This window comes from Triticum urartu, chromosome 1A (assembly GCF_056163025.1).
Source record: "Triticum urartu cultivar PI428250 chromosome 1A, HENAU_Tu73, whole genome shotgun sequence".
Taxonomy (NCBI): domain Eukaryota; kingdom Viridiplantae; phylum Streptophyta; class Magnoliopsida; order Poales; family Poaceae; genus Triticum; species Triticum urartu.
In genome coordinates this window covers 322,667,500-322,739,588 of record NC_141873.1, presented here as the reverse complement: position 1 = coordinate 322,739,588, position 72,089 = coordinate 322,667,500, and positions in this window count along the sequence as shown.

The following is a 72,089-nucleotide window of genomic DNA, read 5'->3' as shown; positions in this document are numbered from 1 at the left end:
AAGTATGTTGGCGGAGTCACCCTCAAGAACTCTCTAGTTCCTCTTCTCGGGATCCACACCATCTTGATGGGAATCCTCAGAGTTGTAGTTGTACTTGATGAAGTGGAACTTGATGTAGTCTTGGGAACCCACTTGACCAAGGCCTTAGGAGCTTCTTCAAATGCATCAATTTCCTCTTTAAGCTTGTCCTTGCCTTTTTGCTTGTGGTCTTGTGGTGGAAGATCATCTTGAGCTTGTGTCCCTTTGGAAGAAGTAGGATCATACTTCTCTTGTTGAGGAACAAACTTCGTCTTGGGGTATTGATCTTCTTCCCACTCAACTCCATTGGCATTGAACTTTCGTTCAAAACCAATACCTTGATTCTTCATGTGCCTTCCTTGCTTGCGTACAATTTCCTCGAATTGCTTGCTCCCGGCAAGGCTCTTGTAAACACCTTTCTCTATGATTCCCTTCAATAAGCTATTTTCTTGCTCAAGTGTAACTTGGCTAAGAGAATCATTAGTGGAATTAGGAGAACTACTAGAAGCAACAACATTGGATTTAGCATGATTATTGTTATGACTAGAGGAAGAATCCTTCTTGTTCTTGTTACTAGACTTGACTTGAGGCATGTAAGTGGATAAGAGTAAATGCTTGGCAATGTAATAAGAACTTTTCTTGCGAAGATCATCATTGATCGCCTTTAAGAACTCATGCTCTTGCTCAAGATTGAGCTTCTCAAAACATAATTTCTCATGAGTCCTTAAAAGTTCTTGATGATTTCATAAGATAGTTTCATGAGCTAACTTAAGAGTGTTTAGTTCTTTAGTTAGAGACTCAATCTTCTCCTTATAATTGTCATTCGTTTCATCTTGATTAGCATGATTAATTGATGTTTCATCATAGTATTCATGACTATAGTTGTCAACAAATAAATCATCATCACCTAACAAGTCATCTTCATCACTGTTGAAATCAACATACTCGGGGTGTGATACCTTTGGACCTTTGGCCATGAAGCATCTTCCAATTCCTTCATTTGGTGAATCAAATATGTCGTAGGAGTTGGTTGACAAAAGTGCTAAACCGGCAGCACCTTCATCCTGAATATATTCGGAGTCAGAGTGATAGCTTCTCTCAGAGTGACTGTCGGAGTCGAAGCCGGATACCCATTCACCAACATGAGCTTGATGTCTTCGTTTTGTGTAGCTCCTTGATGACTTGTCCTTCCTTTCCGAATCCTTGCTTCTCCGAGAGGGTCTTCGTTCATAACGATCATCCCTACTCCTTCTCTCCCTCGATGGTGATTCTTCTTTTCTACTTCTTCTTTTGGGGGAATCTTCTCTTCTCTTGTGGGGAGTCATACACTCATTGGAGTAGTGTCCGGGTCTTCCACAATTGTAGCAGTTTCGCTCTCGACTAGAAGATATTTTGTCATTGAAGGACCTTGATTTGGAACTTCTCTCTTTGCTTCTGTTCTTGTAGAACTTGTTGAAGTTCTTCACCATTAGGCTCAATTCTTCATTGAAGGTTTGTTTCTCACTTGATGATGTGGGAGCTTCACATGAGGCTTTGTAAGCACCACTTGACTTGTTATGGAGCTCCTCCTTATCCTTGAGTGACATCTCATGAGCAACAATTCTTCCAATGACTTCCGTTGGCTTGAGATCTTTGTAATTTGGCATCATTTGGATCAATGTGCGTGCATATGGTATCGTATTTTCCATCCAAGGCTCTTAGGATCTTCTTGATGATGAATTTGTCGGTCATCTCTTCACTTCCTAAGCCGGAAATCTCATTTGTGATAAGAGCAAGCCTAGAGTACATTTCAGCGACACCTTCACCATCCTTCATTTTGAACTTGTCAAGTTGACTTTGAAGCACATCCAACTTGGATTCCTTGACGGAGTCGGTACCTTCGTGCATATCAATCAAAGTATCCCAAATTTCCTTTGCATTCTCAAGGCGGCTGATTTTGTTGAATTCTTTGGGGCACGATCCGTTGAAGAGGATATCACAAGCTTGAGCATTGTATTGCAATATCTTCAACTCTTCCCTGGTAGCTTCACGATTTGGTTCTCTCCCATCAAAGAATTCACCTTGCAAGCCAACACACACAATAGCCCAAACGGCGGGGTTATGTCCAAGAATATGCATTTTCATCTTATGCTTCCAACTAGAAAAATTAGTACCATCAAAGTAAGGACCTCTACGGTGGTAATTTCCCTTGCTAGACGCCATACTCTCCTAGGTTGTGAAACCAAGGCTATGACTTCCAAAAGCTATGAAAATCAAGGCAATTGGAGACCAAAGCTCTGATACCACTTGTAGGATCGAAAGTATGTCTAGAGGGGGGGGTGATTAGACTACTTGACCAAATAAAAATCTTGCATTTTCCCAATTTTAGTTCTTGGCAGATTTTAGCAACTTTGAACAAGTCAAGCAATCTTAACACAATTCAAGCAAGCATGCAAACAGTATATGAGCAGTGGAAAGTAAAGCATGCAACTTGCAAGAATGTTTTTGTCGTGGTTTGGAGGATTCAAACGCAAGTGGAGACACGGATGTTTTTGTCGTGGTTCCAATAGGTGGTGCTATCGTACATCCACGTTTATGGAGACTTCAACCCACGAAGGGTAACGGTTGCGCGAGTCCACAGAGGGCTCCACCCACGAAGGGTCCACGAAGAAGCAACCTTCTCTATCCCACCATGGCCATCGCCCACGAAGGACTTGCCTCACTAGCGGTAGATCTCCACGAAGTAGGTGATCTCCTTGCCCTTACAAACTCCTTGGTTCAACTCCACAATCTTGTCAGAGGCGCTCAAGTGACACCTAGCCAATCTAGGAGACACCACTCTCCAAGAAGTAACAAATTGTGTGTTGATGATGAACTCCTTGCTCTTGTGCTTCAAATGATAGTCTCCCCAACACTCAACTCTCTCACATGATATGGATTTGGTGGAAAGAAGATTTGAGTGGAAAGCAACTTGGGGTAGGCTAGAGATCAAGATTCATATGGTAGGAATGGAATATCTTGGTCTCAACACAAGTGTAGGTGGTTCTCTCTCAGAAAATATAGGTTGGAAGTGTAGGTTTGTTCTGATGGCTCTCTCCAAGAATGAAGAGGAGGTGGAGGGGTATATATAGCCTCCACACAAAATCTAACCATTACACATAACTTTCCAAACTCGGTGGGACCGAAGGATTAAACTCGGTCGGACCGATTCAGCAAAGCTAGTGACCGTTATTATTAGGGTTAGGGCATAACGTAATCTTGGTGAGACCGAATACACAAACTCGGTGAGGCCGATTTTGGTAATAAGCTAATCAGAGAGTTGGTCAGGTAAATCGGTGGGACCGATCGCTCATTTCGGTGAGACCAAAACGTTATGAAGGGAAAACAGAGAGTTTACATTACAATCTTAGTGGGACCGATCGCTCATCTCGGTGACACCGAAATGTTACAAAGAGAAACAAAGAGATTACAACCCCATCTCGGTGAGACCAATTTGCCTAGGGTTTGTGGCAGTGGCTATGACATTTGAAACTTGGTGGCGCCAGATAGAAAGAATTGGTGGGGCCGAGTTTGACTTTTGTTTTAGGTCATATGTGGATGTGAGAAAGTAGTTGATGGTTTTGGAGCATATCACTAAGCATTTTGAGCAAGAACCTCATTAAGCAACACCTCATCCCTCCTTGATAGTATTGGCTTTTCCTATAGAATCATTGTGATCTTGGATCACTAAAATAGAAAATGTAGAGTCTTTAGCTTTGAGCTTGAGCCAATCCTTTGTCCATAACATTTTGAGGGGTCCACTTTTCTCATCCATGCCATGCCAATCATTGAGCTTTCCTGAGATATTAATCTTGAAATAGCATTAGCTCGATGAGCTATATGTTGTTAGGAATTACCAAAACCACCTAGGGATAGTTGCACTTTCAGAAACATATGGATCCAAATGAGCCCCTTACGAAGCAACGCATAAACTACGGTTTAAGCTTCTGTCACTCTAGCAACCCATCATCTACTTATTACTTCCCAATGCCCTCCTCTAGGCCCAAATAATGGTGAAGTGTCATGTAATCGACGTTCACATAACACCACTAGAGGAGAGACAACATACATCTCATCAAAATATTGAACGAATACCAAATTCACATGACTACTAATAGCAAGAATTCTCCCATGTCCTCAGGAACAAACGTAACTACTCACAAAGCATATTCATGTTCATAATAAGAGGGGTATTAATATGCATATAGGACCTGAACATATGATATTCCACCAAATAAACCAACTAGCATCAACTACAAGGAGTAATTAACACTACTAGCAACCCACAAGTACCAATCCCAGACTTGGAGACAAGAATTGGATACAAGAGATGAACTAGGGTTTGAGAGGAGATGGTGCTGGTGGAGATGTTGATGGAGATTGACCCCCTCCCGATGAGAGGATCATTGGTGATAACGATGGGGATGATTTCCCCCTCCCGAAGGGAAGTTTCCCCGGCAGAACAGCTCCGCCGGAGCCCTAGATTGGTTCCACCAAGGTTTCGCCTCGTGGCGGCGGAGTCTCGTCCCGAAAGCTTGCTTATGATTTTTTCCTCAGCGAAAGACTCCATATAGCAGAAGATGGGAATCGGAGGGCCACCAAGGGGCCCACGAGGCAGGGGGCGCGCCCAGGGGGGTAGGGCGCGCCCCCCACCCTCATGGCCAGGGTGTGGCCCCCCTCTGGAACTTCTTGCGCTCAATTTTTTTTATATATTCTGAAAATGACTTCCGTGAAATTTCCGGACTTTTGGAGCTGTGCAGAATAGGTCTCTAATATTTGATCCTTTTCCAGCCCAGAATCCCAGCTGCCGGCATTCTCCCTCTTTATGTAAACCTTGTAAAATAAGAGAGGATAGGCATAAGTATTGTGACATAATGTGTAACAACAGCCCATAATGCAATAAATATCTATATAAAAGTATGATGCAAAATGGACGTATCAACTCCTCCAAGCTTAGACCTCGCTTGTCCTCAAGAGAAAGCCGAAATCGAAAAATATGTCCACATGTTTAGAGATAGAGGTGTCGATGAAAATAAAATACGGACATGAGGGCATCATGATCATTCTTAGAACAACAACTTATACAATTCTTGTCATATGATCTCTTATGCTAGAGTAACAATTCAATCACAATTTCAAGTATGAATCATAAACTTCGTTGAAAACTAACAAACTATAATCTCAGTCATTGGAGCAATTGTAATTTGTCATAACATAGGAAAGAGTCAATATAAGAGCTTTTCAGCAAGTCCACATACTCAACTATCATATAGTCTTTCACAATTGCTAACACTCACGCAATACTTATGGGTATGGAGTTTTAATCGGACACAGAGAAAGATAGGGGCTTCTAGTTTTGCCTCCCAATGTTTTACCTCAAGGGTAATGTCAACAATAATAGTTCATGAAAAATCACATCCAATTAGCCATATATACTAGGATCTTTCCAACATGTTGTGCTTGCCAAAAGATAAAATGTAAAAAGGAAGGGTGAAGATCACCATGACTCTTATGCAAGGTAGGAGATAAAAGTGAAAGATAGGCCCTTCGCAGAGGGAACCAGAGGTTGTCATGCGCTTTTATGGTTGGATGCACAAAATCTTAATGCGAAAGAACGTCACTTTATATTGCCACTTGTGATATGGACCTTTATTATGCAGTCTGTCGCTTTTATTTCTTCCGTATCACACGATCGTATAAAGCTTATTTTCTCCCATAATAAGTCATACATATTTAGAGGGAAATTTTTATTTCTTGCACCGATGACAACTTACTTGAGGGATCTTACTCAATCCATAGGTAGGTATGGTGGACTCTCATGGCAAAACTGGTTTAAGGGTGTTTGGAAGCACAAGTAGTATCTCTACTTGGTGCAAGGAATTTGGCTAGCATGAGGGGGAAAGGCAAGCTCAATCATGTTGGATGATCCATGAAAATATAATTTATCTCAGATGTAAGAAAACATGACCCATTACGTTGTCTTCCTTGTCCAACGTCAACTCTTTAGCATGTCATATTTTAATGAGTGCTCACAATCATAAAAGATGTCCAAGATAGTGTATTTATATGTGAAGACCTCTCTTTCTTTATTACTTCCTATTAATTGCAACGATGACCAAAACTATGTTTGTCAACTCTCAACAACTTTTATTCATCATACTCTTTCTATGTGAACTCATTAATCTCCATAAGATCCATATGATCTCTTTGTTTCTTTTTATTTCTTTCTCTTTTCTTTTATTCACTCAAGATTATGGCAAAATAATCTAGCCCTTGACTCAACACTAATCCTTATTATATATAGCTCACGGACTCGATTACATAGAAGGATCATAAAGCAAAACTCACAACTAGATCATAGTAAAACTTTTATGCTACTAGATCAAGATATTACCAAAAGGATCGAACTAAGAAAAACGGTAAAGATAAAAGTGATGGTGATACGATACCGGGGCACTCCCCCAAGCTTGGCAGCTGCCAAGGGGAGTGCCCACACCCATGTGATTATATCTCTTTTGCCGGTGAAGGAGTTGGAGTTGTTGATGATGTAGTCTTGCCGTCCCTCTTCCAAGGCATAGGCTCACCATCATAGAAGGATGATCGAGTCTCCTGAGTCCTCAAATCTGCAGCCAAACTCATCCTTTTGAATCTATATTCATACTCACAGTTTTGATTTTGTAGGTCATAGATCTGGGCTTGGAGGTGCTCGATTTTCTCATGAAGCTTGAAGATGGCCTCCCCAATGTCCTTGACGTCTAGCTTGTGGTTGTTGGTGAACTCTGTGATCATAATGTGATTGTATTCGAGTCCACGCTCCACCATGTCCTGACACTTGAAAAATTGTTGCTCCAATGCTTCGAGCCTTGCCTCCGTGCTTCCTTGGTCCCTGAACATCGCGGATGTGCAACAACCCCTCACGCATCTCAATGGTTTGAGGGTGTTGCAGCACCTCCGTGAGGTAGGGGTTGATGACCTTCTCGAAGAACTTGTCCTTGGGGGCACTTGAAGACGTCATGACGACCTAGATCTGTCAGAAAAACAGCTCGAAACAAAGACGAGGGATATTTGCATGATACAAGAGTCAAAACCTACGGCAGATTATATAATGAGTTTTTGCCGACCAAAATACGTAACATGCAAGAAAACGGAATCCGGAGAGCGCATCAGGTTCCCACAAGGTAGGGGGCGCGCCCAGGGGGTAGGGCGCACCCTCCACCCTCGTGGAGCCCTCGTGTCCTTCTCGGACTGCTTCTTATTTTTCTATTTTCCTAAATATTCCAAAACGGGGGAAAATTGCCATAAGAACAATTTTGGAGTCGGTTTACTTACCGTACCACATAACTCTTCCTTTTCGGAGTCTGAAACATTCCGGAAAGTGTCCCTTATGTATTCCTCTGGGGTTATGGTTTCAATAACATTGGTTCAACATTTATAGGATTACTTGAGATATAATGTTTGATTCTTTGACCATTCACCACCTTCGGATTTGTGACTTCGAAGTTGTTGATTTTTATGGCACTGGAACGATAGACCTCCTCGATAATGTAAGGACCTTCCAATTTAGATAGAAGTTTTCCTGCAAAAAATCTTAAATGAGAGTTTTATAACAATACATAGTCACCTATACTAAACTCACGCTTTTGTATCCTTTTGTAATGCCATCTTTTAACTTTTTCTTTAAACAATTTGGCATTCTCATAGGCTTGGGTTCTCCATTCATCAAGTGAGCTAATGTCAAATAACCACTTCTCACCGGCAAGTTTGAAATCATAATTGAGCTCTTTAATAGCCCAATAAGCCTTATGTTCTAGGTCGAGAGGTAAGTAACATGCTTTTCCGTAAACCATTTTATACGGAGACATACCCATAGGATTTTTATATGCAGTTCTATAGGCCCATAATGCATCATCATGTTTCTTGGACCAATTCTTTCTAGATCTATTAATAGTCTTTTGCAAAATTAATTTAAGCTCTTTATTGCTCAATTCTACTTGACCACTAGACTGTGGGTGACAAGGAGATGCAATTCTATGATTAACATCATACTTAGCAAGCATTTTACGGAAAGCACCATGAATAAAATGTGAACCACCATCAGTCATTAAATATCTAGGTACTCCAAACCTCGGAAAAATAACTTCTTTATGCATCTTAATAGAGGTGTTATGATCAGCACTACTAGTTGGAATAGCTTCTACCCACTTAGTAACGTAATCAACAGCAACTAAGATATGTGTATACCCATTAGAGGAAGGAAAAGGTCCCCTATAATAAAAGCCCCAAACATCAAATGGTTCAATAACAAGTGAATAATTCATAGGCATTTCTTGACGTCTACTAATATTACCAATTCTTTGACATTCATCACAAGACAAGATAAACTTACGGGCATCCTTGAAGAGAGTAGGCCAATAAAAACCGGATTGCAATACCTTATGTGCAGTTCTGTCTCCAGCATGGTGTCCTCCATAAGCCTCGGAGTGACACTTGCGTAGGATCTGTTCCTGTTCATGCTTAGGTACACAACGTCTAATAATACCATCTACTCCTTCTTTATAAAGATGTGGGTCATCCCAAAAGTAATGTCTCAAATCATAGAAGAACTTTTTCTTTTGCTGGTATGTGAAACTAGGTGGTATAAATTTAGCAACAATATAATTAGCATAATCAGCATACCATGGAGTAGTTCGAGAAGCATTTATGACATTTAATTATTCATCAGGAAAGCTATCATCAATAGGTAGTGGGTCATCAAGAACATTCTCTAACCTAGACAAGTTGTCTGCAATAGGGTTCTTAGCTCCCTTTCTATCAATAATATGCAAATCAAATTCTTGTAGCAAGAGAACCCATCTAATAAGTCTAGGTTTAGCATCTTTCTTTTCCATAAGATATTTAATAGCAGCATGATCCGTGTGAATAGTTACTTTAGAATCAACAATATAATGTCTGAACTTATCACAAGCAAATAAAACTGCTAAAAATTCTTTTTCAGTAGAGGCATAATTTCTCTGAGCATTGTCTAGAGTTTTACTAGCATATTGAATAAGATTTAATTTCTTATCAACTCTTTGGCCTAGAATAGCAGCTACAGCATAATCACTAGCATCACACATAATTTCAAAAGGTAAATTCCAATCAGGTGGTTGAACAATAGGTGCAGAGATTAATGCTTTCTTAAGTATTTCAAAGGCTTCTACATAATCATCATCAAAGACAAATGGTATATCTTTTTGTAATAAATTAGTCAGAGGCCAAGAAATTTTTGAGAAGTCCTTAATGAACCTCCTATAAAAACTAGCATGACCAAGGAAACTTCTTATACCTTTGATGTCCTTGGGACACGACATCTTTTCAATAGCATCAACTTTAGCTTTATCACCTTCAAGGCCTCTTTCAGAAATTTTGTGCCCCAAGACAATACCTTCATTAACCATAAAGTGGAATTTCTCCGAATTCAAGACAAGGTTAGTTTCTTCACATCTCTGCAAAACTCGATCATGGTTGCTTAAGCAATCATCAAAAGAGGATCCATAAACGGAGAAATCATCCATGAATACCTCACATATCTTTTCACAGAAATCAGAAAATATAGCCATCATGCATCTTTGAAAGGTAACAGGTGCATTACATAAACCAAAAGGCATACGTCTATAAGCAAAATTACCAAAAGGGCAAGTAAAAGTTGTCTTAGATTGATCATCAGCTGATAAAAGTATTTGAGAGAAACCAGAACCATCTAGAAAGCAAAAATGTGTATGTTTGGATAATCTTTCTAGCATTTGATCAACGAAAGGTAAGGGGTCATGATCTTTTTAGTAGCCTTATTTAATTTTCGGAAATCAATTACCATCCTATAACCTGTAATAATTCTTTGCGGAATCAATTCATCTTTATCATTAGGAACGATAGTAATACCTTCCTTCTTAGGAACACAATGGACAGGACTTACCCACTGACTATCAGCAACGGAATAAATTATACCTGCCTCAAGGAGCTTTAGTATTTCTTTTCTTACCACTTCTTTCATCTTAGGATTCAGTCGTCGTTGGTGATCAATTACTCGTTTGGCATCTTTTTCCAAATTTATTTTGTGTTGACATAGAGTGGGACTAATGCCCTTAAGATCATCAGGAGTATATCCAATAGCAGCACAGTGCTTCTTCGGAGTTTTCAATAATTTTTCTTCCTCCTTCTCTGAAAGGTTAGCACTAATAATAATAGGATATATCTTCTTTTCATCAAGATAAGCATATTTAAGAGTATCAGGAAAAGGTTTAAGATCAAACACAGGATCACCCTTGGGTGGAGGAGGATCCCCTAAGATTTCAATAGGCAAGTTGTGTTTCAGAATAGGTCCCTGTTTAAAGAACACTTCATCTATTTCCCTTCTTTCATTCATAAACATATCATTTCATGGTCTAGCAAATATTGTTCTAAAGGATCACTAGGAGGTACAACAATAGAAGCAAGACCAATAATTTCATCTTTACTAGGCAATTCTTCTTCACGGTGTTGTCTACGAAATTTAGAAAAGTTGAACTCATGAGACATATCACCTAAACCAATAGTAATAACATCCTTTTTGCAGTCTATCCTAGCATTAACAGTGTTTAAGAAGGGTCTACGACATATAATGGGACAAAAGCTATCTTGTGGGGAACCAAGAACAAGAAAATCAGCAGGATATTTAGTTTTCCCACAGAAGTCTTCAACATCTCTAACAATCCCAATTTGTGAAATAGTATCTCTATTGGCAAGTTTAATTGTGACATCAATATCTTCTAACTCAGCAGGTGCAATGTCATGCATAATCTCGTTGTACAAGTCAATAGGTATTGCACTAGCACTAGCACCCATATCACACAAGCCATGATAACAATGATCTCCTATTTTAACAGAAATAACAGGCATGCCTACCACCTGTCTATGTTTATCTTTAGCACAAGGTTTAGCAATTCTAGCAGTTTCATCACAGAAATAAATAACATGCCCATCAATATTATCAGCCAAGAGATCCTTCACAATAGCAATATTAGGTTCAACTTTAACTTGCTCAGGAGGTGTATAGGTTCTAATATAGCTTTTACGAACCATAGTTGAAGCTTTAGCATGATCTTTTATCCTAACAGGAAAATGTGGTTTCTCAGCATAAGAAGTAGGAACAATAGGATCATTATAAGTGATAGTCTTTTCTTCAACTTTAATAGGTGCATCTACTTTTACTTCTATGGGAGGATGTTATTTAAACCACTTCTCTATAGGGAGATCAATATGAGTAGCAAAAGATTCACAGAAAGAAGCTACTATTTCATAGTCAAGTCCATATTTAGTGCTTAATTTACGGAAAACATCGGTATCCATAAAAGATTTAACACAATCAAACTTAGGTGTCATACCTGACTCCTTACCTTCATCGAGATCCCAATCATCAGAGTTGAGTTTAATTATTTCCAATAAATCCCATTTGAATTCAGTAGTCTTCATCATAAAAGAGCCAGCACAAGAAGTATCGAGCATGGTGCGGTTGTTATCAGAAAGCCGAGCATAAAATTTTTGAATAATCATTTCTCTTGAGAGCTCATGATTGGGGGCATGAATATAACATTGATTTAAGCCTCCCCCAAGCTTGAGCAATGCCTTCTCCTTCGTGAGGCCAAAAATTATATATATAATTACGATCACGATGAACAAGATGCATAGGATAAAACTTCTGATGAAATTCCAATTTCAATCATTTGTAGTTCCATGATCCCATATCATCACATAGCCTATACCATGTCAATGAGTCTCCCTCCAAAGATAAAGGGAAGACCTTCTTCTTGATAACATCATCGGGCATACCTGCAAGCTTAAATAATCCACAAACTTCATCCACATATATTAGGTGCTCATCAGGATGTAATGTTCCATCTCCTGAAAAAGGATTAGCTAGCAGTTTTTCTATCATACCCGAAGGAATTTCAAAGCAGACATTTTCATTCTCAGTAGGTTCAGTAGGTTGAGGAGCAACTCTTTACTCTACTGGTCGAGGTGAAGATACCCTGAACAAGCCCCTCAGAGGATTACTTTCCATAGTAACAAGTGACAGTAAATTTCAACACACTATATAAAATTTTCCTTACCAAATTCCACCTACAAAAGGCGCTTCACTCCCCGGAAATGGCGCCAGAAAAGAGTCTTGATGACCCACAATTATAGGGGATCTATCGTAGTCCTTTCGATAAGTAAGTGTGTCGAACCCAACGAGGAGCAGAAGGAAATGATAAGCGGTTTTCAGCAAGGTATTCTCTGCAAGCACTGAAATTATAGGTAACAGATAGTTTTGTGATAAGATAATTTGTAATGAGCAACAAGTAAAAAAAGTAAATAAAGTGCAGCAAGGTGGCCCAATCCTTTTTGTAGCAAATGACAAGCCTAGACAAATTCTTATATAGAGAAAAGCGCTCCCGAGGACACATGGGAATTATCGTCAAGCTAGGTTTCATCACGATCATATGATTCGCGTTCGGTACTTTGATAATCTGATATGTGGGTGGACCGGTGCTCGGGTGCTGTCCTTACTTGGACAAGCATCCCACTTATGATTAACCTCTATTGCAAGCATCCGCAACTACAACAAAACTATTAAGGTAGACCTAACCATAGCATGAATCATATGGATCCAAATCAGCCCCTTACGAAGCAACGCATAAACTAGGGTTTAAGCTTCTGTCGATCTAGCAACCCATCATCTACTTATTACTTCCCAATGCCCTCCTCTAGGCCCAAATAATGATGAAGTGTCATGTAGTCGACGTTCACATAATACCACTAGCAGAGAGACAACATACATCTCATCAAAATATCGAACGAATACCAAATTCACATGACTACTAATAGCAAGACTTCTCCCATGTCCTCAGGAACAAACTTAACTACTCACAAAGCATATTCATGTTCATAATCAGAGGGGTATTAATATGCATATAGGATCTGAACATATGATCTTCCACCAAATAAAACAACTAGCATCAACTACAAGGAGTAATTAACACTACTAGCAACCCACTGGTACCAATCCCAGACTTGGAGACAAGAATTGGATACAAGAGATGAACTAGGGTTTGAGAGAAGACGGTGCTGGTGAAGATGTTGATGGAGATTGACTCCCTCCTGATGAGAGGATCATTGGTGATGACGATGGCGATGACTTCCCCTTCCTGGAGGGATGTTTCCCCGGGAGAACATCTCCGCTGGAGCCCTAGATTGGTTCCGCCAAGGTTCCGCCTCGTGGCGGCAGAGTCTCGTCCCAAAAGCTAGCTTATGATCTTTTCCTCAACGAAAGACTCCATATAGCAGAATATGGTCATCGGAGGGCCACCAGGGGGCCCACGAGGCAGGGGGCGCGCCCAGGGGGTAGGGCGCGCCCCCACCCTCGTGGCCAGGGTGTGGCCCCCCTGTGGAACTTCTTGCGCTCAGTATTTTTTATATTTTCTGAAAATGACTTCTGTGAAGTTTTAGGACTTTTGGAGCTGTGTAGAATAGGTCTCTAATATTTGCTCCTTTTCTACCCCAGAATCCTAGCTGCCGGCATTCTCCCTCTTTGTGTAAAGCTTGTAAAATAAGAGAGAATAGGCATAAGTATTGTGACATAATGTGTAATAACAGCCCATAATGCAATAAATATCGATATAAAAGCATGATGCAAAATGGACGTATCACCTAGTATCCACTATGTTATTGATCCTATCTTGCAAATCTATAGTCACCTACTATGTGTTATGATCCGTTAACCCCGAAGTGACAATAATCGGGATACTTACCGGTGATGACCGTAGTTTGAGGAGTCCATGTATTCACTAAGTGTTAATGCTTTGGTCCATTACTCTATTAAAAGGAGGCCTTAATATACCTTAGTTTCCAATAGGACACCGCTGCCATGGGAGGGTAGGACAAAAGATGCCATGCAAGTTCTTATCCATAAGCACATATGACTATATTCGGAATACATGCCTACATTACATTGATGAACTGGAGCTAGTTCTGTGTCACCCTAGGTTATAACTGTTGCATGAGGAATCGCATCCGACATAATTATCCATCTGATCCAACGCCTACAAGCTTTTCACATATTGATCTTTGCTTAGTTACTTTTTCGTTGCCACTGTTACAATTACTACAAAACTGCTACTGTTACCTTTGCCACCGTTACCATTACTTCCATACTACTTTGCTACAAAACTGCTACTGTTACCTTTGCCACCGTTACCACTACTGACAATTTTTTTTACTTTTTTTTTCAAAAGTAGTAATGGTGCACCAGGGTAGAGTGCGCCATTACTAGTTCAAACTAGTAATGGCGCACGACAATCAAGTTGCGCCACTACTAACAATTATATTTTTTGTTTGTTTTGCAAAACTAGTAATGATATTTCTTCTTTTCTAGTCCTCATGAATATTTATTTATGTGTTTATTATGCTATTGAATTTCTAACTCACAAAAAGTATTGAATTTGTTAATATTTTTTGAACTCATGAATATTTTTAAATTTCATGGGCACCTTTTGAATTCATGAATATTTTTTCAAATCGTAGTCTTCATTTCTTGATTGTATTTAAATCGTAGTTTTCATATTCATAAATGTTTTCATATTCATATTTTTTCATAAATGTTTTGAAATCTGATGATATTTTTCCACATTCATAAATGTTTTCAAATTTGATCGTCATTTTCTAAATAATTATTAGATGCAACTAAAAATTACTAATGGCGCACCGCTAGGTGGTGCGCCATTGTGTCGGTGTACTAGAGTAGGGGTACCCTAGTATCCCGAACTTGTGCACGGGCAGTCGCAGCATCCCGCGGCAAGGCTTGCCGGGTGACCGCCAAGATCCTCCGTAGTTCCTTTGGGGCCATTCAAGGACAAAGTATCCAAGCCAAGGAGACAAGACCCCGGCAAGAGGAGCTTGCCGGGAAGGCCAACCAAGGCAAGGCGCTTAAGGAGACAAGACCCCGGCAAGAGGAGCTTGCCAGGAAGGCCAACCAAGGCATCTCAAGGAACTTGCTGCGACGCGCCACGCGTGCCGGCAAGACCCGGTGAGCGACAAGCTCCCGGACGCGACAAGACAACGACCGCGGCAAGGCGCTTGCCACGGCAAGCCACCACTCCGTGCCCGCGCTCCAGCACTTCCACCAACGTGTCGCTCTGGGACCCTTCCAGGCATACGTGGCGGGAGGCTGTGCAGCCAGCGACGCGCGGTGGCAAGCGGCGCCGACAAGATTGACATCATGGTGAGTGGTGGCATCCCTGACGGTCCCTTTTGCACTATTTAGGCGACGCAGATGGGCATTTAATGCCCTTGTCCCCTGCCGTCAGGATTAGGTATGATACAATATAGCAGGTAGCTGTACCAACCACAGCACCTTTCCATTTTTACCCTCGTCGATGTTGCCACCTGTCGGTGACCCCTTGAGCATATAAAAGGAGGCCCATGCGCAACGTAGAGAGAAGAAGGAGAACTCTCAGGCTCGGTCTCGTTAGCTGCTGGTGTGTACTGTAGCACTCCGCGCTCCTGAGCAAGAACTCAATACAAACCACAAAGAAGGAGTAGGGTTTTACGCATCCGTGCGGCCCGAACCTGGGTAAACCGCTCGTGTGCTTCGCCTGGATCCGCTCTTCGTGCGACCCTCGCCCCCGCCGAACCGAAAGGGACTCGGTCCGCCGGTCCCATAGGTGTTCGTGGATTAGTCCCCCGACATCCTTGGCGCGCCAGGTAGGGGCGTCGAGGTTGTGTGAACCAGATCCGGCGTTCACATGAGCTAGATCTTCATCATCTTCATCGACATGCCGCCGAAGAAGAAGGCTTCGGAGGCGGCTGCTCCGTCCGCGCCGAACCCACCACCGCCGAAGCAAGCGGCTGATGGGGCAGACGCCGGCGGAAGAACGGGCGTCGACGAGGGAGCTCACGGTGCTGCCAGGTCCAAGGACAAAGCTACGCTGCCCATCGGCGGCGTAGCCGGCTCCCGCAACGACCGGGCGCACTCCAAGACCTCGGAGTCCGTACATGCACCGCGCCCATCTCAGGAGGCGCGGGACCGGCAGCGTCATGGTACTCACGGTACCATGCGTTTGCTAGACCAAGATCAAGCTAGCGAATCTCGGAGTGCTCAAGACCAGCATGCACGCCAACATGCTGGCACGAGCGAGGCACGGTCGCCTGGACGGGATACTGCTCCTTCTAACATAGTTAGAAGTCCGAGCATATCCCGCTCCTCGCACCGTTCGCCACCGCCACCCGCCACTCCAGCAGAAGCTTTGGCGCGAGCTCAACTGCTCCTGGACTACCCTCCAACGGCAGACAAGATCGACGACTGGAGGGCCACCATTCAGAGTCTCATCGGCTTCGCCAACGGTGACACTCAACGGCAGCCGAGCACGTCGCAGCCGTGGCAAGTCAGCCAGGCATGAGCCGGTGGCGACAAGACCGGTGGGGGTGCAACCACTGTGCACTCTCTGCCCCGAAGGCCAAGATCGCCGACTCGCCGGATCCACCTCGACAGCGACTCCAGCGCATCATCAGATCCACGAGCTCGTCGCGATCAGCGCCAAGTTCTTCACGAACAACAGCAAGAAGACGCTCGTACTCGCATCGAGCGCCGAAGAGAAGCGCGATGTCAATCGGACCAGCGCGCTGGGCCCTCTGTCGACATGCATGCGCCAGGGGAACCAGGCGACTTGCCGTACGCGGTAGGTTGCCCTGCGTTTACTCGTGAGCTGCAGCAAGTCCAGTGGCCCAACACGAAGAATTTCAAGCCAGACGTACCAGAGAAGTACGACAGCAAGTCGCATCCGTCGGAGTTCCTCAGCATCTACACCATCGCGGTGCAGGCTGCCGGGGGGCGGGACGACAAGATCCTTGCCAACTACTTCCCGCTGGTGCTCAAGCCCAACGTCAGGTCCTGGCTCATGCACTTGCCGGACGACTCCATATCCTCCTGGGCAGACCTATGCCATCAGTTTGTCGGCGCCTTTACAGGCGGCCACAAACCCCATGGCCAAGAGAGTGACCTTCATCTGCTCGCCCAGAAGGAAGGAGAGCCCCTGCGCAAGTACATTCAGAGATTCAGCCGTGTACAGCACAACATCCCAGATGTCCACCCTGCCGCGATCATCAGCGCGTTCCATCAGAACGTGCCTAACCGCAGGATGCGGGAGGAGATGGCGATGTGCAAGATCAGAGACGTCAGTGAGCTGTATGCCCTGGCCGACAAGTGTGCACGTGCTGAGGAAGGGAGGAAACTCCCCGGAGAGAATACAGGAGCAGGAGGATCTGACAGCGAGGATGCTGCCCCGGCAAAGAAAAACCGGCGGCGGAATAACAGGAAGAAGAAAGGCAAAGATGTGCTAGTCATTGAGCAGTCCGGCAACGAAGGTGGTGCCAAGAAAGCCAAAGTTGGTAGCTCCGGCAAGGAGATTGCCGCATGCACCAACTGCCAGACTATGGCGGTCGCCGACAAGCAGGACGGCACCGACAAGCATTACTGCACGATCCACCGCACCAAGGGCCATGACCTCCAGAGCTGCAAGAAGGTCGAGCAGCTTGTCCAGCAGCAAAAGGCCGAATACGAGCGACGCGACAAGGAGAGGGCCCAAGGAGGCGCTGGAGAATCCGGTAAGAAGCGCGCCAGCCGGGGAGGACGCCACGGCAAGGCCAAGCAGCGGCAAGGAGACAGACCTCCCCGCAGCCGCGACAAGGATGAAGACGACGACGACGATGAAGACACGGATGATGTCGAGACCAGTGAGCAGGAGTTCCAGAAAGCCACAGAGGTCTTGTGCGTTGACGGCGGTGCTTCTCTGCATACTTCGCACCGCCAACTCAAGCAGTGGGTGCGGGAAGTCAATGCGGCAGAACCACCTGTCGAGTCACGCAAGCTTCTGAAATGGTCCAGCACGCCTATCATCTTTGATATTGAGGACCACCCTGATCGCACAACTGCGGTCGGGTGCTTGCCAATGTTGGTTTCACCAACTATCCGCAACCTCAAGGTCACTAAGATGCTAGTTGACGGCGGGGCCGGCTTGAACCTGATCTCCTCCACTGTACTCCAGAAACTCCAGATCCTGACAGCGAGCTTGAAGAGACCCGCACATTCCAAGGAATCAACCCGGGAAGGAGCAAGCCGAAGGGGAACGTCACATTGCCAGTAACATTTGGCAGCGAGGTGAACTTCAGGACTGAGAGGGTCACTTTTGACGTTGCCGATTTTCCATTGCCTTACAATGGGATACTCGGCCGTCCAGCACTCGCCATGTTCATGGCAGCCTCTCACTAGGCATACAACATGCTGAAGATGCCAGGCCCGATGAGCGTCATCTCTGTCCCTGGCGACAAGAAGGATGCTCTTATCTGCGCCGACAAGATCTATCGGGAAGCGGCAGCCGCAACAGATCGCAAGTAACCTGCCGTTGAAGCTGCCGGGAGGAAGAAGAAGACCAAGTCCGGCAAGAGTTCTGATGCCCACTCCGGCAAGCGCACCTCTTCAGAGTGCTGCGCTGCCGTCGAGGACGCACCATCGAGCTCCACCGGCAAGTGTAAGAAGACGATGGCAGCTCCGCCAGAGACCAAGAAGGTGTCCGCCAAGGAGGACGGCACTGGTGGTACCTTCACCATCGGTGCCACTCTCGACCCTAAATAGGAAAGCGCGCTCATTGCTTTCCTGCGGGCGAACGTCGACGTGTTTGCGTGGCAACCGTCTGACATCCCCGGTGTTCCCAGGGAAGTAATTTAGCACCATCTTGCCGTTTGTCCTCATGCGCGGCCCGTCAAGCAGAAGGTCAGGAAGCAAGCAGTGGAGCGCCAAGAATTCATCGCAGAAGAGATCAAGAAGTTGGAAGCAGCAGGCCTTGTCAGAGGAGTGCTCCATCCTACGTGGTTGTCCAATCCTGTAGTCGTGCGCAAGGAAAATGGGAAATGGAGACTTTGTATCGACTTTACCGATGTTAACAAAGCTTGTTCCAAAGACCCATTTCCTTTTCCGCGCATTGACCAGATTGTTGACTCCACGGCCGGATGTGACTTGCTTTCATTTCTTGACGCATACTCAGGATACCATCAGATCTTCATGGCAGAAGAGGATGAGGAGAAGACCGCATTCATCACTCCATGTGGCACGTACTGTTTCATACGGATGCCTTTCGGTTTAAAAAATGCTGGTTCAACATTTGCAAGGGTAGTCCATGTCGCTCTTGAGCCACAAATACACAGAAATGTGGAAGCCTACATGGATGACATAGTGGTCAAGATCAAGGACAAGGCAACTTTGATTCAAGATTTAGACGAGACCTTTGCAAATCTGCGCAAGATCAGCCTCAAGCTCAACCCCGAGAAGTGTGTGTTTGGAGTCCCCTCCGGCAAGCTTCTCGGGTTCTTCGTGTCTCAGCGGGGAATCGAAGCCAATCACGACAAGATCAAGGCCATTGAGCAGATTGAAGCACCAAAGCGCGTCAAGGATGTACAAAGACTTGCCGGTTGCGTGGCTGCTCTCAGCAGGTTTATCTCTAGGTCTGCTGAGCGCGCCCTACCGTTTTTCAAGGTATTGAAAAAGGCAGGTCCAATGAAATGGACTCCGGAAGCGGAGGCTGCACTGCAAGACTTGAAGAGATACCTGTCCTCCGCTCCAACACTTGTCGCACCTAAGCCACAAGAGAAGTTGCTGCTGTATATAGCGGCAACCAATCAAGTGGTTAGTGCTGCGTTAGTGGCAGAGAGGGAGGCAGATGACGAGCCAGCAACCACGGCAGGCGCATCCAGCGACAAGCAGGGGGCTTCCCCGACAAGCTCTGGTCCCGACAAGGATGGATCTGCACAGACGCGCGAGGAGATACAGAAGAGAATGGTACAGCGCCTAGTCTACTTTGTCAGTTCCCTTCTGCAGGGGGCTAGGTCAAGGTACTCTGGCGTGTAGAAATTGCTTTTCGGCCTTCTCATGGCCTCGAGAAAGCTGCACCATTACTTCCAAGCACATGAGATCACATTTGTCACTCGTTTTCCGCTGAAGAGGATACTACAGAATCCAGAAGCGATAGGCAGGATTGTTGAGTGGGCACTGGAACTGTCAAGCTTTGGCCTCAAGTTTGAGAGTACTTCAACTATCCAAAGCAGAGCATTGGTAGAATTCATAGCAGAATGGACGCCAACACCAGATGAAGAAATTCTAGAAACGAGCATCCCCGTCGAGGAAGCAAGCAAACAGTGGCTGATGTACTTTGATGGTGCCTTTTCGCTGCAAGGCGCCGGCGCTGGCGTGCTGCTTGTCGCACCCACCAGAGAGCACCTCAAGTACGTAGTCCAGATGCACTTTCCCAAGGAGCAAGCAACAAACAATACTGCAGAGTATGAAGGCTTGCTTGCCGGTCTCAGGATCGCGGCAGACCTTGGGATCAAGAAGCTCATTGTCAGGGGTGACTCGCAGCTTGTCGTCCGCCAAGTGAACAAGAGCTATCAGAGTCCGTTGATGGAAGCCTACGTCGACGAAGTGAGAAAGCTAGAAGAGCACTTTGACGGCCTACAGATGGAGCATGTTCCAAGAGCTCAGAACGCCATTGCCGATGGCCTATCAAAGTGCGCCGCACTAAAGTTGCCTGTGGAACCAGGGATCTTTGTGCTCAAACTGACTCAACCGTCTATAACGCCATCAACTGGACAGAGCAAGAAGAGGAAGTTGATTTCTGGTGACTATTTTCCGGCAGAGCTTCCCGAAGCCGCCGCCAAGAAGGTCCCCAAGATCAACGCCAAGACCGCTGAGGAGCAGTCTGCTCCGGCAAGCCCTAGGGTTTGTTCCGTTGAAGCAGAAGCTCCCGACAGCGGCAAGCTTGCCGGGGAACGTCAAGCTCCGGCAGAACCGCAGGTTCTCGCCGTAGAAGCGGATGTTCCCGCAGCAGCAGATTTGCCTTTAGTCCTTGTTGTCGAGCCACAAGCTCCACCATGGGCACAGCAGATTGTCCGTTTCCTTCAGACAGGAGAACTTCCCGAAGAGCAAGAAGAAGCGGAAAGAGTAGCCCGGCAGTCAAGTATGTACCAGTTTGTCGACAAGGCACTGTACAGAAGAAGACTCAACGGTGTGAAATTGAAGTGTATTCACCGGGAAGACGGACAAAAGCTGTTGGCAGAGATACATGGAGGCATATGTGGTCACCACATTGGCGCAAGAGCACTTGCCGACAAAGCATTCCGGCAAGGTTTCTTTTGGCCGACAGCCCTCCAGGATGCAACTGCACAAGTAACCAAGTGTGAAGCGTGCCAGTTCCATTCCAAGCAGATACACCAACCAGCTCAAGCTCTCTAGACGATCCCTTTATCCTGGCCATTTTCGGTCTGGGGGCTCGACATCCTCGGCCCCTTTCCCCAAGCAGTCGAGGGCTTTGAGTACTTGTACGTTGCAATCGACAAGTTCACAAAGTGGCCCGAAGTGGAAGCAGTGAGGAAGGTGATAGCATAGTCAGCAGTCAAGTTCTTCAGGTCGGTTGTCTGCCGCTTCGGGATCCCTAACAGGATAATCACCGACAACGGTACGCAATTCACGAGCCGCACCTTCATGCAGTACGTCCAAGATCTTGGCACCAAGGTCTGCTTCACTTCTGTTGCTCACCTGAGAAGCAACGGTCAAGCGGAGAGGGCAAATGCTGAAGTGCTGCGTGGGTTCAAGACCAGGACTTTCGACAGGCTGCACAAGTGCGGAAGAAACTGGATCGAGGAGCTGCCGGTGGTTCTTTGGTCGATCAGGACGACGCCAAATCAAGCCACTGGCCAGACACCTTTCGCTCTAATCTACGGAGCAGAGGCAGTTCTCCCCACAGAACTCGTATATGGGTCACCTCGAGTGCTCGCTTATGATGAGCTTGAGCAAGAGCAGCTGCGACAAGATGACGCGCTACTCCTTGAGGAGGACCGTCTTCAGGCTGCTGTACGAGCTGCTCGCTACCAGCAAGCTTTGCGCCGCTACCGTAGCCACAAAGTTAACGCCAGAAATCTCGAGGAAGGCGAGCTTGTTCTTCGGCGTGTTCAGTCCGCCAAGAATTCCAACAAGTTGACGCCGAAGTGGGAAGGCCCTTACCGGGTGAAACGAGTCACTAGGCCTGGCGCTGTCCGCCTTGAGACCGAAGATAGCACTTCGGTGAGCAACTCCTGGAACATTGAGCATCTTCGTAAGTTTTACCCATAAGGCGCGGTTGCCGGAACCTGTTCCGGCAACCACCTTTTGTACAAGTCTTGCCGCTGTTGCATGTAATCCTTTGTACAAAGCCGGGCGCAGACCCCGTGCATAAGTAAGGCACATATGCTCCGCACATCTTGTCAATTTCATGCTTTCTATTTTTTGCATATGTGAACTGACACTTTGTGCAGCACCTACTCCCCGGTAAGCAATAACGAGCCGTAAGGCTCCATATCTTTATTTTCTCTTCTTTCTTTTTTCTCAAGGAAAGGAAGGTTCCCTCGCCCACAAGTTTGCCGGGGGGAAAGGAGAAGATAATAGTATGGACCAGGCGTCATTCAAGAAAGTTTCGCCTTACCGGGAAGCAAACAACAGAAAAGCTAAGTTGCCAAAGTTTGAGCAATCAGATTTTTTAAATTTTTAAGTTATCTCCCTTGAACGACCGCACTTTGTATGGAAAACCTGTGCGCAGAGGAACCCACTCGTAGCTAGTTGCGCCCTTACTTTGTTTCGAGTCCGCTCAACAACTTAAGTGAGCTGCGACTAGTTGCGACAAGGTTTCTTGTCGGTAGCAGCACCGCCAGCAGGCTGCTGACGTCCCGCATTCAGCGCTCGCGGCTAAGGTGCATGCACCGGCAAGTTCCCTAAAAGCGTAGGGCAAAAACATACAAAGGGAGGAATCAAGTAAAGGGAATAACATTGCAATCATTACCCGGAATAGAGTTATATTACAAGATAGCTTGTCGCGGCTCTAACAGATTGTTCTCATAACATGACCAGCAGCGACAAGAAGAGGAGAAAGCGGGCGGCCTAGTCTACGCGATCGCCCTCAATCCTCTTGATCCCGCTCACCTTGTCCACAATGGGTGCGACAAGGGTCTTGAGCGCCTCCAGATCAGCGTCCGGCGGCAGGGTCTTGAGGACGTTGGTGAGATTGAGGCCCGGGTTGTGGAAGGCCACCTTCACCAACACCTTTTGAAGAGCTCCCGCGCAGATCTTGCGCGACTCGTCGGCCAGCTGCTTTGGGATCTTCTCCCGGAGCCGCTGGAGGGCAGTCGCCACGCCTTTGAAGAACAAGATGAGCTTGGCGCTGGGTTGGAGGTTCTCGTCGGAGGGATACCCGAGATCCTCCATCCCCAGCTGCGCCAGCTCCCTGTCAATGTCTGCGGCAACATTCATGAGACCCTCCATCCAGTGCTCCACATTCTCCCTAAAAGCATTCTGGGCGGCGGCAGCACTCGCCAGCAACGCCTTGTCGGCCTTGATCTCCTCCTTCAAGGCCACCTCCCACTCCCTGGCACCGTCCAGCGTCTTGGTCAAAGTGGTCAGCTTCAACTCAAGATCTGCGTTGAAGTCCTTGGCGGCGCTAAGCTCTTTGCCCTTCTCGGCAAGCTCTTCACCGCTCGCCTTGAGATCGGCCTCCAGCTGCGCCACCTTCGTCTCCAGCTCCTTCTTGGCGGCCTCGGCGGCTGTGGCAGCATCCTCCGCTTGCTTGAGGGCTCCGCTGAATGTTCGCTCGCGCGCGGCAAGCTCCTCCTCGTGGGCATCAAGGTTGACCTTCCGCTGCACCAGCTCGCCCTCCTGCGTAGACATCTTTTCAGTGGCAAGCCGCCGTTGCTCTTCGACTTCAGCCTTCTCGAGGAAGAAGGCCTTCTGCTCTTCGGCGAGTTGCTCCCGCTCCTCTGCCAGGGACCGGAGAGCTTCCTGGTTGAGACTGCGGAGCTCCTCCGCGCGCTTCTCGATGTCAGCTCCTGCCTTCGTGATAAGCGCCTCGCGGGATTCCAGCTTGGCTTGCCGCGCGCGGTAGAGCGACAACAGCTTCCGCAGCAGCCGCTCCTCCTCAGGCTCGCTGCTGCTGCTGCTCGGCGCGTCAACCAGCGTCAGTCCAGCGGAGGTGAGCACCTCTCCGTCGAAGCTCTCTCCTTCGACCGGCGCCCTGGAGCTCGACGCCCAGGGGAGGTTGATGAAGACGCCATCGCCGGCCTTCAAGTAGACGCCTGGCTGGGGCTCTTCAGAGCCTGGCGCTGCGGCAGCGGCGGACGGGTCGGCGGTCGACGTAGCGCCTAGCGCTCCTGCGGCCTCAGGGCCGTCAGTGCGATCGCCAGACCCCTCGCCAGCTGCTGCGGCGGCAGCTTTGGCGGCCTCGTCGCCGGTGGGATCATCAGCGCCGGCTGCTTCTTCAGTGGCAGAGGCGTCGTCGGCAGCAACCTTGGTCTCCATCAGCTCTGCAGCAGATGGGTCTGATGGCCGGAAAAGTGAGAAAAGTCAAGCAAATATCCAAGAAGAAGATTAAAAGAAGAAGAACCCAAGGGAAGTTTTGAAGCGAGAGGATTACCTGTACCGGGTTCTGCAGTCGTGGTCTCCGCCGCCGGAGGGCCGCTGGTGCTGTCCCTTGCCGGAGGACTCTCCCTTGCCGGAGGACTCTCCCTTGGCATTTCGGGGGCGGCCTCCGGGCGCTCCTGGTGGGGCTGCTCTGCTCCTACACAAACCAACAGTCAGACGTCAGCAAAGAAAGAGTATCCATGTGCGCCCAATAGCGGAAAGCAAACCATATACTTACGCTGGGGGCTGCTCTAGAGAACAGTTGCCGGGTCCGGCAAGGTTGTCTCGGACGCACCCCCTGCTGTCGCGGTGGTCTCGTCCTCGATGACAATCACCGGGACCTTGGCTCTCTTCGCTGCTCTCTGGGCTAGAGTCCTGAAAAGGAATAAGTTCAGAGTAAAGCAAATGAGATACAAGACAAAACAGCAAGAATTGAAGAACTACAAGTACAACAGGAGAATTTTACTCTTCTTCTTCCTTGTCGGAGCTGAACGCGGAGAAGTCGAAGTCCGGCTCACGTCCGGCGCGAGGAGGCGGAGGAGTAGTTTCCCTTGGTCGCTTGGCGGGAACAGTGGCGATGGTCTGAGACGACCCCGCGCCGGCTACCGCCGCGGCGTGAGAAGCGGCAGGAGCAGAAGCGGTGGTCCGGGTGGACCCCGCTCCAGTTGCCGCAGCAGCGTGAGACGCTCCCGCGGCAACAGTGCTTGCCGCGGTGGAGCGTGTCGCGCGGCGCGGCGGCTGTTCACTTGCCCGCTGCCCCACTACGTCCCCGCCCTTGCGGAGACGCCTTCTGGGTGGGGATGGAGGCTCTGCTTGCGGCGAGTTGCCTGAAGATGAGGAGGAAGAGGAGTTGATCTCCAGCGAGCCGCTCAAATCCTTGGCGGGCTCGCTCGACTCGACGTTATGCCCGGCAAGCTCTTTCTCGCCGACGCGCTCCTCTCGCTCGGCACGACTTGCCGCCTCTGCTGCCTCTGCCTCCTCCACGGTGAAACCAAATTCGCCCACGGCTGCGGCTGCCGCCGCCTCTTCCAGCCTAGTGGCGATGCGTGTCATCTCCGCATCGGTGGTGTCGTGGGTGAGGCTATCCTTTTCGTCGAAGTGGACCGGCACTTCTACCAAGCCGTCAAAGAACTCCTGCATGACATCGTCTGCAGGCTCTTGCCAAGTTGGGACAATTCCATGCGAATCGCACAGCGGCATCATTGCACGGATGCGGTCGAGCGAGGAGTTGTTGCACAGCGGAACGACACCCCCCGGCAACCTGAACACTTCGGGATGTTGAGGATCGTACCTGAACAGCTCCTGGAGCATCGCGTTGAGCTCCAGAACAGTGAAGTTGAAGTTGAGGCCCGGACGCAGCCTCATGATATCCGCCGAATTCTTGAATTCCCAGGCGGGTCTCCCCCGTTCCTGCAGGGGGGCGATGGGGCGACGAAGAAAATCTACGCCAACAGCGCCTACAATGAGCCCGGCAAGCCTGAGGCGTAGGATCCGGGTGACGACAATCTTCAGCCTATCGCCTTCCGGGGCCACGTCACTCCAATCGCTGCCGCGTGCTACTGGGGCTTGGCGCCGGGCGGTAAACGGCTGCGGGTTCTCCTCAACAATCCAGCACCAGTCTGCTCTCCATTCCTCCCACTTGCCGCGGAACTCTCCCTCCAGATAAGTGTCCTTCTTGCCGTACCTCGAGATCCAGGCGATTCCGCCGGATAAAGGCTCTCCTCTCTCTACTCGGGGCATAAAGAAGTGGCAAAAAAGGGCTACATTGGGATAGACTCCGACAAAGTTTTCGCAGAGATGTGCGAAAACTGCCATGGTCAGAACGGCATTGGGGGTGAAGTCAAGGAGGTGGAACCCGTAGGTGTTCATAATATCGCAGAAGAACTCAGAGAAAGGCGGGCAGAGCCTGCAGTAGAAGAACAAGGCGAAGAAAGGATATCCGTTTGGAGCCGATTTCCAAGCGGCGGCTGGAAGTACCTTCGTGCGCGGATGTGCTCGCGTCTCCGTCGACCAGAAGAGGTAGTAATTCTCCCTCAGCTCCCTCGCGGCAAGCTTGGGGGGGGGGAGATTGCCCGCTCCTTTCGCAGCGCCGCAGGCTGCTGCGCCTCGGTCGACTTCACAACCTTCCCCTTGTCGGCTTTCGGAGCCATGGCGGAAGTGGTGGAGGAGGTCGACGGCGTTGGTGGTGCTGGTGGCGATGGGGGGCGGGGCGCTGCTCTCTTTCAGCTTTGGGAAGACGAGGGAGCGGCGGAGATTTCTGAGATTGGAGTAGAAACCGGCGAATGGGCGAACTACCCCTGTTTCCCCTCCTTATAAAGAGGGAGGGGGCGGACGTTCCGCATTTCCGAATAAAGAAACCACCCACGATCTCTCCCACGACACCGCATTCAACGCGTGCCGTTCGGGGAGGGCGCGGTGCATACGGGGAGAGATACGGCGTAACCCAGGCCGCGCGTGCCCGTGCCCTGTTTTGGGCCTAGCCCAACAACGATCGGCACCGTGTATGGCCCAGCCCTGGGGGCTCCTGTCGGTGTACTAGAGTAGGGGTACCCTAGTATCCCGCACTTGTGCACGGGCAGTCGCAGCATCCCGCGGCAAGGCTTGCCGGGTGACCGCCAAGATCCTCCGTAGTTCCTTTGGAGCCATTCAAGGACAAAGTATCCAAGCCAAGGAGACAAGACCCCGGCAAGAGGAGCTTGCCGGGAAGGCCAACCAAGGCAAGGCACTTAAGGAGACAAGACCCCGGCAAGAGGAGCTTGCCGGGAAGGCCAATCAAGGCATCTGAAGGAACTTGCCGCGACGCGCCACGCGTCCCGGCAAGACCCGGTGAGCGACAAGCTCCCGGACGCGACAAGACAACGACCGCGGCAAGGCGCTTGCCGCGGCAAGCCACCACTCCGTGCCCGCGCTCCAGCACTTCCACCAACGTGTTGCTCTGGGACCCTTCCAGGCATACGTGGCGGGAGGCTGTGCAGCCAGCGACGCGCAGTGGCAAGCGGTGCTGACAAGATTGCCATCATGGCGAGCGGTGGCGTCCCTGACGGTCCCTTTTGCACTATTTAGGCGACGCAGACGGGCATTTAATGCCCTTGTCCCCTGCCGTCAGGATTAGGTATGATACACTGTAGCAGGTAGCTGTACCAACCACAGCACCTTTCCATTTTTACCCTTGTCGATGTTGCCACCTGTCGGTGACCACTTGAGCATATAAAAGGAGGCCCATGCGCAACGTAGAGAGGAGAAGGAGAACTCTCAGGCTCGGTCTCGTTAGCTGCTGGTGTGTACTGTAGCACTCCGCGCTCCCGAGCAAGAACTCAATACAAACCACAAAGCAGGAGTAGGGTTTTACGCATCCGTGTGGCCCGAACCTGGGTAAACCGCTCGTGTGCTTCGCCTCGATCCGCTCTTCGTGCGACCCTCGCCCCCGCCGAACCGAAAGGGACTCGGTCCGCCGGTCCCATAGGTGTTCGTGGATTAGTCCCCCGACACATTGCCATCCAAAAAAGTAATTAATGGCGCACCTTTAGGTGGTGCGCCATTGCTATCCCTCCCCCACTAAAATCCCCAATCGCCCCGATCCCCAATCTCACATCTCTCTCAGCCCCCCCAATGCGCGCTGCTGCCCCGACCCACTACGCCGCCGCCCCTACGTGCGCCGCCACCCCCGCCGCCTCCCTCTCCCCATCCTCCCCTTCCTCCCCCTTCCGCCCCCGACCCCACCCCGACGCGTCTCCGTATCCACGCCGTCGAGCACTGAAGCAGGCCGGAGAAGTCCAGCATGAGCGTCTACGCCATCTCCGTCGGATACGTCGATGAACCGGACCAGAGCCGAGCCGAGGAGCACCGCAAACCCACCACCGAGCCCTTCTTCCACCTCGGATTCTGCTGCCTCTTCTTCAAGCCCGGCCGGCCTGCTGCTCGTAATCCACCGCCGGGCCTTCGTGTGCCTCTGCGGTGAGCTCCCCTCGCTTCCCTCTTCCACCTCTCCTTCTGTCAATAACTCGTAGAGATTCTATCCATGGCAACTACTCATAGCAAAGTATGCCATGGCAACTTTCATAAAAACATTCAGTTTGCCATGATAGTTGAAATAAGTTTGACATGTTGTAGAAATTTCAGAATTTTCCATGTTTTACATTTGCCGTGTTTTTAGCTAAGAGCAATCCTACATTTTCCATGTGACCATGGTCCCAAGATTTGCCATGGCAAAAGATTGTAGCTGTGTAAACAAAAAAAGTGTGATAGCTCAAAAAATGAGATCTGAACCTACTACACAAAAATTTAGTTATGTATCAAGGTGGCAAAATGTTTGTTTGTTCTGTAAAATAGCATGTCAAATTTTTATCTAAGAGTTTGTTCTATTTGTATTTATCTAAAGATTAGCATGGCAAGTTTCTACATGGCACAATCTTTCAGCATGGCAAAATATAGGATGATACCATCCTAATTTTTTCATATGGCAAAAATGAAGAAAAGCATCAACTTATACCTGAGGAAAAAATCTGAAGCTAGTGACAGCGTATTGGCCACACTTCTACTCTCCCTATATAAGCGTTGACACATTGGCACTCTTTTGATCAGACAATAGCATTAATCGGTGGAGACTGTTTAATACCGGGGTCTTGTTGTTTTTGTTCATGACAGCTCTTGCGTTTGGTATTGTTGAGTATGTCTCTGCCCGCGACTCTGTTTTGCATACGGGCTGTTTTGTTGTTTGTTCGATCAAAAGAAAAAAATGTTCCTTGATGCATTCCAGACACTAGAATAGGATCCACCATAAAACAGACCAAACTCCATCTTGCATTGGCTGGTGAATTCCTCGATCTGTCGTTAGTCCTTATCTGCATTTTCCCACATTGTTCATGTATCTGATCCACCATTGCTTGTACTAGTTTGTCAAGAATACAGGTCTGTATATCACAGAGAGCACCACAAGTTAAACACCTCAATCTGTTAGTATTTGTCTGCATTTTGTCGCATTCTTCTTGTATCTGATCCAGTATTTCTTGTAGTAGTTTGTCCAAAATGTTGAATGATACTGCCTGGAGATGCATATATTGTTTCACCTCTTCACAGGCCAACGTATTTTCCATGTTGTGATGGAGGCCTTTTTTAACACTTGGCTTTGCCACCTGTTGTTTGTCTTGTAAATAGCATTGGACAGAGATTTAAGCAAGTAGCACATTGCCTTGTCCAACTGGGATAATGATTTTGCAGGTACCCCGAGAGGCCCTTGATTTTGCCGGAATGTCGATTAACTTCCGTTCCGGCAAATTTGGGTACTCCATATGTCCTATTTTCAGCAAAGGTCATGCTGAAATTTTCCATGAATTTTAGCATTACTTTGCTAAAAATAGGACATATGGGGTACTTGCGACTAATGCATGGGCCTGGGTATCTTAGTACTTAATTAAGTAGGATCAACTGCCTCTTGTGTTATACATATAGAAGTGTGATATCAACTCATAGTTATTACTAATGTCAAGAGATGATGTAGTTTTGAATTATGAACGTAGGAAATGTCGTCATTGGATGAAGAAAGTCTCCCGGGGGAGTGCGACTAGTGCCACGACAATCGAGGTCTGTTCGACAGGCTTCACCTGGATGATGATTGGCGCTTCAGCATTAAGCTCGAGGAGACCTTCGAAGTTGAAACGATACACAATGATGACAAGTGTTTTTTTCATAATTAAGCATGACTTCAACTATTTCAACGTGTAATTTTCATCTTTTACAATTCGAGTATAGCTTATCCCATGCCATGCAAGATGCTATGTCTTGGAGAGGATGGATTTTGAAGACCATGAAAATTCTGAAACAAAGAAAATTCACCTAAGGACTCATCATGATGTGGATTTTGAAGTAAATCTGTATAATTCTGGGAGCGTAACCCATTTTGGTTGCAAAAATTTGGAAGCATTTTGCAAGATGTATGGTTTTGATGAGGGTATGCTTGTCACCATGGATCTTGGTGATCCTAACATCGACCAAGACAATATGGACATTTGGGTCCTTGTTGATACGCCTCTAGTTTTACCGCTATGTGATTTTATCAAACATAGTTATTTATTAACTAATTTATATTGTTCATTTCAAAATAGTTGACAGCTTATTTCCATTGACAGCTTATGTTCATTCTTCAAAGAATGTGCGGGAGATGGTAGACAAAACCGACTACACCGATGGCTCCGAATTAACTTACAAGGAGAAAAATCATCTGGTCGGATTTTGTATGACATTGAGAATTACAATATCTACAATCAAACTCCTCAACATTATGGTCAATATGTGCCACTAATGCATGTGTTGAACTACGGTAACTACCATGGAGATACCCTAGTAAGATTCTTTACTATTACGACATCCGTGCATCTTTTGCATACTTATAAAACTAGTACATCATTGCTAACTATGAAGTTATTACTATGTTTTTCAACAGATAATCCCAGAGAATTGTGTGCCTCATTTGATGTATCAGAAAGGTAGCCTTAATGTTTTGAACATACGGCCAAGTCATCGTACGAATCTCAACTATCCATACCAGATTTCGAAAATAAGTGGAGACATGCAAATCAAAGGATGGAAAAAAATGTATGGACAGTCGTAAGGAGGTTCCTGGAAGCAAAAGGAAGCGAAGCGCAAGAATTCGAGACAGGATGATCTCCATTCTCCATAATGGAGAGTCAGGGTCTATTTTGTTTTATGCTATTTTACCTTAAATAGGGTATTTAGGCCACGTTTAGGCATAGCAGTAGCAGTAGCACGGAGATAAGAGAGGACACATTTCTCAATTATCTCCGAATGCAGTATTACTTTCGACAAACTCGCTACTCGCGGTCTCGAGACTTGTAGTGTTCTAACTTTGTTTGGTCTTTTGAATTCGGAGACTAATATGATGAATTGTATTCGGAGACTAATCTTCTATTGTATTTGATGAATCTGCTATTTATATGTTGTGCTATCTATATTCTGTGAAGTAATATATTTTGTAACCTGTGCAAATATCAGAAAATAAAAAAATCCTAATATTCATACTAGTGGCGCACCAAACATCACATTAGTGGCGCACTGCTATAAAAATACTAGTGGCACATTATCTGTCAGTGCGCCATTAGTAACCCAGAGCACAAGGTAAATATCACCCCCTGGGAGGCATACTAATGGCGCACCGTGTGACATACTAATGGCGCAATGCCTGGTGCGCCACTATAGTATGGTATACTAATGGCGTACCAGGGGTGCACCATTAGTATATGTTACTAGTGGCGTGATGATAGTGGCGCACCTGTAGTGCGCCATTAATGGCCAAAACAGGTGCGCCACTAATAAGCCTTTTCCTAGTAGTGGAGGTAATGAACTGCCATCTAGCTCTGCACTTGATTCACCTTCTGTTTTGAGTAAACTTGCGACACCTCCACCTGCTATTGATTCTGATATGTTGCATGTTATTGATGATGCCACTTCTGCTATACATTATGCTTATGATGAAACTACTTCTATGCTTGATAATATTGTGCTACTAGGTGAATTTCTTGATGAACAAATCGCTAGGGTTAGAGAGAATGAAATTATTGAAACTGATAATATTGATGAAAGTGATGATGAAGATTCTCCCCCTAGATATGAATTGCTTCATGTGCTTGACGGTTATGTTATGGATGAAGAAACTGCTAGATATTTTTTAGCTTGCAATGATAGATATGATCTTAAGAAACTATTAGCTAAGCTGAAAGAAAAATCCTTGAATGCTAGAATGAAACATGACCCTGCTTTTGCTACTTCACCTATCTGTATTTACTATAAGGATTATGATTTCTCTGTTGATCCTGACTTAATTACATTGGTTGAATCTGATCCTTTTTATGGCTATGAATCTAAAACTGCTGTGGCACATCTTACTAAAATAAATGATATAGCCACCCTGTTCACTAATGATGAAAAAACTCGCTATTACTTTATCCTTAAGCTATTTCCATTCTCATTAAAGGGTGATGCTAAAATATGGTTTAATTCTCTTGATTCTGGTTGTGTGCGTAGTCCCTAGGATATGATTTATTACTTCTCTGCTAAATATTTCCCCGCTCATAAGAAACAAGCTGCCTCAAGGGAAATATATAATTTTGTGTAAATTGAAGAAGAGAGTCTCCCACAAGCTTGGGGGAGGCTTCTCCGATTACTTAATGCTTTGCTTGATCATCCTCTCAAGAAAACTGAAATACTTGATATCTTTTATAACGGACTAACTGATGCTTCCAGATTCCACCTAGATAGTTGTGCTGGTTGTGTTCTCAGGGAAAGAACTGTTGATCAAGCTGAATTGCTATTGAACAATATGTTGAGTAATGAAAATGATTGGACACTTCCTGAACCAACTCCTAAGCCAACTCTGAAGAAAAGGGGTATTCTATTTCTTAGTCCTGAAGATATGCAAGAGGCAAAGAAATCTACTAAAGAAAAAGGTATTAAAGATGAAGATGTTAAGAATTTACCACCTATTGAAGAAATTCATGGTCTTGATAACCCGCCACAGGTATTAAAGGTAAATTCTCTCTATAGATTTGATGAAGGTGATATTCCTCGTTATATGTCTGCTAGCCAATGCTTAGATTAGTTTGATAATTTTATTGTTAAACAAGAAAACTTCAATGCCTATGTTGGTAGACAATTGAAACGTAATGCTTATATGATTGAACACTTGAGTGATTATATGTCTAGAGTTAAAGGTAAACTTAAACTTATTAGTAAACATACTTCTATGGTTACCACTCAAGTATAACAAGTGCTTAAAGCTCAGAATGATTTTCTCAATGAATTAAATAATAAGAAAAATGATAATGATGTTAGAGTTGTGACTAGAGGGGGTAAAATGACTCAGGAACCTTTGTATCCTGAGGGCCACCCCAAGAGAATTGAGCAAGATTCTCAAGGAACTAATGTTGATACACCTAGTTCTTGTAAGAGGAAGAGAAAGAAAAATGATAGGGCTTTGCATGCTTCTAGTGAACCTGTTTTTGACACACCTGAGAATCCCAATGATATTTCTATTTCTGATGCTGAAACACAATCTGGTAATGAACATGAACCTAGTGATAATGTTAATGATGATGTTCATGTTGATGCTCAACCTAGCAATGACAATGATGTAGAGATTGAACCTGTTGTTGATCTTGATAACCCAAAATCAAAGAATCAACGTTATGATAAGACAGACTTTGTTGCTAGGAAGCACAGTAAAGAAAGAGAACCATGGGTTCAAAAACCCATGCCTTTTCCTCCTAAACCATCCAAGAAAAAGGATGATGAGGATTTTGAGCATTTTACTGAAATGATTAGACCTATCTTTTTGCGTATGCATTTAAGTGATATGCTTAAAATGAATCCTTATGCTAAGTATATGAAAGATATTGTCACAAATAAAAGAAAGATACCGAAAGTTGAAATTTCCACCATGCTTGCTAATTATACTTTTAAGGGTGGAATACCAAAGAAACTTGGAGATCCAGGAGTACCAACTACACCATGCTCCATTAAAAGAAACTTTGTTAAAACTGCTTTATGTGATCTTGGAGCTGGTGTTAGTGTTATGCCTCTCTCTTTATATCGTAGACTTGGTTTGAATAAGTTGACACCTACAAAAATATCTTTGCAAATGGCCGATAAATCAACTGCTATACCTGTCGGTATTTGTGAGGATGTGCCTGTTGTGGTTGAAAACGTTACTATTTTAACGGACTTTGTTATTCTTGATATTCCCGACGACGATAGTATGTCTATTATACTTGGTAGACCCTTTTTGAATACTGCAGGGGCTGTTATTGATTGCAACAAATGCAAAGTCACTTTTCATGTTAAAGGTAATAAGCATATGGTACACTTTCCAAGGAAAAAATCTCAAGTCCATAATATTAATTCTATTGGAAAAACTTCAACGATTACTATTGGAGGTTTTGAATTTCCTCTTCCTACTGTCAAGAATAAATATGATATTCTTATTGTTGGGGACATGCATATCCCCGTTGAGGTAACCTAGTGTTATTCAAAAATTCTCCGATTTCATGTTATTCGAAAAGAGTTTGTTAAAAAGACTTGATCAACCTTGTTAGTGGATTCCTTTTGATGAGCATGAGATGGATGAAGTTAGAAGGCACAACCCTCTGTACTCTCCTTTTACTTTGTGTTATTTAGATTAAATAAAGCAATAATAGTATTTTCTGTCTGTTTTCTGAATTATCCATGCAATAAAAAATACCCTAAAAATAAAAGTTCTCCAAATGCCTCGAAAATGAAATATGATTTTTTTCTAGATTATTTAAGAATATTTGGCACTGAGAAGACACCAGGGGGACCCACCATGTGCCCACGAGGGTGGAGGGCACGCCCACCCCCGTGGGGCGCATCCCCCTGCCTCGTGGACCCCACATGGGCCTCCTCCACTTATTCTTGCACCCACACACTTCGTCTTCCTCCAGGAAAAAATCCTCCACCAGCTCAAACCCGAGTTCTAGCTCATCTTGCTGCCATTTTCGATCTCCTTGCTCAAAGTTCCATTCACAAAACTGCTTTGGGGGATTGTTCTTTGGTATGTGACTCCTCCAATGGTCCAATTAGTTTTTGTTCTAGTGCTTTATTTATTGCAATTTTTTGCTGCTTAGGTGACACTATTCTTGAGCTTGCATGTCAAATTTATATGGTCCCAAGTAGTTTTAATGCATGATATGACCTCTAGGAACTTGTAGGAGTAGTTGCTATCAATTATGTTGAGTTTGGTTCACTTTTATTTTAAGTTACTAAATTTTTCATAAATTTTCAGAAAATGATGAAGATATTTTTGAGGGGCTATTCGAGCCGAAGCTCGAAGGATAAACAAAGTGAAGAGAATAAGAAGCCCAAATATAATCTCCCCCGCACTGCGGTGGTTCGGCCGTGCGAATGGCCTTGTGATGAGTTCTTGAGAGTAGCCGGGATTCAGGATGATTTTTATTACTTGGATGAGAATGCAGGCCTCACCGACTTCCTCCACGACTAGCTCGAATAGTATCTCCTATTCACTAATATTTTTGTGCAAAAATTTCATTTCCATGCTAGGAGATCGCCACCTTCAGTGGATTTTTATTTATATGATGAGTTTAGGGAGATGTCACTTTATGATTTTTGTGCAGTTTGCAAGTTGCTCTCTGAGGGCAGCGTCGAGGAACCACATCCTAGGGATGTGACAGGATTTATTGATATGATTGCTCTAGGGGAAACGAGAAAGTGTCAGATGCAAGAACTACTAGCATACATTTTTCCTGTTCTACGTTACTATGCAATATTTGCTAGTAGATGTTTAATTGGCTGCGGGAACAGTGGGGGCCTCAGTGCTCCTGACCTCGCCATTTTGCGACATGCTTTATTCCGTGACAGAACTTTCAGTTTAGGTGCTATGGTTGCTAAATGGTTGAGTCTAAATCGTACAAAGGTCCCCATTTTTGGAGGTATCTTTGCTTTGCGTCTTGCTAAACATTTTAAGATACTTATTAGACACTATGATAAAGAAGAGAAGGTGATGCCCCCTATTTTCTTAGACTATAAACGTATGGTAGCACATGATTTTATTTGCGATGATAAGGAGAAGAGACTCATTTGTAACCTGGTATTCAGTGAAAAGACTTGTCAAATTATTACCCTGCCTGCACCTTCTTTGTTTAACATTTATTCAGGCACATGCATCATCCTGCCCGATGACATTTATGCATATTGAGAGCGAACATGATCCCCAGAGCCTGCAGAGCCATCTCCTGACCCTTATCGGTGGTATGTTTATCAGTGGGATCCGGAGGAGATCGCCAACCAGTGGCACGCCGAGGACCCTCCTCGGTACACTAGAGAGGACCATTTTGATCCATGGGCATAGACCAACTTAGGCGAAAAGCCTAGCTTGGGGCATTACGTATTTCTCACTGACATTACATTCATGTTCACACACTCATTCTAGTTGTCGGTGCTCATACTTTTTCATTGTAATATCCATGCTAGTTTATTTTCCTTTTTCTATGTCTTCTTCTTGTGTGTTTGAAAATCCTTAAGAAAACCAAAAAAATTAGTTGTAGCTTTTAGCTAGTTTACTCTCCATGCTTGTTTTTGTAGTAATTAAAAGAAAACCCAAAAATATTTCTCGTTCTTCTTTTGCTTGTTGGGAGCTTTCCTGTGTAAATAGTTTTATTTCTTTTCTTTTCTTTGGGGGTCGAGAGGAGAAGACCATGATGAAAATGTTGAATGGCTCTCATATGCACTATTGTTGATCTAACCAAGAGCCCATATTACCTTGTCTTCTCCTGTGTATTAAATGCTTGCAACTTCCAGCTTAGTCCAATGCACACGCACTATTGTTATTACCCACATCGTTCGGTCGTGCAAGTGAAAGGTAATAATGACGATATATGATGAACTGATTGAGATGAGAAAAGCTGGTATGAACTCGACCTATCTTGTTTTTGTAAATATGATGAGTTCATCATTCCTAATTCGGCCTATTATGAACGAAACATGTTTGCAATGACAATTAGAGATTATAGTTGCTCATGCCATGCTTAATTAGCTAGGAGTTTATAATGGTTTACCTTGCATGCCAACATGCTATTAAAATGGTTGTGATGCAGTATGATAGGGTGGTATCCTCCTTTGAACGATTCGAGTGGCTTGACTTGTCACATATTCACGCATGTAGTTGAAACAAAATCAACATAGCCTCCATGATATTTATGTTCATGGTGAATTATATCCTACTCAGGCTTTCACTCAGTGTTGATTAATTTTAATGCATGTTCATGACTGTTTTTTCTCTCTAGCTGGTCACTTCCCAGTCTCTTTCTAGCCTTCACTTGCACTAAGCAGGAATACTTCTTGTGCATCCACTCACATAAACCCCAAAAGTTGTTCCATATGAGTCCACTGTACCTTCCTATATGCGGCATCTACCTGCCGTTCCAAATAAATTTGTATGTGCCAAACTCTAAACCTTCAAATGAAATTCTGTTTTGTATGCTCTAATAGCTCATGGATTAACTAGGGCTATCTATATCTTCCATGCTTTGCGGATTATTCTCAAGAGGATTGGACTTCGCTCCTCACTCACGAGAAAATGGCTGGTAACCGGGATGCCTAGTCCCATGCTTAAATCAAAATAATTGCAAACAAAACTCCCCCAGGATTGCTGTTAGTTGGAGGCACCCATTGTTTCGGACAAGCCATGGATTGATGTTTGTTGGTGGTAGGGGGAGTATAAACTTTACCATTCTTCTTGTGAACCGCCTATAATGTGTGTAGAATGGAAGATGTCGAGATCTCTTGGTTGTTATGTTGACAATGAAAGTATACCACTCAAAATATTATCCATCTCTATTTCAAAATCGAGCTCTGGCACCTCTACAAATCCATGCTTCCCTCTACGAAGGGCATATCTATTTACTTTTATGTTGAGTGAACATCCTCTTATTAAAGAGCACCAGTTGGAGAGCACCGTTGTCATTTGCATGCATTACTATTAGTTTACATTGAGTATGAATATGACTGGATCTCTTTTACCATGAATTACATTGTTTAGTCAGTCCTTGATCTTCAAAGGTGCTCTGCATTTATGTTTTGCGGTCTCAGAAAGGGCTAGCGAGATACCAACCTGTTATATCATATTGTCATTGTTTTGAGAAAGTTTTGTCATTCGAGATTTATTATTATTGCTCGGTAGTTGATTATGCCATTGATATGAGTAAACATGAGACCTAAATGTCACTGTGAATATGATTAGTTTATAATCTTTGCTGAAAACTTGAATGCTGGCTTTACATATTTACAACAACAAGATCAAATAGAGTTTGTAAATGTTTTTCTTTATCACTTTCAGTTTGTCAACTGAATTGCTTGAGGACAAGCAAAGGTTTAAGCTTGGGGGAGTTGATATGTCTCCATCGTATCTACTTTTCCAAACACTTTGGACCTTGTTTTGGACTCTAACTTGCATGATTTGAATGGAACTAACCCGGGCTGACGCTGTTTTCAGCAGAATTCCCATGGTGTTATTTTTGTGCAGAAATAAAAGTTCTCGGAATGACCTGAAAATGAACGAAGAATATTTTTGGAATATATAAAAAATACTGGCAAAAGAATCTTCATCAGGGGGCCCACACCCTGTCCATGGGGGTGGGGGCGCGCCCCCTGCCTCGTGGGGCCCCTGATGCTCCACCGACCTCAACTCCAACTCTATATATTCATGTTGGGGAGAAAAAATCAGAGAGAAGGATTCATCACGTTTTACGATACGGAGCCGCCGCCAAGCCCTAATCTCTTTCGGGAGGGTTGATCTGGAGTCCATTCGGGGCCCCGGAAAGGGGAATCCATCGCCATTGTCATCATCAACCTTCCTCCATCACCAATTTCATGATGATCACTGCTGTGCGTGAGTAATTCCATCATAGGCTTGCTGGATGGTGATGTGTTGGATGAGATTTATCATGTAATCAAGTTTGTTTTGTTAGGGTTTGATCCCTACTATCCATTATGTTCTGAGATTGATGTTGCTATGACTTTGCTATGCTTAATGCTTGTCACTAGGGCCCGAGTGCCATGATTTCAGATCTGAACCTATTATATTTTCATGAATATATGTGAGTTCTTGATCCAATCTTGCAAGTCTATAGTCACCTATTATGTGTTATGATCCGTTAAGCCCGAAGTGACAATAATCAGGATACTTACCGGTGATGACCGTAGTTTGAGGAGTTCATGTATTCACTAAGTGTTAATGCTTTGGTCCAGTACTCTATTAAAAGGAGGCATTAATATCCCTTAGTTTCCAATAGGACTCCGCTGCCACGGGAGGGTAGGACAAAAGATGTCATGCAAGTTCTTTTCCATAAGCACGTATGACTATATTCGGAATACATGCCTACATTACATTGTTGAACTGGAGCTAGTACCGTGTCACCCTAGGTTATAACTGTTGCATGAGGAATCGCATCCGACATAATTATCCTTCACTGATCCAATGCCTACGAGTTTTTCACATATTGATCTTTGCTTAGTTACTTTTCTATTGCCACTTTTACAATCACTACAAAACCAATACTGTTACTTTTGCCACTGTTACCTTTACTTCCATATTACTTTGCTACTAAATACTTTGCTGCAGTTATTAATTCTTTCAGGTGCGGTTGAATTGACAACTGAACTGTTAATACTTGAGAATGTTCTTTGGCTCCCCTTGTGTCGAATCAATAAATTTGGGTTGAATACTCTACCCTCGAAAACTGTTGCGATCCCCTATACTTGGGGGTTATCAGGATCCTCGTCCATCTGGTCATCTCGCCGATTCAGCCGCCCCATCCTCCACCTCCAAGGTGCTGCTCCGACGATCGCCTTGTCTATCGTGGCTGCTCCATCCCCACAGTGACGCCTTAACCTGCTCCACCGGAACCGCAACATCCTCACCGACTCCTCGGACGAAGCCGAGGCCTACTCGGCGCTACCAAAGAGGTTATACTCTCATCGCATTGCACCTTCTCCTTAACTCGACCTCCCGATGCCGATGGTGCTCCATCCCGCACCCTCATGGAGCTGCTACCTCGAAGCCAGTGCCACGGGCGAAATCTCCGTGGCGGCTCTCCCCCAGTGCGAGGCCCCTTGGCGGCGGTGTCCATACCAGCCGGATCTGTTGCTGCTGCTCTGGTTCTCACTCGCTCGCTCGCACTGCTGCTGCTGCTCTCGCTCTCACTTGCTCGCTCGTGCAGCAGCTGCTGCTCTGGCTCTCGCTCGCTCACTTGCACCACTGCTCCGGCTCTCACTCGCTTGCTCACGCTGCTGCTGCTTCTCTCCCCCTCGCTCATACTGCTGCTCTGCTCCGATTTACCTACACTTGAGCCAACTGAAACGACGTTTGGGTCAGTTGATTTTCAGGGGGAGGGAGGGCTCGCCGGAGTTAAGGAAGAACCACCCGCAGTGGGGAAGGGGGCTCACCGAAGAGGTATCCCACTATCTATCTTAGGGTTCAGGGTGGGGCCGGTGGTCACCGGCGATGGGGGGCGTGGTGGTGGGGTGGTGTCATGGGGATCGCCGGAGAAAAAGCTCGGTGCGGGGGGGGGGGGGGGCTAGAGGGCTGGTCGGGGCAGCAACGGACCGGCAGTGAGGAGTTGTTTCGGGGCAGCGAGGCGGCGGCGAACCGGCGGAGGGGAGTTGTTTCGGGGCGGCGAGGCGGCGTGGGGGCCAACGGTTCGGCCGGTGGTTGCTGGCGACTCGGGGGGGTGCAGGTTGAAGATGAACCGCGGGCCCTCCTTGAACTACATGTGAAGTGCCTCTCTGCCTCCATTTCGTTCGGTTTCGATAGTAACATTCCGATTCCACAGTAAATTTCAGTTTCGACAGTTAAGTTCAGAGTCAATAGTTTTTACCTCATCTATTGTAGTCAGGTGGTTTTTCATGGTAATGTATTTTACATCATCTATAGGAGATGCTATTAGAATCCCACTTGAGATTAATGGTGTTTGTCTTGTGCTTCTTTAGCCTCGACGTCTTATGGCTCACCGGAGCTGCTCCAACGACGAATGATCCATCACAACAGAGCAGTGCCCTGGACGCCGTCTATAGATTTCTCAGGTCTTCCTCCACACCTCAGACAGCCACCTCTGCGTCAACTTCTTCAGCGACCAACCCAATGATGCTAAGGGCGACACGGCTATGGCAAAGAGGTTGTACACTTGTCCCATCACTTATTACTCTACATTCATGTCGATCCATTAGGGCTATTTTGGTTCAACGAAAAAACATAGCAAATAGGAAATTTTCCTATGGCATTATACTATTCAATTATTCATGCATTTTGTTGAAAGGAATGGAGCAAAACATCCACCTAGACCTACTTTTAAAAATTCTATGCATGAAAACAAGACCAAGTGCATTAGTGGCAGAATCACATTCTAACTGTACACGCTTTCATATGGTTTCACTTTATTTTGGCCTTGTTTCTTTGCATTCCTCTACTCCTCCAATTCCTGTGAACCAAACACCCAAGTTGACAAAAATCATGTGTTCACAAATGCTCTGTTTCCCATGTGCATTCCTTACCTATTCTGGTGTTTTTCCTCCTATCCCTGCATTTTTAGAATCATGCAAGCCAAATGAGCCCTTACAAAATTACTTCCGTTGAAGGTAGGTGTCGAAGAAAACTTTGTGTGGTTTGTCCTGCTCCTGCCGTGACGTCGTCCACCTCAACTGAGCTGCTCCATCGATAGAAGCATCCACCAAACCAGACATCACGACTCCTAACTGTCTTTCGCCGCCTCATATCTCCTTCCCTGCTGTCGGCACCCACCGCAATGGCATCACCATCATCGACTGAGCAGATGAACCTGAGGAGTACATGGGTCCACAAGAGAGGTAGCACTCTTTTGTTTGTGCTTATTTATGCATTGTTTAATATTACCTGCTACATTATTGTCCTGTTCACCTCTTAGACTCCAAGTCAGGTCCAAATTGATGTTCAAACTTGAGTTCTAAATTAGTTGTGGGGCACATATCGAGGCAACAATGAATAGTATCTTTGTCTAATATCTGGTTCACCTAGGGTATGCCTATGTTGTTCATCTTGGGTGGGAAACAAATAGTAAAGCAACCATCATCGGTTTTTTATTAAATTATAGCAACCGTCAGCCTACTATCAATATTTTTGGATCCATCCACTGGTTGATACCATTACTCTAGATTTCTGCATGCTCTACATACATAATCTCACTATATTTTTTTGTATGCATGTCAGATATTGTACACAGTCATGCTGAACATGTAGAGAAAAAGAGAAGAGTTTTGTGCGGCAATACAATGTCATGCAGACATCGCTCCATGGTGGGCTTAGTGGAAAACCCTCCACCCCCTCTCCAGATTGTAATCCAGAGGAAGATATCTATTCTGAGGCGGATTCAGACACAGCTGACCACTCCTATTTACCCCCCCCCCTCCCCCAAGGTGTTTACTCTAACTTGGCATGATGGTGTTAGTCATATCATGCATATGTTGCCTTGCAGTGCCTACTTTCGACATCATATATGTCATCTACTTAGTTTAGACATGTTCTGTAATGCCACCTGTTTAGTTTCAATATCATATATGGGAATTAGGCAATCTCATGTCTTTTAGCCAACCATAATATATGTGAAATGTGCAACGCCATCCTGTTTAACCAGGCATCATATATTTGAAAGATATCTTGCACATCCTTTTCTTAATTACATTTCCATTTGTCGACAATGTTTGTACATTAAACTACTCTTCCTATGAATCAGCCATTTGAGTGGGTGATGGAAAAATCTGGAGTGAAAACAAGGCTATTGGTGTCAAAACCGGCGGATCTCGGGTAGGGGGTCCCGAACTGTGCGTCTAAGGCGGATGGTAACAGGAGGCAGGGGACACGATGTTTACCCAGGTTCGGGCCCTCTTGATGGAGGTAAAACCCTACGTCCTGCTTGATTATTCTTGATGATATGAGTATTACAAGAGTTGATCTACCACAAGGTCAAAGAGGCTAAACCCTAGAAGCTAGCCTATGGTATGATTGTATGTTGTCCTATGGACTAAAACCCTCTGCTTTATATAGACACCGAAGGGGGCTAGGGTTACACAAGGTCGGTTACAAAGGAGGAGATATACATATCTGTATTGCTTAGCTTGCCTTCTACGCCAAGTAAAGTTCCATCCGGACACGAGACGAAGTCTTCAATCTTGTATCTTCATAGTCCAACAGTCCGGCCAAAGGATATAGTCCGGCTGTCCGGAGACCCCCTAATCCAGGACTCCCTTAGTAGCCCCCGAACCAGGCTTCAATGACGTCAAGTCCGATACGCAGTATTGTCTTCGGCATTGCAAGGCGGGTTCTTCTCCAAATTTTGAATGTTTGTCAAGTAGTGTCCGGTCCCATAAATGTTGGACTTCTTGGCTTCCGTGCCCAATAAGGGCTATCTTCCACGCGTCGAATGAATACGAGGAGCCAGGGCATTTTTACATTTGCCCCCCTAGCCAGATAAATAAATTGTCTATTAAAGGGATGGGGATTCTTAGATCCAATCCATACCATCCTCCCATAGCGAGAATCCATCGGAGCGTGCTTCGGAAAAATCCACTCCACCATGGCCAACCACCGCAACTCCTCCTCTCGCCCCCGTAGCCCTAAGCCCGGTGATTGGGAGAGGTGTTCTGTCCCACACAATTGATTAGTCGAACTGTAGACTCAGGGATTTCTCCCTCCAACGTATATGGTTCCCGTCTGAGCCGGGCTCACCACCTACAATGGCGGGGAGCAAGCGGAGAGCTTCCCCAGCCCCTCTATGGGGGAGCGGGTGTGCCTTGTTCCTTACTTATTAAGGGGATTCGGACTTCCAATTCATCTATTCCTCCGCGGTCTCTTGGAGTTTTACGGCCTCCAACTGCATAATTTCACCCCTGCTTCCATATTACACATCGCTGGCTACGTTGCCCTTTGCGAGTCATTCCTGGGCTGCGAGGCTCATTTTGAGCTGTGGAAATGGTTATTTTGCCTCGTCCCCCGCACACATAAGTGGTCACTTTATCAAGTGGGCGGAGCCAAAATATGGCGCATCACCGAAACCGGATACCTGTCCGGTACTCCGAAGAAGACGTCTGAAGACTGGCCTTCGGAATGGTTTTATATGGAGGACATCCCCTTCCGGACCCTGTTCGGCGGGGTCTTCCTGAGTTCAACAATGCTCCTCTGAAGAAACGCCGAAGCTGGCACCCACGGAGCCCCCAGGAGGAAGACAACGGAGAAGTCCTTTACCTGATGAACCGGATTAAAGAGTTGGCTCAATCAGGATTGACAGTAATCGAGGTTATGTCAATATGCATAATGTGGGGAGTGCAGCCACTTCAATATCGAGGGCACCCCCTGTGGTGTTTTAACGGGGAAGATGATGCCACCCGTTGATACGTCTCCAACGTATCTACTTTTCTAAACACTTTTGCCCTTGTTTTGGACTCTAACTTGCAAGATTTGAATGGAACTAACCCGGACTGACGTTGTTTTCAGCAGAATTACCGTGGTGTTATTTATGTGTAGGAGCAAACGTTCTCGGAATGACCTGAAACTTCACGGAGACACTTTTCAGAAGATAAGAAAAATACCTGCCAAAGATGAAGGCCAGGGGGCCCACCGTCTTGCCATGAGGGTGGGGGCGTGCCTGCCCCCCTAGGGCGCGCCCACCAACCTCGTGGGCCCCCTGTTGCCTCTCCGAATCCAACTCCACCTACATATATTGAGTTTTGGGGAGAAAAAAATCAGAGAGAAGAAATCATCACGTTTTACAACACGGAGCTGCCGCCAAGCCCTACAACCTCTCGGGAGGGCTGATCTGGAGTCCGTTCGGGGCTCCGGAGAGGGGAATCCGTCGCCATCGTCATCATCAACCATCCTCCATCACCAATTTCATGATGCTCACCGCCGTGCATGAGTAACTCCATCGTAGGCTTGCTGGACGGTGATGGGTTGGATGGGATCTATCATGTAATCGAGTGAGTTTTGTTAGGGTTTGATCCGTAGTGTCCACTATGTTATGAGATTGATGTTGCTATGACTTTGCTATGCTTAATGCTTGTCACTAGGGCCCGAGTGCCATGATTTCAGATCTGAACCTATTATGTTTACATCAATATATGAGTGTTCTTGATCCTATCTTGCAAGTCTATAGTCACCTATTATGTGTTATGATCCGTTAACCCCGAAGTGACAATAATCGGGATACTTACCGGTGATGACCGTAGTTTGAGGAGTTCATGTATTCACTATGTGTTAATGCTTTGTTCCGGTTCTCTATTAAAAGGAGGCCTTAATATCCCTTAGTTTCCGTAAGGACCCCGCTGCCACGGGAGGGTAGGACAAAAGATGTCATGCAAGTTCTTTTCCATAAGCACGTATCACTATATTCGGAATACATGCCTACATTATATCAATGAACTGGAGCTAGTTCTGTGTCACCCTAGGTTATGACTGTTACATGATGAACCGCATCCGGCATAATTCTCTATCACCGATCCATTGCCCACGAGCTTTCCATATATTGTGCTTCGCTTATTTACTTTCCCGTTGCTATTGCTATCATCACTACAAAATACCAAAAACATTGCTTTTACTACTGTTACCTTTTTCTACTGTTATCACCACTATCATATTACTTTGCTACTAAACACTTTGCTGCACATTTTAAGTTTCCAGGTGTGGTTGAATTGACAACTGAGCTTCTAATACTTGAGTATTCTTTGGCTCCCCTTGTGTCGAAATCTATAAATTTGGGTTGAATACTGTACCCTTGAAAACGGTTGCGATCCCCTACACTTGTGGGTTATGAAGACCATTTTCTGGCACCGTTGCCGGGGAGCATAGCTCTATTCTTTGAGTCACTTGGAATATATATCTGCTTATCATTATGAAGAACTTGAGAGATCCAAAAACCAAGATCTATCCCTCAACTACGAGGGGAGGTAAGGAACTGCCATCTAGCTCTGCACTTGATTCACCTTCTGTTATGAGTAAGTTTGCGACACCTACACCTGCTTCTGCTATTCGTTCTGATATGTCGCATGTTATTGATGATGCCACCTCTGCTATGCATGATACTTATGATGAAACTACCTCTATGCATGATACTACTGTTCCACTTAGTGCTTTTGTTGATGAACAACTTGCTAGGGCTAGAGAGATCGAAAATATTGAATCTGATGATACTGATGAAAGTTATGATGAAGAACCACTTGCTATTCCTAAGGGTTATGTATTTTATCAAGATGCTTCTTTAGCTATTTTAGCTTGCAGAAATAGAACTGAACTTAAAAAATTATTAGCTAAATGGAGTAAGCAATCCCTAAATGATATAATGAAACCTGACACTACTTTTTCTACTTCACCTATCTTTGTTACTGATAAGGATTATGAATTCTCTGTTGATCCTGATATAATTACTTTGGTTGAATCTGATCCTTTTCATAGCTATGAATCTGAAACTGTTGTGGCACATCTTACTAAATTGAATGATATAGCTACCCTGTTCACTAAAGATGAGAGAACTCGTTACTTTTATATCCTTAAAATATTTCCATTCTCATTAATGGGTGATGCTAAGATATGGTTTAATTCTCTTGATCTTGGTTGTGTGTGTAGTCCCTAGGATATGATTTATTACTTCTCTGCTAAATATTTCCCTGCTCATAAGAAACAAGCTGCTTTAAGGAATATATATATATAGTTTTGTGCAAATCGAAGAAGAGAGTCTCCCACAAGCTTGGGGGAGGCTTCTCCAATTACTTAATGCTTTGCCTGATCATCCTCTTAAGAAAAATGAAATACTTGATATCTTTTATAATGGACTAACCGATGCCTCATGAGATTACCTGGATAGTTGTGCTGGTTCTGTTTTCAGGGAAAGAACACCAGACGAAGCTGAAATTCTATTGAATAATATGTTGACAAATGAAACTAATTGGACACCTCCGGAGCCAATCCCAGAGCCTATTCCGAAACCAACTCCGAAGAAGAGGGGTATTCTATTTCTCAATCCTGAAGATATGCAAGAGGCAAAGAAATATATGAAAGAAAAGGGTATTAAAGCTGAAGATGTTAAGAATTTACCTCCTATTGAATAAATACACGGTCTTAATTTACCGCCTGTCGAAGAAACATATAATCTTAATCCTTTACCTATTGAAGAAACTCATGGTCTTGATAACCTGACACAGGTAGTAAAGGTAAATTCTCTCTATAGATATGATAAAGCTGTAATCCCATTTACTAAAATTGCTAGCCCATGCTTAGATGAGTTTGATAAATTTATGGCTAAGCAAGAAGACTTTAATGCTTATTTTGGTAGACAATTGAAATACAATTCAAATATTCTTGGAAACTTGGGTGATTATATGGCTAATGTCAAAGGTAACTTAAACTTATTAGTAAACATGCTTTTATGGTTACCACTCAAGTAGAACAAGTACTTAAAGCTCAAAATGATTTGCTCAATGAATTGAATAGTAAAAATAATGATAATGATGTTAGAGTGGCTACTAGAACTGGTAGAATGACTCAGGAACCTCTGTATCCTGAAGGCCATCCTAAGAGAATTGGGCAAAATTCTCAGAGAAATAATTTAGATGCACCTAGTTCTTCTAAAAGTAAGAAAAAGAAAAATGATAGGACTTTGCATGCTTCTAGTGATCCTATTGTTCAAACACCTGAGAATCCAAATGATATTTCTATTTCTGATGCTGAAACACAATCTGGTAATGAACCTGAAACTAGTGGTAATGTTAATGATAATGTTCATGATGATGCTCAACCTAGTAAAGATAATGATGTAGAAATTGAATCTGTTGTTGATCTTGATAACCCACAATCCAAGAATCAACGTTATGATAAGAAAGATTTTGTTGCTAGGAAACATGGTAAAGAAAGAGAGCCATGGGTTCAGAAACCCATGCCCTTTCCTCCTAAACCATCCAAGAAAAAGGATGATGAAGATTTTGAGTGCTTTGCTGAAATGATTAGACCTATCTTTTTGCGTATGCGATTAACTGATATACTCAAAACCAATCCTTATGCTAAGTACATGAAAGATATTATTACAAATAAAGAAATATACCGGAAGCTGAAATTTCCACCATGCTTGCTAATTATACTTTTAAAGGTGGAATACCAAAGAAACTTGGAGATCCAGGAGTACCCACTATACCATGCTCTATTAAAAGAAACTATGTTAAAACTGCTTTATGTGATCTTGGAGCCAGTGTTAGTGTTATGCCTCTCTCTTTATATCATAGATTTGATTTGAATAAGTTGACACCTACTGAAATATCTTTCCAAATGGCTGATAAATCAACTACTATACCTGTCGGTATTTGCGAGGATGTGCCTGTTGTAATTGCAAATATTACTATTTTAACGGACTTTGTTATTCTTGATATTCCCGAGGACGATAGTATGTCTATTATTCTTGGAACACCCTTTTGAATACTGCAGGGGCTGTTATTGATTGCACTAAAGGCAATGTCACTTTTCATGTTAATGGTAATGAGCACATGGTACACTTTCCGAGGAAACAACCTCAAGTTCATAGTATCAACTCTATTGGAAAAATTCCATCGATTATATTTGGAGGTTTTGAATTTCCTCTTTCTACTGTCAAGAAGAAATATGATATTCTTATTATTGGGGATGTGCATATCCCCGTTGAGGTAGCATAGTGTGTTATTCAAAATTTCTCTGGTTCCATGTTATTCGGAAAGAGTTCATTAACAAGACTTGATCAACCTTGTTAGTGGATTCCTTTTGATGATCATGAGATGCATGAAACTAGAAGGCACAACCTTCTGTACCCCATTTTTACTTTCTGTTATTTATATTAAATACAATAAAAATAAATATTTGTCTGTCTGTTATCTGATTATCCATGCAATATAAAAATACCTCAAAAATAAAAGTTCTCCAAATGCCCTGAAAATTAAATATGATTTTTTCTAGAATATTCGAGGATTTATGGAACTGAGAACACACCAGGGGGGTCAATGTGATGGCCAGGCTTATTAGGGATTATAGACTACTCATATCAATAAGGAATTCCTTCTTTTCCGGTAGCCCATTCGGACAGAACTCCAAAGTTAAGCGTGCTCAGCTTGGACTAGTGTCAGGATGGGTGACCAACCGGGAAGTTGCTCCCGGGTGCGCATGAGTGAGGACAAAGTGCGCAAAAAAGACTAGTATTGATCTGTGGGGCCAGTCTAGATCCTGCCAGGAGTAACGACCACCGGCGGGTGTGTCCGGGGTGTTAAAAGTTGGTATCAGAGCCAACCCTCGTAGTTACAAGGATGTTTGTGGACAGGTGCGCGGTCATGTTGTTCATGACGTTTGTGACCCGTCGTGGCACCCGGCATGGCACATGTACCGAACTAGATGCACAGACGTATGTGCCAAGAGGGAACGTTCCTGTGGCCCGACGAGGACGTTGGTTCCTCTAAGTGGGGGTGTATGTGATGGCCTGGCTTATTAGGGATGATAGACTACTCATATCAATAAGGAATTCCTTCTTTTTCGGTAGCCCATTCGGACAGAACTCCAAAGTTAAGCGTGCTCAGCTTGGAGTAGTGTCAGGATGGGTGACCGGCCGGGAAGTTGCTCCCAGGTGCGCATGAGTGAGGACAAAGTGCACAGAAAAGACTAGTATTGATCTGTGGGGCTAGTCTAGATCCCGCCAGGAGTAACGACCACTGGCGGGTGTGTCCGGGGCATTAAAGTCAACCACCTGCCCACGAGGGTGGAGGGCGTGCCCACCCCCCTTAGGGCGGGCCCCCTGCCTCATGGGCCCATGGTGGCCCTCCTCCACTTATTCCTGCACCCACACACTTCATCTTCCTCCCCCAAACACCGATATCCAGCTCAAGCACGAGTTCTAGCTCATCTTGCTGCCATTTTTGATCTCCTTGCTCAAAGCACCTCTCACAAAACTGCTTGGGGAGATTGTTCCTTGGTATGTGACTCCTCCATTGATCCAATTAGTTTTTGTTCTAGTGATTTATTCATTGCAAATTTTTGCTGCTTAGGTGACCCTGTTCTTGAGCTTGCATGTCAAATTTATATGGTCAAAAGTACTTTTGATGCATGATATAGGCCGTAGGCACTTGTAGGAGTAGTTACCATCGATATTATTGAGTTTGGTTTACTTTTATTTTGAAGTTACTAAAAATTTCAGAATTTTTCAGAAAATGATGAGGAGACTTTTGAGGGACTCATCGAGCCAAAGCTCGAAGGAAAAGGCACCGAAGCCTAAGTATAACTTGCCTCGCACGGCGGAGGTTCGGACGTGTGAATGGCCTTCCGAGGATTTCTTAAGAGCAGGCGGGATTTATGAAGATTTTCATGAGTTGGCTCAGCCTGCAGGCCTTACCGCTTTCCTCCACGACCAATGCAATAAGTATCTCTTGCTCACAAATACCATTGTGCAAAACTTTCATTTTCATTCTAGGAACTCACCACCTACGGTGGAATTTCATTTATATGATGAGCATAAGGAGATGTCACTTTATGATTTCTGTCGGATTTGTTTAGTCCCTTTTGGGGGCAAGATAGAAGAACCACATCGTGATGATGTGGAGGGATTTATTGACACTGTCACTGTAGGGGAAACAAGGAAGGTTTCCGATGCACGAATCACTAGCATACATTTTCCTGTTTTACGCTACTTTGCATTATTTGCTAGTCGTTGCTTAATTGGTCGCGGAAACTGCGGAAACCTGAGTATGCCTGATATTATTATTTTGCACCACGGTTTATACAGTGATAACTCTTTTAGAATGGGCAGCATTATTGCCAAACGGTTAAGTCTGAACCGTACCAAGGGCCCCATCTTTGGAGGCATCTATGCTACACGCCTAGCTGCACATTTTAACATACCTATTAGGCATGCTGAGAAGGAAGAAAAAGTGCTGCCCCGTTTATCTAGATTATAAAAAGTATGGTAGCACATGATTTTATTGTTAAGAATAGGGTAGGAGAGCTTAAATATCAATTGTTGTTTAATAAACATAATCCTGATACTATTACCTTGCCTGCTCCTTCTTTGTTTGATTTGACTGTAGGCACGTACCTTGTCCCGTTGACGGCTATCTATGCCTACCGGAACCCTGCACCAGCCGAGGAGCTAGAGCCGGAACCACAATTTGATCCTTCACGACAGTCTAATTACCAGTGGGATCCGGAGATGATTGTCAGCCAGTGGCAATCTGAGCCTTCTTCTTCCTCATCACAGTACGACCCCAACAACTATTATTATGTATATCCGCCAGTCCAGCCATGGCCATAGACCAACTTAGGCCAAAAGCCTAAGCTTGGGGGAGTACGTATTTCTCACCGACATTACATTTATGATCAAACACTCATTGCTAGATGTCGGTGCTCATACTTTTTCATTGTATCATCCATGCTAGTTTATTTCCCTTTTTATGCTTTCTTCTCGTGTGTTTAATAAACCTTAAGAAAAAAAAATAGTTGTTGCTTTTAATTAATTCACTTTCCATGCTTGTAGTAGTAACTAAAAAACCCAAAAATATTTCCTGTTCTTCTTTTGCTTGTTGGGAGCTTTCCCGTGTAAATAGTTTTATTTCTTTTCTTTTCTTTGGGGGTAGATAGGAGAAGACCATGATTAAATTGTTGAAGTGGCTCTTCTATGCATTATTGTTGATCTGACAAAAGAGCCCATATTGCCTTGTCTTCTCCTGTTTATTGAATGCTTGCAGATTCCATCTTAGTCCAATGCACGTGCACTATTATTATTATTCACATCGTTCGGTTGTGCAAGTGAAGGGCAATTATGATGATATATGATGGACTGGCTGAGATGAGAAAAGCTGGTATGAACTCGACCTCTTTTGTTTTTGTAAATATGATTAGTTCATCGTTCCTGATTCGGCCTATTATGAATAAACATGTTTGCAATGACAACCAGAGATCATAGTTTCTTATGCCATTCTTGATTAGCTATGAGTTATAATGGTTTACCTTGCGTGCCAACATGCTATTAAAATGGTTATGATGTGGTATGATAGGGTGGTATCCTCCTCTGAATGATTTAAGTGACTTGACTTGGCACATGTTCACGCATGTAGTTGAAACAAAATCAACATAGCCTTCATGATATTTATGTTCATGGTGGATTATATCCTACTCATGCTTGCATTCGGTGTTGATTAATTTTAATGCATGTTCATGACTGTTGTCGCTCTCTAGCTGGTCGCTTCCCAGTCTTTTGCTAGCCTTCACCTGTAATAAGCGGGAATACTGCTTGTGCATCCAAACTCCTTAAACCCCAAAGTTATTCCACATGAGTCCACTATACCTACCTATATACGGTATATACCTTCCGTTCCAAGTAAATTTGTATGTGCCAAACTCCAAACCTTCAAATAAATATCCTGTTTTGTATGCTCGAATAGCTCATGTATCAACTAGGGCTGTCTGTATCTTCCATGTTAGGCGGGTTATTCTCAAGAGGAGTGGACTCCGCTCCTCACTCACGAGATAAATGGCTGGTCACCGGGATGCCCAGTCCCATGCTTTATGCAAACTAAATCAAAATAATTGCCAACAAAACTCCCCTTGGGACTCTTGTTAGTTGGAGGCACTCGTTGTTTAGAGCAAGCCATGGATTGATGCTTGTGGTGGAAGGGGGAGTATAAACTTTATCATTCTGTTTGGGAACCGCCTATAATGTGTGTAACATGGAAGATATCTCCATCTCTTGGTTGTTATGTTGACAATGAAAGTATACCGCTCAAAATATTATTCACCTCTGTTTCAAAATCGAGCTCTGGCACCTCTATAAATCCCTGCTTCCCTCTGCGAAGGGCCTATCTATTTACTTTTATGCTGAGTCATCATCCTCTTATTAAAAAGCACTAGTTGGAGAGCACCGCTGTCATTTGCATTCATTATTGTGAGTTTACACTGAGTATGACTTGACTGGATCTCTTTTACCATGAATTACAATGTCTAGTCAGTCCTTTGTCTTTAAAGGTGCTCTGCATTTATGTTTTGCAGTCTCAGAAAGGGCTAGCAAGATACCACCTAGTTATATCATATTACGATTGTTTTGAGAAAGTGTTGTCATCTGAGTTTTATTATTATGGCTCGCTAGTTGATCCTCGGTATAGCGATGCTGAGAGAGATAGTAACCATCATTAGTTTGATCAACCTCAATTCCCAGAAAATAACTGAGAGAAAATCAATCTAACATCTTGAATTGCTCACTCAACTTTTTCTTCACAAAAGCAATGTACTTCTGATCATCTCCAGTGATCAACATATCATCAACATAGAGAAGAATCAAGGTACGAATGCGGTCAGATGTATGAGTGAAAAGTGTAGGGTCATGCTCACTAGAAGAGAAACTAGCAGCTTGAACCACAGAGTTGAACCGCTCAAACCAAGCACGAGGTGGTTGCTTTTTTCCCATAGAGGGCCTTTCGAAGGCGACAAACATGACCATCAGGAACTTCAATACCCAGAGGTGGCTGCATATAGAAAAAACTCATGCTATTTATATGAGTAAACTAGAGGCCTATGCGTTATTGCAAATGTGGTTAGTTATAATCTTTGCTGAAAACTTGAATGCTGGCTTAACATATTTACAACAACAAGAGCAAACAGAGTTTGTAAAAGTTTTTCTTTATCACTTTCAGTTTATCAACTGAATTGCTTGAGGACAAGCAAAGGTTTAAGCTTGGGGGAGTTGATATGTCTCCAACGTATCTACTTTTCCAAACACTTTTGTCCTTGTTTTGGACTCTAACTTGCATGATTTGAATGGAACTAACCCGGACTGATGCTGTTTTCAACAGAATTACCATGGTGTTATTTATGTGCAGGAGCAAACGTTCTCGGAATGACCTGAAACTTCACGGAGACACTTTTCATAAAATAAGAAAAATACCTGCCAAAGATGAAGGCCAGGGGGGGCACCGTCTTGCCACGAGGGTGGGGGCGCGCCTGCCCCCCTAGGGCGCGCCCCCTACCTCGTGGGCCCCATGTTGCCTCTCCGACTCCAACTCCACCTCCATATATTGAGTTTTGGGAGAAAAAAATCAGAGAGGAGAAATCATCGCGTTTTACGATACCGAGCCGCCGCCAACCCCTATAACCTCTCGGGAGGGCCGATCTGGAGTCCGTACGGGGCTCTGGAGAGGGGAATCCGTCGCCATCGTCATCATCAACCATCCTCCATCACCAATTTCATGATGCTCACCGCCGTGCGTGAGTGATTCCATCGTAGGCTTGCTGGACGGTGATGGGTTGGATGGGATCTATCATGTAATCGATTTAGTTTTGTTAGGGTTTGATCCCTAGTGTCCACTAAGTTCTGAGATTGATGTTGCTATGACTTTGCTATGCTTAATGCTTGTCACTAGGGCCTGAGTGCCATGATTTCAGATCTGAACCTATTATGTTTTCATCAATATATGAGTGTTCTTGATCCTATCTTGCAAGTCCGTAGTCACCTATTATGTGTTATGATCCGTTAACCCCGAAGTGAGAATAATCGGGATACTTACTGGTGATGACCGTAGTTTGACGAGTTCATGTATTCACTATGTGTTAATGCTTTGTTCCAGTTCTCTATTAAAAGGAGGCCTTAATATCCCTTAGTTTCCATAAGGACCCCGCTGCCACGGGAGGGTAGGACAAAAGGTGTCATGCAAGTTCTTTTCCATAAGCACGTATGACTATATTCGGAATACATGCCTACATTATATCAATGAACTGGAGATAGTTCTGTGTCACCCTAGGTTATGACTGTTACATGATGATCCGCATCCGGCATAATTCTCTATCACCGATCCATTGCCTACAAGCTTTCCATATATTGTGCTTCTCTTATTTACTTTCCCGTTGCTATTGCTATCATCACTACAAAATACCAAAAACATTGCTTTTACTAATGTTACCTTTTTCTACCGTTATCACCACTATCATATTACTTTGCTACTAAACACTTTGCTGCAGATAATAAGTTTCCAGGTGTGGTTGAATTGATAACTCAGCTGCTAATACTTGAGGATATTCTTTGGCTCCCCGTGTGTCGAATCAATAAATTTGGGTTGAATACTCTACCCTCGAAAACTGTTGCGATCCCCTATACTTGTGAGTTATCACCCGTTGCGGGCGTAAGGGACTGGACTCCGCTGCTGCTTTAGCAAAAATTCTGTCCGAGTTGTTCAAGGGAGAGGAAGAGGAGTTCATCCGCATCAAGCCACGGGACCGATTCTCCATGTACAACCCTCCAAGCTGGGTGAGTTATATCTCCTTACTCCCATTCTTCCCGCATTCTTTTTTGTAGGTACTCACCTTGCCATTTTACGACAGGAACTACGAAAAGCTGTAAGGGAGGTCAACAACCCATCTCCACAACCAGAGGACCCTGACTGGGCCCTCAGTCCCGGACTCGAAGAAGATCCGGACATATTCGTGGAGCTGATAGACAGGCAGTTCTATCAATTGAGCTGTCATGACGCCATGGTGGCCATTACAGCCGACTATCCCGGACTGCTCCCTGCGTCGCACGTAAGAAAAACCAAAATCCCAACTCCAAATACTAGGATCCCCTTTTTAGACACTTCACCTACCATATACATATGGTGTTTTACAGGGAAGGCACGCCGTGCCGAACCCGCAGCAACTCGCCAACAAGAGGCACCGAGGCCGGGTAGGCCAAAAAGGAAGGCGGTCAGGACGGAGACGCCGGCGCAGAGGTATGACAAAAAACCCCGCTCCGTGGTTGTCGTCTTTCTCAAAATGTAATGACGTCCATGTTTCTTTAATAGAAAAAACGCTCGCCGGAATATGTCCGGAGAGGCTGCCGATCATGCTTCCACCAGTCAGGCTCCTGGGCCGGACATCGAGGCGGAAGCCGACATGGGGCGGACGTCGGATACTCCTCCTACAGAGGATGCGGATAGACTGTCCGCTACAAATTTAGAAGTGGAGAGCGCCATGAATCATATGCATCATCGGGCCGTACTCTGTGACGCTTGCTTCTCACCAGAGGCATTTGATGCCTTCAATTCTAGAGACGCGTACCTCCGTGCTGCTCAAAATGGTCTAGCCAGAGCCACGGACCAGTATGTAAGGGATGTAGGGGTAAGCAAATCTGACGAGTATATGTATCAGTAGCCCCTGATACTTGAAACAGTTGACGCAACTGATTTAAGGATCATTATTTGTGCAGGTTCTTACGAAGAAGAATTCCCAACTGTCTCAAGAGCTAGACGAGTGCAAGGCCCAGCTGGAAGCCGCTGTTGCCGCATTGAAGGAGTCCAAGAAGGGTCCCCTTGGTAACTCTTTTGTCTATTGCAAAGAATATCAGTACCAGGTAGTATGCGGCGTATATGCACACCTAACAATAGATGTTGCAGGTGGCCCCGGAGTGAATCCGGAGGCCGTGGAGGCGGATACGGCACGTGATGATCGACAGCGAAGTGCTGGCGAGCGCATGCTGACGCGAGTTAGGCAAGGGAAAAATGATCTCCGAGATGCCAATATCCGGCTGGGCGTGGAACTGAAGGATGTTCGAGCCCAGCTTGCGGACTCTGTGAAGGAGAATAAACGGCTTCAGCGCAGCATTTTTAGTAAGTGCTTGAACGAACTTTTTAAAGGAGTTCGGCGAAGAAGCCTGCTAACAACGTTATGTCTATAGGTATGCTGACGGGTCGTCTCACGGAGGAGATGCCCGGGTCCTCGGGTGCTCATCTGCCAGAGCTCTCACAACTGCACGAACAAGTTCGGCAGGTGATTCAGAGTATTACCCAAGCCTTGTGGCTGTCCGCGTCCCCGCCAGGAGGCATGGGGGAGCTTATAGAGAAGCTTAAGGGAGCGCAGCGGCGCTTCCGATTATGGAAGATATCAGCCTGCCGACAAGGTGCACGGGAAGCCTGGGCTATGGTGAAGACACGATATACCAAGGCTGACCAAACCACATGGCCGAGGTCGGACCTATGGGGCCCGATGGGAAAGAGATCCCTGTTAGTTTAGTATATGATAAGGTAGAATTAGCTGCAAAGTATTCCCAACAGGATTGTAGGCTAGACAGCCTGTTGGATGGTATAGAAGAAGAATTTAAGTAGTCTTAGTGACTGTGTACTTCAAGTGACATATGTAATGTCCCTAGCCGGAATGTAAATCATTTGTCATGGCGGAACTTTTCGCTTCGACCTCTGGACCCAGTAGTCCGGAGTGTATCCAAATACCCACTCGGTTATATAAAAACCAGGGTATGCATGGAAACCAGGCGTAGGGGTCATAAGTGCTTGAACAGACAAGTACCCAACTAGCTATGTTATATTACATGGATAATAAGAAACATTTTCCAGGGAGAATAGTTCCGTTAAGGGTTCCTTTCCTTGGGTACGCATGCCCTAATGTGCATGTCCGAACAGCGAGACGCGGTCTAAAAACATCTGGGGGCGTGTAGTAATTTAAATGAAAGTCATCTTTTGTTCACTGACCGAATATTCCCTTAAGAACGCTAGCTTTCGGCTTCACCCAGTCTGAGGTACACATGTGGCTGACCCGGCAGTAACAATCACAGAGGTTCTCCCCTTATGCCCTAGCCGAATTAACGGGAACGTAGGGCATAAACACAAGAGCCAGGCAACCCAGCTTGACCAAAACTTAAGTCATATCGATGCATATAATGGCGAAAAAAGGTACATGCGGAAGAATAACACATGTGCGGGGCATGAAGCCCGGAAAAATAATTAGATTAAGCTTCTGTATAGGAAGCCCCCAGGTATATTGAGCGCGGTTAGCGCATCAAGATTGTGTAACCAAGACACAGGTTTAGCCCTCTAGGGCTTTGAAGAAAAAAGAGAGAAAGAAAGAGAGAAAAAACAGATGTGCAAAAATTTCATGGAGGTAAGGAGACGAGCATAGAGTCCGGCGCTAGGCGTAGAATCTTCAGAGTCTGGCTGCGTTCCATGGGTTTGGCTCGAGTCGATTATTCGATGCATCCAGCAGACGGTACGTTCCACCGGTCAGAACCTGGTCGATAATGAAGGGACCTCCCCATTTGGGCTTGAGCTTGTTCTTTTTCTTCTCCGGCAAGCGCGGAACTAGTTGACCAACGTTATAGGTTTTTGCCCGCACTTCTCTGCTTTGATACCTTCGAGCCTGTTGTTGATAGAATGCGGAACGGGCTTTTGCCACATCGTGCTCCTCCTCTAGGGCATCCAAACTGTCCTGCCGATCGAGCTTGGCCTCTCTTTCTTCGTACATGCGCACTCGAGGTGAGTCATGAATTATGTCGCAAGGCAGCACCGCCTCAGCGCCTTACACCATAAAAAACGGTGTGTGTCCGGTAGTGCGATTCGGCGTGGTCCGCAGCCCCCATAGTACGGAGTCGAGCTCCTCTACCCAATGGGTGTCTGATTCCTTTAAGGACCAGACTAATCTGGGTTTAATACCACTCATGGTAAGACCATTCGCTTGTTCAACTTGACCGTTAGTTTGCGGATGATAGTCAGAAGCATAATCGAGCTTGATGCCCATGTTGCTGCACCAAAGTTTCACCTCGTCGGCTGTAAAGTTCATGTCGTTGTCAGTGATGATGCTGTGGGGGATGCCATAACAGTGTACAACCCTGGATATGAAGTCTATCACCGGTCCGGATTCAGCCGTTTTGACAGGTTTGGCTTCTATCCATTTGGTGAATTTGTCCACCATGACCAGTAAGTATTTTCTCTTATGGGTTCCCCCTTTGAGGGGTCCGACCATATCAAGCCCCCAGACCGCAAAGGGCCAAGTAATGGGGATTGCTTGGAGGGCGGTAGGTGGCATGTGGCTTTGGTTTGCAAAAAGCTGGCAACCAACACAATGTTGAACCAGATGCTGTGCATCTGCCCGGGCCGTCGGCCAATAAAAACCTGTACGGAAGGCCTTACTTACAAGGGCCCGGGCTGGTGCTTGGTGGCCGCTGAGTCCGGCATGGATTTCTGCCAAAAGCTTCCGCCCTTCCTCTTCAGAGATGCACCTTTGAAGGACTCCGGTTGTGCTTTTCTTATAGAGTTCTCCCTCATGGACCTTGTAGGCTTTAGATCGCCGCACTATGCAGCGAGCCTCATTTTGGTCCTCGGGTAATTCCTGTCTAGTTAGGTAGGCCAGGAATGGTTCTGTCCATGGGGCGATGACGGCCATTATCACGTGGGCTGAAGGCGTTATTTCGGTGCCAGAGCCTCCGATTGTGTCAGAGTATTCGGTATCTGGGGTTGTGGCCAGATCCGGACTATTTTTGTCGGTGTCCCCTTCCCATACCACAAATGGTTTAAACAGTATTTCCAGGAAGATCTTTGGTGGGACAGGGTCGTGTTTAGCGCCGATACGTGCTAGGATGTCTGCTGCCTAGTTGTTTTCCCGAGCCACATGGTGGAATTCCGGCCCCTCGAACCGGGCTGACATTTTGAGGATGGCGTTGCGATATGCCGCCATTTTTGGATCCTTGGCATCGAAGTCTCCATTTATTTGGGATATTGCGAGGTTCCAGTCCCCACGCACCTCTAGGCGTTCGATGCCCATGGAGACTGCCATCCGGAGGCCGTGTAATAGGGCCTCGTATTCGGCTGCGTTATTGGAGTCCGTGTATAGTATTTGGAGCATGTATTGCACCGTGTCTCCAGTGGGGGACGTCAGGACGACGCGAGCCCCTAGACCAGCCAGCATTTTAGAGCCGTCGAAGTGCATGATCCAATTGGAGTATGCGCCGTACTCTTTAGGGAGTCCGGCTTCTATCCATTCGGCTACGAAATCAGCCAGTACTTGCGACTTAATGGCTCGTCGTGGCTTATATGTTATGTCGAACGGGAGGAGCTCGATGGCCCATTTGGCAATCCGACCCGTTGCATCACGGTTGTTTATTATGTCATTGAGTGGTACTTCGGATGCCACCCTAATCAAACACTCTTGAAAGTAGTGTCGTAATTTCCAGGATGCCATAAATACCGCGTATGCTATATTTTGGTAATGTGGGTACCGTGATTTGCATGGAGTAAGGACAGTGGATACATAATATACCGACTTTTGAAGCGGGAATTTATGTCCGTCCATCTCTCATTCGACAACGAGCACTCGCTTACGACTTGGTGAGTTGCCGCTATATATAATAGCATTGGTTCGTCAATAGTTGGCGCGGCCAGGATTGGGTTGGCGGCCAGGATGGCTTTGATTTCTTCCAGTCCGGCCGTGGTTGCATCCGTCCACTCGAAGTGTTTGGTGCGCCGAAGAAGGCAATAAAGGGGAAGTGCCTTTTCTCCTAATCGGGAGATAAAGCGGCTTAAAGCTTCCACGCATCCAGTCAATTTCTGGATTTTCTTGAGGTCAGTTGGGATAGCCAACTATGACAGAGCTCGGATTTTAGCCGGATTTGCTTCAATTCCTCTACTGGAGACGATGAAGCCCAGGAGCTTTCCGGCGGGAACGCCGAAAATGCATTTTTCCGGATTGAGCTTAATGTCGTATGTTCGGAGATTGGTGAACGTGAGCCTCAAGTCGTCTATTAAAGAGTTGACATGTCTGGTTTTAATGACCACATCGTCTACATATGCCTCCATAGTCTTACCGATCTGCTTTTCCAGACATGTCTGGATCATGCGCTGATATGTTGCGCCGGCTTTTTTGAGACCAAAGGGCATTATGTTAAAGCAGAAGTGGTCGTATGGTGTTATAAATGCCGTTGCGGCTTGATCATACTCCGCCATCTTAATCTGGTGGTAACCGGAGTATGCATCAAGGAAGCACAATGATTCGTGTCCTACGGTAGCGTCGATGATTTGATCGATGCGAGGGAGTGGGAAGGGATCCTTTGGGCAAGCCTTGTTAAGGTCTTTGAAGTCGACACATAGGCACCAGGATTTGTCCTTCTTTGGTACCATCACTAGGTTTGCTAGCCAATATGGATGTTTTATTTCTTTAATGAATCCGGCTTCCAGTAGCTTGGCCAACTCCTCTCCCATGGCTTGTTGCTTAGGTTCAGAGAAACACCGAAGAGTCTGCTTGACCGGCTTGAATCCTTTTAGAATATTAAGGGTATGCTCGGCCAATCTGCGTGGGATTCCTGGCATGTCTGAAGGATGCCAAGCGAATATATCCCAATTCTCGCATAGAAACTCCTGTAGTGCGGTGTCTACAGCGGGGTCTAACTGTGCCCCAATGGATGCTGTTTTTGTAGGGTCCGTTGGATGGACTTGGAATTTAACTATTTTGTCCACTGGTTTAAAGGAGGTGGACTTGGATCTTTTGTCTAATATCACGTCGTCCATGTCCACTGTGGAGCGCAGCGCGGTTAACTCCTCCACCACAAGGCTTCGGATAATGCCTCGAGGGCTAGTGCGGCTGTTTTGTTCTCGGCGCGGAGTGCTATGTCCGGATCACTAGCTAGAGTGATAATTCCCTTGGGTCCGGGCATTTTGAGCTTCATGTACCCGTAATGGGGTATGGCTTGAAAAATCATGAATGCCTCCCGCCCTAGAAGGGCGTGGTATTCGCTACTGAACGGGGCCACTTGGAATGTAATTTCTTTGGACCTGTAATTCTCCGGAGTGCCGAATACCACATCAAGTGTGATTTTCCCAGTGCAATGTGCCTCCCGACTAGGGATGATTCCTCGGAAGGTCGTACTGCTTTGCTCAATACGGTTGCTGTCTATGTCCATTTTTTGGAGAGTTTCCTCATAGATGAGGTTTAATCCGCTGCCACCATCCATGAGCACCTTAGTGAGCTGAAAGCCATCCACAATTGGACTAAGGACCAAAGCGGCTGGTGCTCGGGCTGTTCGGAATTTAGGTTCGTCACTAGCGTTGAAGGTGATAGCCATGTCGCTCCATTGATTTATTGCTACCACGTGGTAGACTTCGGCAAGGCCGCGGAGTGCTCGCTTATGCCTATTATTTGAGGCGAAGGTCTCGAAGACCATTAATACTGTGTTTTTATCCGTGGGAAGGTGCTCTGAGGTATTTCGGGTGAGAAGATCCTCACCACTTTTGGCCACCTACCGGAGTACCCAACATGCTCTAAGGATGTGTGTTGATATGGTATCCGCTGCCCTATGGATTTTGCAAGGCCCGTTGAGCCATCCCTCCAATACGGTTCCACGCCCTGTATTGGGCTTTTGCTTCTTTGTAATTGAGTCAGGCGACTTATGAGAGTGCGCCCTTTTAGTTCAGACTGGGAGTTTTGTCAGAGCCGGATTATCCCAAAATTGTGTTTGGGTTTTCCAGGCACTTTCCATCGCACAGTATTTCCGTACTATGTCCTCCAAGTCAGCGAAGTGTGCTATGTCATGGCGACTTATGGAGTTGAGGACTCCCTTGTCCGTGCAATTGTTGCAAAAGAACGAAATTGCATCTTCCTCGCGGCAGTCCTTGACCTTGTTCATTACAAGGAGGAATCTGGCCCAATAGTGATGTACTGTCTCTTGGGGCGCTTGCCTAATGTGGGAAAGATAATTTGTATCTGGGTGGGTGGGTGGATTTAAGTCCAGACCTTGACCCAATCTGTGATCCCGGGGCAGGGGAGTTTTCGGTCTTGGAAGTTCAGGCTTTGGGATGTTGCCCTACGGGTTCGGTATGCGACCTGATTCTCGATTCAGGGTTAGGGTGGCGTCCTCCCGTGAGCGAGTATCCTGTTCGGAGAGCTCGGGAATCCGGACATAGTTCGTCCTCAGGATAGAGGGAGAATTGCCGCATTGCTCCTCCACCACCGCTATCTGATGGGTGACCGACGGAGAGTTAATCTCCCTTTGGTCGGGTTTAAGCCCGATCGGATCATAGTCTGTAGTGACTCCCAGATCGGCAATGCGATCCAAGAGCTCATTGAAAGAGGAGATCTCCATTGGATCCATCTGCTCGGAAAATTTTGAGCCGATGTGGAGGCCATTTTCGATGACCCGAGAGGTCATCGTCGGCGCAGCGGCCGAACGGGCGGTCATGACGAAGCAGCCTAGTCGGAGAGTTTGGCCTACAGCCAGGGCGCCCCCAGAGGTGATGTTGTCCTTGACAATGAGGCGAGCCATCTTCCTTATGATGACGACACAGTGGAACTCTAAATGAAAGCACCAATGTCGGTGTCAAAACCGGTGGATCTCGGGTAGGGGGTCCCGAACTGTGCGTCTAAGGCGAATGGTAACAGGAGGCAGGGGACACGATGTTTACCCAGGTTCGGGCCCTCTTGATGGAGGTAAAACCGTACGTCCTGCTTGATTATTCTTGATGATATGAGTATTACAAGAGTTGATCTACCACGAGATCAGAGAGGCTAAACCCTAGAAGCTAGCCTATGGTATGATTGTATGTTGTCCTACGGACTAAAACCCTCCAGTTTATATAGACACCGGAGGGTGCTAGGCTTACACAAGGTTGGTTACAAAGGAGGAGATATACATATCCGTATTGCCTAGCTTGCCTTCTACGCCAAGTAAAGTACCATCCGGACATGAGACAAAGTCTTCAATCTTGTATCTTCATAGTCCAACAGTCCGTCCAAAGGATATAGTCCGGCTGTCCGGAGACCCCCTAATCCAGGACTCCCTCAAAGGCCTTCACAGCAGATAGTGCTACCTGTCGAAGCAGATCTATTGCTGGGTCTCGATAGCTCCTCAGAGATGGATTCAGAGACAGATGACCAGTCCTATTCCCCCACCGAGGTGTATGCTCGAACTTGGCATGGTTATACTGCTCATATCATGCATGTGGTGTCTTGCATTGCATAGTTTAGACATCATATACACAATATTCAACACCATGTTCTTAGTTCAGACATAATATATGTGAATGCCCTCTGCTTAGCATATAAGTCACATATGTGAATTAAATCATGCGATCCTGATTACTTAGATAACATGTATGTGAATTATGTCATGCGATCCTGTTTAGTTAGTCATCATATCTCTGAATTATGTTATGCTATGCTATCCAGTTTAGATAGACATCATATATGTGAAATTATGTCATGCTATCCGTTTTAGTTAAGCAATATACATGTCAACTATTTCATGCCCTCTTTTTCCACACTATCTATTGCATCTGTCTCTCATACAATGTTTGTACATTCAACTATGTTTCCTTTTTATCAGCCATTTGAATTGGAGCGGGTGATGGCAGTATATATCGGAGTAAAAACACGGTCTTCAAATAAAATAGTGTTGCCTCTTGGTGGAGATAGCACCCTGGTTGTACATGCACGAGAACCATCCCTACCACACATAACCCAGACTCTCGCAGATTTTACCCCTACTCCGATGGACAGAGAACCAGCTTCACCCAATCTAACCCCACCCCAGCAGATAGTAACCTAGTTCATGTTGACACATCACCATCTCCACCACAGAGCTCCCAAACAAGAGCAGTTAGTAAGGTAGCTCTAGTGCCCAAAGCGCTATTACTACCACGGCGAACCCCAACTCCACCAGTTAGTACACCTATTCCTGTGGAGGAAGCACAAACAACCATTCATAGTTTAGCATCTATCGCATTTGATGCTGTTAAATCCTATGTGCGTATCTTCCCATCATGGAAATATTATACTGGAGATAAAGGAAAATGCTAGTTGCAGGTGTTTTTCTAGGAGTTATGTGTAAGTAATGTTATTCATGGCAATTACTTTGCTTCGTCACATACATTGTACCTCCATGATGGTTATAATACAGTAAATTTTCCCATTTTTCTCTATAGGAAGGACAGATTTGGAAACTCAGGATGAGGTAACCTATGCTAATACCTCTGCTGTCTTCAAGAATGCTTGGTGGCAGTATCGGAATTACCTGAAGAAAATGTACTTCACTGCAAAGAAACTCATCAAATTCCCTTACGTTCTCATGAGACACATTTACTAGACGATGACTGGGAACGCCTTATTCTGTACTGGTCCTGAACCAAGAATGTGGTACGGTCTATGAGCTCATTTTATTTTAAGTAGTATATTCTTGCGTCTTACTGTACTCTGTTCATGTAGAACAAATGCTTAAACCTGAAGAACAACTGTTCTCATTCAAGATTCAATTGCTATCGTGCATACTGCTTTGCTCTTGTATCATTATATTTACTCATACAAACTTATTTTTAAATTGAACGATCCAATGGAAACTCCAAACGCATACCAGGTATGTTTACGCATGTTTCTTTAACAGGTTTGCTCTTATAAATAGATCTGTTGATTTTAATTTCAATTGTGTATATAGTTGACTTCTCATATCATGCACATTACTAGCATCACAATAGGGCCAATAGTGTTGTTGTACATGTAGACCTGTGGTACCCATCTAAAATATTGTTGTGCCGTGTAGTTTCCCACGCTTTATATTCTTTCAGTGTTGCTTTGTCTTGAACTGATATGATTTGAACTGTGTCTCTATTTTTATTTGGCAATACAATGCAGTGACCATAGGACATAGATATATGTTTGTTTGATGCTTTTATAATGTACTACTTGGCAATAGAAGACTTGGTAGTTTAATCTTGTCCACCTTACTAATGAACTGGTTCACCGAAATGGGTTTCATATACTAGTACATGCTAAATATGTTATGTGTCTGCTTGTTTCTTCTTTTATAATGCTGATAGAATATTGGGGAAGAGTGCCTTATTAAGCAATGGCCAAGGAAGTAATGCAGATAAGGTTCAGGATTGAGAGACATCCTTGTTGGTCTCCAACAAAGCTGATAAAACAGCTAAGGAAAACTATCTTGAAGACAATGAGACAACCCCAAAGTACTGTCTTGGTTTACTGTTCGAGTTACTGGCCACTACCGCTTGCACAAGCTATTCAAACTCACTGTCTGAATCAATTCGGTTTCTTGAGTCTCAACTACAAGCGGAAAGACATCGATCAGCTGTACTGAAACAAGAAGTGGAAGGACTACGGAAGTCCCTGGAGCATTTAGATGCATACTTTTTAGTGCAACATCAAGTGTTGGAGGATTTTAGCGCCTTACGGGAGAAAGCTAGTAAGCTTGCTAAGATTATTGCAAGCATGGTGGATACCCAGGATAACGTTTCTTGAGTTCTTCTGAAGTTGTTTCAGTTATGGACTTGTTTTTTGCCGTGTTTATTTGCAATAGTGGCCAATTTTGATGGCTACTATATGTAATATGCTGCTTTGTTCCCCATATTTGCACTGGTGGCGAACTTTGATGTCCAGTGGATGTAATATGTGTAATAGCTATAATAGGCTAGCGTTGGTTCCTTTCTTATTTATTTCCTTATTTTCTTGTTTAGTTGTTTGCTTGTAGTCACTGCAGTTCTTTTTCTCTGTTTTTCTAGTGGCCACAATAACCTATTTTTGGTAACTAGGCCACAATAATCATCATGGCAACACATGGACTGTTGTAACCATGGGCCTCCTACGGGCCGTAGGATCCATGGGCCTTCTACAGGTCGTAGAATCCATGGACTTTCTACGAGCCATATGATCCATGGGCCTTCTACGGGTTGTATGATCCATGGGCCTTCCACGGGTCGTATGATCCATGGGCCTTCTACGGGGCATATAATCATTTCTCCAAACATGGGTCGTACTATTCGTGGACCATAAAGGGTCGTTAATAGGTCGTACTTGGTAACGCTATGAAAATAGCCCAACAGGTTAACGGGCCACAAACAAGCCGAATGTAACCATGGGCTGAATTTGGCCCACAAACGGAACATGCCAGTAACGGACCGTAACTAACCGAATACTAGAAATGAGCCTAAGAATAAATGGGCCCTTAGAAGGCCGAAAGTTAACACGGCTAGGAAACAGCCGACGGAATAATGGGTCGTTAATGGGTATAAAGCGATACACTATTCATTATGGGCCACTTTCATCTCGGGACTTTAATGGGCCCAGAGTTACAAAGGGCCTCATATGGGACGAAAGACATCATGGGCCATACATGGGCCGGAAGTTACAACGGGCTGGAATCATATTAGACGGCCCAGATGAAGCTACCAGGCTTAATTCCGATAGGTCATAATGGGTCGGGAGTTAGCGGGCCGTAAATGGGCTATATACGAACAAGCCGTTAATAGGATTTCCGTGGGCCGGCCCGTTACCTTTTGACCAAGTCAGACGGGCCGGCCCGTTACCTTTTGACCAAGTCAGACGGGCCGGCCTTTTAACCAAAATGGGCCTCTGTTGGGTCGTGCCACGTGTTGACGTATCATAGGCGCCTCCTGTCCAATGAGTGGATGACATATGTCCTAACGGTGAGCCAACACGTGTTTCCTCTATCCAATGAGAATTTTACATGTGGAAAATCTCAATTGGTCCGGGCTGTTAATGGGTTATCAGATCCAAAACTAGACACGATTGCTTAACGGTGACCTATCACGGTGGATGCCACGTGTCAGTCACCCTTGACGAAAACACTTCCATGACGCACCATTTATCGTCATGGAAGTGGACACTTCGGTGATGATAATTTTGTTAATGCATGGAACACTTCTACGACAGCATAGGTATGCCTATCTTGATTCTGTCATAAAATCGTCATGGATGTACATGCATGACAGAAAACGTGACCTACTGTGACAAACACATATCATCACGGAAGTGTATTTGTTGTAGTTTTTGTGTAAAAGTGGTAACCCCACTTGTTCTTAAACAATGAGTATGACCTATGATCAAATGTTCTCATTTGACTCCTCAGTCAATATACTCATATATAGATTACCTAGTCATCGCCAATTGCTTGATAGATGCTAGAGTGTTTGTGCATAATTTGCCACATATTTCATTTGCTATCTTATTGTGTGAACATGTTGGTTGCATATTTTCTCATTCGAGGACATCCATTTGTTGTTTTATTTGATTGTCTTTCCTTTTTGCCAAATGGATGGACAAGAATGCCTAAGAACTCCCTCTAGCTATCTATGCTTTTCTCATCTCAAACTCTATTCATGCTACATCACAAAGTTTGAACAAGTCGAATTTGGACCCTCCGGGTGAGGAGCACTTGGAGTCATCGATCCGTCAAGGACTTAACTTCCAAAACTTCTTAGTGCATTTCGGTTTGACCGACCCATTCCATCTGGTCATACCGAGTTCATCAAGTCGATCTAGGTTTTAATCTCGGTGCAACCGATTTGAACCCTTCGGTCACTCGAAGTTGCAGCAACCGCTTGCGATTTTGCATCTGGGTGCCACCGAGTTATTCCACTCGGTCACCCCGACCGAGTCTGGATATATATACCCACGGGTTGAAAATTTGGAAATTCCTCCAAACACTTCGCCCACGCCTATCCAGCTCTGCCAACTCAAGGTCTCTGGATCATCTCCACATCGCCCGCGACCCCCTACCGCTGGTCTTCTCCGCCATCAACGGGAATCCTCACTGCCGTTGTCGCCATAGCGAGTTCATCACCTAGCTAGGGTATGAACTCGACCCTTTATGCGTTCCTTACTCTGATTCCTTGCACAAACATCAATGCCCATATTCTTGCCATGATTAAGACAACTCTATCCACTTCAAAACTCCGTTACATTAGATTTGATGCAAAAATTAGGTTTAGGTTTTCGCCGAACTCATCTCAGACCGACCGATATTAGGATTTAGGTCTCACCGATATGGCTCAGGCCAAAGCACAAGTGTTTTTAGTCTGGCTGAAACAAGCTAATCGGTGTGACCAAGTTCATTTCTCTGTGAAACCCTAGCAACTCATAGTCATCAAACTGCATCTCAGTCTGACTGATCTTGCATGTTTAGACTCCATAGTTGCTTCGGTGTCACCGAGTTGGTAATATCGGTAGCTCCAAAATGCTTTCTGCAGAAAACTAAAACTAAGTTTTTGACTCATTTGTTTGCAAAATGGTTGTGCTTTGTGATACTTAATTATCTACTCCATTTCAACCTATCCATTCACAGGGTCAGCTTTCAGTGTTAGTGATGTCAGACTAGAGTGACGGCGAAAACAAGTTAGAAGAGCACCATAATCTCAGTGAGGGCACTAGCCCCTCCAACAACACTTCTGATGATGGAAGTAGAAGCACCCCAAGCAACCTGCCCAAGGCAGAAACAAGGACAAGCAGGAAGAGAAACTCGGATTCTGAGGATGAGGATTTTGTGGTAGAAGAGGAGGTCACTTCCAAGAAGAAGTTTATGAAGAAAGAACAATTTGTTGCTGTTGCTGTCATCAAGCCAGGAATGAAAGTGAAGGCTCCTGCTCAGAGAAAGCCTATGTCAAAAGCCAGGGTCTCAACTCTTGAAATCTTGCAATCAAAGGAAGAAGAGGTTGCTGGAGGCAAGAAGAGAAAGGAAAGGGTTAAGAAGACCATGGCTAGAGTAATTGGAAAGCCTTCCATGATGGAAGAGCCAGATGAAGATGAAGAAGAGGAAGAAGCTGCTGCACCTCCACCTAAAGCACAGAAGTTGATGGGAGATGCAATTAAGTTTGGGGCTGCAACATCCAATCCCAAGACTGCTCCAAAGCAATTTGCACCCAAGAGATCTACTAGGAACATCCCTGCTGCAGAGAAGAACAAGGCCCCACTGCCTGAAGCTCAAGAAGAGGAAGAGCCCCAAGTGCTCAAAAAACTCAAGCCCAAGATACCTGATCATGATGACAACCATCCCATTGCTGAGAACATGAAGTTGAGGAAAGATGCAGGTCTCAGACTATGGAGGCAAACAGATCCTTATGCAACAAGGAGAAGAACTATTGTAGACTACATGTTCCACACCAAGGAATAACATGACTTCTATGAGACAGTCCTCCTAGACAAGAAGCCCATAGTTAATGACATGAAGTGGGTCGACTGGAATTTCATTGATGACAATGAAGACCACTTTCCTGGAGTTCATGAGAGCTTCATAATGAATGGAGTTGATGCTTTTGTGGATCAGAAACTGACCAAATGGAATGATGAAATGGTGATGCAATTCTATTCCACAGCCCATTTCTACCCAGATGGCAAGATTGTCTGGATGATGGAGGGTACCAGGTACCAATCTTCTATTGCTGAGTGGGCTGAGCTAATCCATGCACCTGAAGAAGGAGAATGAACATTGATGTCTATGCTAAGCCCAGGAAATGCCACAACTCCATGGCACACATGTACAAGGATATACCATATGATGCCTTGGAGACACACAAGTTTGGCTCAGTTTACTATCTTCTATCAGGACTGCCAGCAATCAACACTATTTCGAGGCACACCTTGTTGCGCAAGTCTGGAGATGACAGGATGATCAAAGGACATTTCATCAACTTGCTACACATGTTTGATGTGCCAGAAAAGTTCAAGGTGATGACCTTGATAGTTGAAACTGTTAAGAGGACTGCAACTGATCATAAGAGATCATGTGGCTATGCTCCACACGTTCAGATGCTCATCAACTCCAAGGTGGGCATAGGCACATATCTGCTTGACTAAGAGCACCTTCCCTTGAGGCCAAATTTTGAGGACAACATAGTTGTCATGGATGCTTCACATCCTACATCGGTAGAGGCTCAAGAGAAGAGAGAAAAGGCAAAGGTGGAAAAGGTTTCCAAGATGTCAGATGCCTCAGCTGCAAATCTCAAGACCAATCAGGACCAGCTCAGCTATCTGCTTGAAGCCATAGTGAGGATTGAGAAAGGACTAACCACCCTGACTCAACCAAGAGAGTCTTGAGAGAATCATTGAAACAAAGTTCTATGATCTAGATTTGAAGGTCATAGAGATTTAGACTGTAGTTGAGCAACTCCAAGAAGAAGCGGAGGAGAGGAGAGGAAGAACTACTACAAATGCTTACCAGAGGGTGCCTAGAGCACAAAGGTGTGCAGCTGTGCCAGTCAGTGACACAAGGGCCACAACTTTAGCACCTGCAGCCACAGCCTCAGTTGCCCCTCTAGTGGAAACCCCTCCAGTTCCTTAGACATCAGCCGAAGTCTTTGAAGATGTTGTCCTCTCCACGCCATCTTTGCACTATGGAGCTCCCGGAGATCGTGCTTAGAGTGCCATATAGCACTATGCATTTTTGAGCTTTTTGGTAACTTGTTGCCAAAGGGGGAGAAAGTGTATAGATCATAGGCTGAGAGAGAGAGAGCAAGAGTGTGTGTGTTTTGCTTTTTATTGGTCTCTCTTGCTACTTATTTGCTTATGGGTTTGCTACAATGTTTGTGCTCGTGTGTGAGATACTCATGTGATCATGTGATTGATCATACTATGCTTTAATGTGTGTGCTTGAATGATGCTATCCTATTACTTGTGTATGATATATCATATTTGTCTTGGTGATGAGTGCATGTGTAACATCCCAAATTTTCAATTTGGAATGTTATACATAGGCCATCCTTGCATATCATATTTTATTGCATTTCCGTTCCGCAATCCTCGAAATCCTAAGAAACTCCAGGACCCTCGAAGAGAGTTGGGGATTTCCCGGTTTTCATATTTGATTTTTATCAAACAATGAAACGAGGATTTTGATTTTAATTATTTTTCTCTCCGAAAAATATTTCGCATTAAAATATAAGAGAGGAGATAATATGAATTCTCCAAAATAATTGAAATATTGGAGGAAAAATATTAAAATCATTTATTTGATTTTATTTGAGTTTATTTGGATTTTATTGCATTAGAAAAATTGCATGTTTTCAAAATTGCATTTTAGGGCGAAGAAAATGGTCATCTCGTTCTAAATATTTTATTTAGACGGTAAAAATTTATTTTTGCATTTTTAGTTTTTTATTTTATTTTCTAGGATTTTATTTCTGTCGGCGAAATTGTTTAAAAAAAACTCCCCACGCCGACTGGGCCGAACCCAGCCGGGCCGCCGGCCCAATCGTCGCCGCCGCCGCCGACTCGGACAAGAGTCCGAGCCGGACTCCTCCGCCGCCTTGCCCCTCCCCCAAGTCGCCCCCTCCTATATATACGCGCCACCCCGGCCCCCCACCACCACACCACCACCGCCGCAGCCGCCGCCTGCCGCCCCGCGAGCCGCCGCCCCGACGCCCAACCCCGCCTCGCCGG